The sequence below is a fragment of the Callospermophilus lateralis genome, chromosome 13 (genome assembly GCF_048772815.1).
Source record: "Callospermophilus lateralis isolate mCalLat2 chromosome 13, mCalLat2.hap1, whole genome shotgun sequence".
NCBI lineage: Eukaryota > Metazoa > Chordata > Mammalia > Rodentia > Sciuridae > Callospermophilus > Callospermophilus lateralis.
The window spans coordinates 76571568-76642453 of NC_135317.1; the positions used below are offsets into that span (position 1 = coordinate 76571568).

General features: G+C 48.7%; 2 protein-coding genes and 1 non-coding gene across 3 annotated transcripts in view; all 3 read left to right on the top strand.

The window, feature by feature from the left end:
* The first annotated feature begins 7640 nt into the window (after positions 1 to 7640).
* Trnaa-agc (transfer RNA alanine (anticodon AGC)) lies at positions 7641 to 7713 on the top strand. The gene has a single exon. It is a non-coding gene; the product is annotated as a tRNA-Ala (tRNA).
* Positions 7714 to 29465: 21752 nt separating this feature from the next.
* Positions 29466 to 29567, top strand: Blacat1 (BLACAT1 overlapping LEMD1 locus). The gene has a single exon (XM_076831624.1). The coding sequence runs from the start codon at positions 29466 to 29468 to the stop codon at positions 29565 to 29567; it is 102 nt and encodes a 33-aa protein (XP_076687739.1).
* A 24001-nt stretch (positions 29568 to 53568) lies between these two features.
* Lemd1 (LEM domain containing 1) overlaps positions 53569 to 70886 on the top strand; it is a 29933-nt gene continuing 12615 nt past the window's right edge. The window contains exons 1-3 of the mRNA XM_076872922.1: positions 53569 to 53650; positions 55063 to 55179; positions 58623 to 58687. Of these exons, the coding sequence (XP_076729037.1) occupies positions 53569 to 53650; positions 55063 to 55179; positions 58623 to 58687 (264 nt within the window). The remainder of the gene's footprint in view (positions 53651 to 55062; positions 55180 to 58622; positions 58688 to 70886) is intronic.

The window sequence follows — 70886 nt, forward strand, 5'->3', positions numbered from 1 at the left end:
GCTAACCTGTATCCTGGTCTGTGAACGCCCAGCGAAAGGAGTTGGTGGAGCTGGAAAACACTGATTTATGTGAGTTGACAGAATGTCAACATCATTTAAAAAACCGTGCGGGCACACCTTGTGGGCACAAATGGTTCGAAACACAAGCTTGCCATGATAGGGTGGTGGATTCAATGAGAAAATATCTGCGAACAGGCTTTGTGAACTGACATATTTGATGGAAGTGTGAGGTGGGGTTACTGCTCGCTCATCTCCCGGAGCCCCGCCTCCCTTCCCTGCCCTCTTCAGCCCTCGCCAACACAGGAGAAATCACATACAAATACTGAATATTTTTGCCTTCATTAAAACAGGCCAGATATTGTAATTATGTCCCAGGGAGCAGAGGGCTCCCGTGCAGGGAGGAGGGGGAGGGAGATGAAAGCCAGAAGTACATGCAGAATTCATGAGCTTGGCTAATTGAGCGCCTCCACGAAGAAGCCGATCCTAGTGGCTTGGGGAAGAAAACTGGTCATCCTAGCCCTGCTGGAACCTCGTCTCCTTTGACTGGGCCAGTCGCCTCTAACCCAGGTCAAAATCAGGACCTTCACACTGCCTGCTCCTGTGGACCTCTTCTTCCCCCAGGTGGTTTTGAACAGCTTGCAGGCAGAGGAGGCTGTGAACCCTGACAGATCCCCCTGGTGCGGGGTAGGCAGACAGCCAGAACAGGGAGAGGAGTCGGGAACTGGAGAGGGGTTTCTCAAACGTCTCCCCAGACAACTGGCATGGGCTGTCACTCACTGGAGCTGCTGACAAATGAGACTCCTAGGAATCTACCCAAGAGGGTGTGGTTCAATGGGGGGGGGGGGACTGAGAATCTGCTCCCAGGTAACACTATGCTGAGTAAAATGAGAGGCCCAGTGGGTCTGAGGCTTGACCTAGGTGACCTCATAGGTGATTTTCTTTTTTTCCTTTTTTTGTACCAGGCATTGAACCCAGGGGCTTTTAACCACTGAGTCATGTCCCCAACCCTTTCTACTATCACCATCACCATCATCATTATTATTATTATTTGAGACCAGATCTCACTAAGTTGCTGAGGGTCTTGCTAAGTTGCTGAGGCTGACCTTGAACCTGCAATCCTCCTGTCTTAGCCTCCCAAGTTGCTGGGACTATAGGCGTGCACCACCATGTCTGGCTCTTTTCTTTTTCTTTTTCCTTCTTTTTGTACCAGGGATTGAACCCAGGGGCTTTTAACCACTGAGTCATGTCCCCAACCCTTTATACTATCACCATTACCATCATCACCATCATCATCATTATTATTATTATTTGAGACAGGATATCACTAAGTTGCTGAGGGTCTTGCTAAGTTGCTGAGGCTGACCTTGAACTCCTGTTTTAGCCTCCCAAGTTGCTGGAATTATAGGCGTGCACCACCACGTCTGGCTCTTTTCTTTTTCTTTTTCCTTCTTTTTGTACCAGGGATTGAACCTAGGGGCACTTAGCCACTGAGCCATATCCCCAGCACTTTTTATTTTTTGTTTTGAGATAGGATCTCACTAAGTCACTTAGGGCCTCACTAAGTTGCTGAGGCTGGTTCTGCACTTGTGATCCTCCTGCCTCAGCCTCCCAAGGTGCTGGAATTACAGGTGTTGGCCACCACGCCAGCTCTCATAGGCGTTTTTCAATCTTGATGACCTGTGATATACATTCCTGTCTTTTGAGCATTCAGTCCTGTGCTGCTTGTCCTTAAAGGCCTTTTGTGTGCCTTGTCCCTGCCAGTGTAGGAAAGTGAGACTCAGCCAAGACTCAGAGAAAGAGCCAAAGAGGAGACTAACATCCTTGTCTCTGCTCCCAGCAAAGAAGTAGAGAAGATGGGGAAAGGATGAGATGGGGTAGGGGCTGCAGAGAGGAAGAAACCAGGCAGGAAGGGGCCCAGTGGGCAAGCAGGAGGTGCACTGGGACCTGGCAGTCAGAAAGGGCCAGGCTGGTCCCATGCCTTCCCACTGCCCATCCAACTGGCCTGCAGGGAAGGACAAAATGCGCTAGCCAGACACCTCTCTGCTTCAACCACCAAGTGGGTTCACTAGGCCATCAAGAAGACTGGTCTGTAGAGGTTTAACAGGACCAATGTCAGAGGAGGAATTCCAGAGCTTTGGACACACTCTCTGACTACACAGAACTGGTGGCTCTGGACTGATGCCACCGAGACCCCCATCCTCCAACCTCCAGCCGTGACTGATGGGAGGTGAGCATGCTCAACGTCTAATAACACCCACTGCAGGTAACATTTTTAGTGTCAAGATTCTGAGCTAAGCAGTTTCCATGCCTGACCCTACCCTCTGCCAACCCCTCATGGCACCCCTTTCAGATAAGAAATACTGCATAACTTGCACTAGATCACCTGGCTCTTTCAACCAGTGAGTGTCTTACCTCTTCCTTGGATGTCCATCTCAGCCTTGACCCTCCCCTCTTCTTCCGTCTCCTGCCTGTCCTTGTCCCTTTGACAGCAAGGAGCTGGAACCCAACCCAGCATGCAGGCTCCAGAGGCTGAGGACCCTTTGCTTTTGCTGATGCAGCCCTGAATCTTTCTGGAAGCTTCTCCCCACTGGTGACTCAGAACCTGAGCTTGCCATCAAATGAAACTCTAAATTAATGCTTTTTAGTCTCCCCATCCCAAACCTGTTCCTATATAATGGGGATTCAGTGCTCAGGTACAGGAGTTTGTAATCATTCCTAGTGAATGTTTTCACCTATGTGCTTCTTGGACCTGGCTGCCACACCCTTGATGGCCAGTGTGCGTGCGTGCACAGTCAGTCTCTCTCTCTCTCTCTCTCTCTCTCTCTCTCTCTCTCTCTCTCCCCCAGAAGGTGTATGTCTGGTCAGTCCACTTCATGAGCATGGTCTGTTTTCCACTTCTTCAAAGTTGGAAAACAGAAGCTGTGTACACCTATCTTCCAGGGTTCTCCTGGTCACAGAGGGGTCTCAGGCTTGATGGCTTCATGACCAAAATTGCAGCCTCCGGGTCAGACTCTATGGGTTGAAATTCCAGGCTGACACCTAGCTCTGTGAGCTTGGGAAGTTCATCTAGCCTCTGTGCCTCAGTGTTCTCTGTAAAACTGGAGTGACTATATCCACCTTTGGTATTTTGAGCATTAAATGGGACAGTGGTTGGTCAAATAAATGCCTTCTCCTTCTTGCCACTTGGCTTCTCTAGGTCCCCAGTACGGTGTTTGAACCCTGACATGCTCCTATGTCTGCTTGGTCATGCTTGAACTTAGTTATAAAAAGGAATCCAAAGCTGGGCATGGTGGGACATGCCTGTAATCCCAGCAGCTCTGGAGACTGAGACAGGAGGACCATGAGTTCAAAACCAGCCTCGGCAACTTTGTAAGGCCCTAAGCAACTCAGCGAGACCCTATCTGTAAATAAAATATTGAAAAAGGGACTGGGGATGTGGCTCAGTGGGTTCAATCCCAGGGGCCAAACCAAACAAACAAACAAAAAAGGGGGACCCAGGATTTCTGTAATGAAAGGGTTTCAGATGCATCCTAATCCAGCCTCTTTGTTGTGCAGGTGAAAAGGCCCCGACCCTACTGCCATCCCTCTGTTACTTCATTTCACCCCAAAGTCGCTGTGTTAACACCTTTTCTCTCTTTTCCCCAGTGCAATCAGTGAGGGCCGAGACTCCAGCTTTCTGGATTTGTGACTCTCTGTGGGCTTGAGGGGTCCCCGGGGGTCTGTGCAGCTCAGGAGTTATGGGCCAGCTGGGACTGGGTTTTCAGTGCACTTGGCCCAACTTGTCAGTCACCTCCTGGGCCCAGTTGCATGGAAAAAAAAAAAAAAAAATACCAGGGCCAATATGCTGACCACATTTTTATGTTCTCCATTCAAATCCCAAATTTTCCCCATGGGGCCTGCTGGGAGCAATTCAGAAGAGAAAGGCAGAGACCATTCTCCAGCTGGCCAGGGAGGAGGGACACAGGGAGGATGAAGTACATAGTTTGTTGTTCCTTCTCAAAGAGACTGTCTGAGGGCCAGGGGGTTAGAAGAGACAGGGTGGCAGGAGCAGGGCCTTTATTTCTCTGAATTCTCCACAGTCCCTTCAAACCAAGGTTGGAAGTTACACAGCCACTTTTAGTCCCTCGAATACAGAAACGTCCAGGCCAGTCCTCTGCCGGAGAGGAATGAGGACCAGCTTATCTGGAATGTCCAAGTTAAGTTTTATAATAGCCGGGTTGGGCATCGTGAGCCTGTTTCTTTCCAACCAAGGGGAAAAATGCAATAATCACTTCTGGAGATAAAAGACTTTCTAGGTCTGGGGTCGTGGCTCAGTGGCTGAGCACTTGACTGGCCCATGTGAGGCACTGGGTTTGATCCTCAGCACCACATAAATATAAGTAAAATAAAGGTATTGTATCCATCTACAACTAAAAATATATTAAAAATAATAGAAAGGTAGGAAAGATGGTGGAATGAGATGGACATCATTACCCAAGGTACACGTATGGCTGCACACGTCGGGCGACGCTACACTGTGTACAACCAGAGAAATGAAAAGCTGTGCCCCATTTGTGCACAATGAATCGAAACGCATTCTGCTATCGTGTATAACTAAGGAGAACAAATTTTTAAAAAGTGAAAAAAAATATGTGGAAAATTTAAAAAAAAATAAAAAGGACTTTCTACACTGAAGGAATAAAGATGTTCCCGATTAAAGGAAAACCCTTTGAATTAATCTGGCTTCCTTAAAGCATCCCTAGATTTTTGTTCTATTTGCTTTTTTGCGACAGTGGCGTGAGCCCTGTGCCTGGAGTCTGAGACTTGGGATTTAATTCAGGATCTGTCCCAGCAGGCTGTGACTTTGGATGAGGTGACCCATAGGTGATCGGTGGGTGATAATGCTGATCTTTTAGGGTGGTGGGGGCAGAGGGGCAGAGGAGGGAAGGAAACGTTTTACTGGGCATCTGTGAAAAGACAGGCGTGTGACATCAGTGTCCCGTTCAGTTCTCAGGAAAACATGATGAATCTGGTGTCATCGTGACCATTATACAAATCAGAAAACTGAGACTCAGAGGATAAGCCATCTGTCCAAGGTCACTCACAGACCCAGAGCTGGCACTCACATCTGCCTGCATGCAAAGCCCACAGTCTTTCCAGAATGGCAGGCAGAAAGGAGGAAGGGCAGGGGACAAGAGGGGCCGGCAAGAGTCCCTGGTCCAGGCCTCAATGTGCTCTGTGAAACAGAAAGCCAGACCATCTTCTGAGCGGGGGGGCAGGGAAGCCTCAGGGGTGGTGCAGGTTTGGAGAAGCTTCCCTGGCTCCAGAAGATTCTTGGAGATAGTGTTGCTGAGAAGCTGTTCAGCAGCTGGTTTTCTCTGTGACATGGGATAGGGGCAGGGGCACTCACTATCTTGGTGTTTTGTTTTGCTTTTCCTACTGTCTCATTCATGAAGAAAAAACACATTTTTTGTTTTGTTTGTTTTGGGGATTTAAGCCAGGGGTGCTTTACCCCTGAGCCGCATCCCCACCCCTTTTTATTTATTTATTTTTTAAATTTTGAAACAGAATGTCAGTAACTTGCTTAGGGCCTCACTAAGTTGCTATGGCTGACCTCAAAAACTTGCAATCCTCCTGCCTCAGTCTCCAGAGGCATTGGAAACACAGGTGTGTGCCATCACATCCAGCCAGATTTTGGTTTTTGCTTATCACTGAATCCCTAGACACTAGTACAGTGCTTGGCACATGGTAGTGAATTGATTTATTTAATAAATAGTATAGAGTGCCTACTATGTGCTGGCTCTGTTGTAGGTGCTGGGGAACTGGCAATGACAAAGGCCGATTTAAACCCTGCCCTTGTATTCTAATAGGAGAGTCAGATTGTAAACACAGAGACCAACTAGTCAAATAATCTCAGCTAGTAATGACCTGAGCAAAACAAGACAGAGTAACAGGATAGGCTGTGCCTGTCTCAGCGGGTGCCATTGAATATGACCGCGATGATGAGGTTATTTTTGCCCGGATGCAGGTATGGGGATGCAAAAGCCCTGTGGCAGGAGCAATCTTGGAATGTTCAAGGGAGCCAGAGGAAAGCTGGATGGGAAGAGAGGAGGCGAGGGTGGGAGAGAGTTGTAGGGAACGGAAGAGGGGTCAGACCATGTAAAGCCTCATAAGCCAAGTTAAGAAGCTTGGATTTTATTCTAATTCCAGTAAGAAGTCTTTGGAAGGTATTAAGCAGTGGGAGGGATGTGATGTGATTTATGCTTTAAAACATTCACTCTGGCTTTTAGAAGGAGAGCGAGCTGGAGAGGGAAGGAAGAGTGGAAGCCGAGAGTGAGGGGCTGCTGCTGAGTTCGGGGTCAGAGGTAGTTACTAGGTCAAGGTCAGGGTCAGGGACTAGGCTCCAGTAGCAGCACAGAGGTGAGAGCAGGGGCTGGGCTTGGACGGTGGGTCTTGCTGCTATAAAGAAAAAAGGGAGTTGGGGATGCTCTCCACAGTTTTGGGACAGAGTCACCACTGCTCTCAATGAGTTGGGGGAAACCAGGGAAAGAAGAAATTGGGGAGAAAGTATTGAAGTGAAGAATCCACTTAAAATACCTAGGAGACATCTGTTATGGATTCCCCAAAAAGATCTGCTGAAGTCCTGAAATCCAGTACCCGTGAATGTGACCTTATTTGCAGAGGTGATCAAGTTAAGATGAGGTCCTTAGAGTAGCCCTGATCCACTGTGACAAGTGTCCTGATAACAAGAGGAAAACTGGACCCAGACACATACTCAGAGGGCGCCAGATAAAGACACAGACACCGAGGGAAGGCCACCAGGTGGATGGAGACAGCAGAGCTGGAGTGATGCAGCCACATGCCAAGGAGGGCCTGGGCCCACCAGAAGCTGGAAGGACAAGGAAAAGGCCTTGATTTTGAACTTCTGGCATCCACAACTGAAAGACAATACATTTCTGGTTAATCTATCTACCTATCTATCTATCTATCCATCCCAAGGATTGAACCCAGGGGTTCTCCACCCCGAGCCACATCCCCAGCCCTATTTGTCTACTTATAAATTTTGAGACAGGGCTGGGGATGTGGCTCAAGCGGTAGCGCGCTCGCCTGGCATGCATGCGGCCCAGGTTCGATCCTCAGCACCACATACAAAGATGTTGTGTCTGCCAAAAACTAAATAATAAATATTAAAAATTCTTTAAAAAAAAATAAATTTTGAGACAGGGTCTCACTAAATGGCTTAGGGCAAAATTGCTGAAGCTGGCCTCTAACACGCCTCATCCTCCTGAGTTGCTGAGATTACAAGCATGCGCTACCGTGGCGGGCCGATTTCTGTTGTTTTGAGCCATGGGGTTTGCAGCAATTTTTAAAGCCAAAAGACAAGATGAGATTGCCCAGGGAGCGAGTCAGGGAGAGTTAAGAGAGCACAGACTGTCCATGAAGCAGGGGTGGGCGCGTTCCAGGGAGAAGAGTGTCAAGTCAGGCTGGCTTTGGCCTTTGGATTTGGCAAGTTGAAGGTTACGATGACCTTGACAAGAGAGGTGTCAGCAGGGTCTTGGAGACAAATCAAACTGGAGTAAATCGAGGAGAGGTTATCCAAGGATGTGTAGAGTAATCACAGAGAACTGGCTTGAGTTTTGCTATAAAATGACAAAGAAGATTTGGGGTGTAGCTTAGTGGTAAAGCACTTGCCTAGCATGCATGAGGCCCTGGGTTCAATCCTCAGCACCCAAAAATTTAAAAATAAAAATATACATCAAAGACAAAGAAGTGGGTCTTTAATCTGGAAAAAGATACAGGAGTCATAGGAAGGTGTTTTGATTTTTTTTAATTTTTTAAGCGAGAAAACTTTCATCATATTTTTATGTTTGTGATCATGATCTAGGGGTGAAGGAGAGGCTGAGGATCAGGAAGAAAGTGGATAATGCAAGGAGCAAAGGCACAGGAGAAGTAGAAATGGAAGGATCCAGAGCAGAAACGGACACTGGCTCTAAAGAGGGACAGACGCTTTGTCTCTTACAACTGCAAGGAAGGCGGAGACCATGAGTGGACATCTCAAGGGACGGGGGGGCTAGAGTTTGTGATGAAGTAATGTTTATCTGTTTGCACTGGTTTGTGTTTATGATACCAGTGAAGCATGGGGGCAGAATTGTAGGGAGGGGTGGAGCTGGAGTGCTGAAGAGAGATGGGAGAGAGATGCGGAAAAGGTGGGGGGAGGCGGGACAGAGCCATATCTGGAGACCAAGGGAGGAGGAACACACACTAGGGAAGTGTGGAAGGCTTGCTGGGCAGGGCTGAGTGCTCTTTTGAGATTTAAAGTGGTAAATTTAGAGTGAAATCATTCAAACTGGGCATGATGGCTCACGCCTATAATCCCAGAGACTTGAGGCTGACGCAGGAGGATCGAAAGTTCAAAGCCAGCCTCAGATTTTAGCAAGACTCTGTTTCAAAATAAAAACTACGAAAGGCTGGGGACGTAGGTCAGTGGTAATATGCCCCTGGGTTCAATTCTACTATGAAGAAGAAGAAGGGTAGATGGTTAGCTGGGAAAGAGGAGGAGAAAAAGTTAGAGTGAGACCAATCAATAAGCAGGGTTGCATGATATTCTTCAGTTGTTCAGGTGTTCGGTACAGGTGAAGGGCAGATGGTCAGCTGGGTTTAATCAGGATCGGGGCTAGTCCAGTTAGTACAGTGGAAGAAAAGAGAGGCAAGGAAGATAAAGGAGAGATAGTGAGGACCAGGAAACTAGGATGGAGAAGGAGACGTGCTCCCCTATGGGGCCTGATGGGCAGTAAACTGGCTCTGTGAATTAGGTCCCAGGGAGAATGAAGAATAGTTGGAAGGAGGATCTCAAAAAAAGTTAACTGGGCCAGGCGCGGTAGTGCAGGACTGTAATCCCAGCAGCTAGAGAGGCTAAGGCAAGAGGATTGCAAGTTCAAAGCCAGCCTCAGCAACTCAGCAAGGCCCTAAGCAACTCAGCGAGACCCTTACTCTAAATAAAATATAAAAAGGGCTGAAGATGTGGCTCTGTGGTTAAGCACCCTTGGGTTTAATCCCTGGAAAAGAAAAGGAAAGAAAAAAAGTTAACTGGAAGGATGGGACGTTATCAGTGATAGATGCCTGAAAGTGAGGGGAATGGTGAGGATGAAATCTAGGGGCTGCGAACGTGAGCAAAAGGAGAAGATAGAAGCAAAGTGGCAGGAGGTGGGGTCTAACCCAGCTCCTATGAGAGGTGCTGGGGTTCCTGCAGGAGGAAAGGTCTGGCTCTTGAAGCAGCCACTGTCTTCTCACACTTCAGCCCTGTGTGGGAAGGGCTGCCAGGGGCAGCCAGGGGTCAGCCAGGGATCAGTGGAGCAAGACAGTGAAAGGGCTGCTCGGGGAAGGGTTTAAGGACAGAGGGACATTGGCTGTTGGCACACTGAGTTCCAGATGACACGGTTGAAAGGTCTGGGAGTACAAGAAGAGATGGGAGATGGGATTCAATGAGCAGTTGACCAGTGGGGTGGGGATCGCTAGGATGATAGAGGAGGTGAGGACTTGGGACGTGAGGTGCAGGGGGTTTGTCTGGAAACTGTCATTGAGGAAGACGAGTTGTCAGTAAAGCTGTATTACAAGAGCTGATGATGTGGCTCACTGGTAAAGATCATTCCTAGCATGAATGAGGCCCTGGGCTCATTCCTTAGCACAGCAAAAAATAAATGAATTTTTTAAAAAATAAAGCTACACGTAGTCCCAAATATTTAGCTGCGAAGGATGAAGACTCTGTTGGTCAAAAGTGTGAATGAAACAAATCCTTGTATCCCTGAGGCACCTAGTGCTATGCCAGGCCTGTGGTATATTCGTTGATTAAAACTGTGGCTCTATGTCTATATTTATATCCTATATTGGATGCTCTGGTGACTGTAGTAGGAGCAGATTCTAGCATCACACACAAGTACTCGGAATCCTGTGGGTGATGATTATCCCTAAGTACATGTGAGTTTTTAATATGGAAATAGTTCCCACTTCGTTCCTTCCACAAAATCATCCCTGTGCCCATAACTGACTTGGGATTGGACTGCAGTTGGATTTTGCCTTAATTGGGATGAGATAGACAGGAGGCAAAGGCGCAGGTCAGGAAGGTGAGCTGTCCAATGTTGGAGCTGCAGGACCTCGCTGCCCGCCACGGCTGCCCCAGACTGCAACAGTGGACCCTTCTCTGAAAACTCAGCTGAATAAGAAGCAGCCATATGGTTTCCTAAGTTTGGAAGATAGCCATCCCAGCCCTGGGCTTTTGACTTTCCTTTGTTTCCCCTTAGCGGCTTCTTCTCCAAAATAAACTATATATATATATATTTGGTACCAGGGATTGAACCCAGGGGTGCTTAACCACTGAGCCACATCCCCAGCCCTTTTTTTTCTGTATTTATTTAGAGAGAGAGTCTCGCTGAGTTGCTTAGAGCCTTGCTAAGTTGCTGAGGCGGGCTTTGAACTCTCAATCCTCCTGCCTCAGCCTCCTGAGCCTCTGGGATTACAGGTGTGCCCCACCGTGCCCAGCTGCTACTTTTCTGTAATTCCTGTTTTTCTAGTCTTTCTGGCAGCATCTACCATCCTCTTTGTTTTATGGAGGCTGGAGCCACTCTGTGCCCTTCCCTCCCCAGGATCTCCTATAAAATACTTCTCTCCTACCCCAGCTCCTCCCCCAATGGCACTAGACACACACTAGATGTTAAGTGCCCAAAGTGTTTTTTCTTTAGAGGCCTCTAAAGTTCCCACTGATGTCATGCCCTAGTGTCTGAGGTGAGCTGGCCTGGCCTCTCTGTGGCTGAGAGTCTCTTTGTGCTGGCAGATGAATGGCTGCCCTGTCTGGCCCTGGGACCTCAATGCCTGCAGGGTAACAGGAGATAGCCCCCTCCCCTCCTTAGGCTCTGCACCTGCTGCTCTCAGCTTTCCTCTGGGCCCACAGGGTGCCAGTCAGGTAGGCAGCTCACTAAGCCTCAGAAGTGCAGCACTAGATGAGCAGTATGGGAGTCCTTCCCTGCCCTGGACGCAATGGGGCCTGCTGAGGGGCTGCCCAGACCCATGGCCTTTCCTCCCCGTCACCCTGCTCTGTCTCCTCTCATCTCCCATTACCTGCAGGGATTTGGATCTCTCAATAGAACAGTGAGGCTGCTGGGATGCCGTTTCCCACTGTGAAGGGGAGTTTGAACTGAGGCTCTCCTCTGCTTGGCCATCGACACCGCTGCCTGGAGAAAGGTGTTGTGCAAACCCTCAGGCCAGAGTCACTTTCTGAAGGATAAACTAGGATTCTGTTCCATATAAAACATCCTGGGGTTTCAAACTGTGAAACTCCATCCAGTTCAACAAAGGTACATGGACTGTCTATTTTAGTGTTGTTATATTGCCTTATTATCTCCTTAAAATATTTCCTTATTCATTTTGGACAGGTAAAATGTATCCGTACATGCACATGGTACAACACCACAACTACTAGAGGGTAAACTATGAAAAAATGAGGGCCACATCCACCCAGGTCTTGTATTTTTGGGGGGATGCATACCCAGGATTGAACTCAGGGGCATTCGATCATTGAGCCACATCCCCAGCCCTATTTTTAATTTTATTTAGAGACAGGGTCTCACTGAGATGCTTAGTGCCTTGGCTTTGCTGAGAGGCTGACTTTGAACTCATGATCCTCCTGTCTCAGCCTCCTGAACTGCTGGGATTACAGGCATGCGCCATCATGCCCAGCTTCTTGTATGTTTTTCCATAGATATTCCACATGTATATAATCTCACTTTTCCCCGGGCTTCATTTCTTCATGACGGCCTTCTCAGATGGACATTACAAATCCTGGTGGGAGGATGAGGGAACTGTGGTCAGAAAGGCTAAGTGTAGAGTATGTTATTGACAGTGACTGTGTGAGTCCAAAGCTCATCAGTGTCTGTTGTAACATGTTCCCAAATCTGCCCTTTAATTATTTCCTTCCTATCTAGCATAGTCACTCACTGTTCAGCAGGGTTGGCTCCAGAGCCTTGGTGTGCAGAGCCCTGTCCCAGGTGCTGAAGGCTGTCATGAAGGCAGGGGATCATTTAGCCCCTAGCCCACTGTGCTCACTGATGAGCTGGGTAAACCAGTCAATGCCCAAAGTCTAGTAGAGAGAAAGCAGGGAGTCACACATTCTGCTTGGCCATTAAATTTGTGTGGCACCAGGCAAGACACTCCCCATTGCTCCTCCTCAGTTTCTCTATCTGATGAAAATAAACATAACTCACATGGCTGTTACTGGCGTGGGATAAAGGTAGAAGTTCTGGGAATGCCCGCAGGTGGAAAGGAGTCCAGGACACAGCATGGACAGCTTTCCCCACATGAGGACCCAGGGTTACAGAATGACATTAACAGAGTGGTATGGGCCACTAGGAAGTGATAAGTTGAAGCAGGGATGTCATTGACTATGTCCTTTATTTGGGGGGTATCTTTAGCAGGCGGAGTGGTCCAGTTTCAGCAGACAGCGACTCCAAGTAAAATGGGAGTAGGGACCATGGCTGGCCTGAGTGTGGTAGCTCCTAGTTCCCCCAGTTCGTACCCAGGCCCACCTCCCTCTGGGCTCCCTCCCTTCATTTAGTGACCTTCTAATGAGCCCCTTACTAGCAGCTCAGAGCATTTCTACAAGTCCCTTCTGCCCAGAACTCTTTCCCTCCTCATCCTGTTTTATCTGTCATCCTTTTGATCTCATTTCCTTAGAGAGGCTTCTCTGGATTCCCCAGGGTAGATGAAGAGCCCCCATTATTCTCACCCTCCCCCCAATGCCTCCTGATTAGCTCATATCACACCAGACTGTGTGCTCCAGGGGACTGGGCACCATGCCCATGGTTTCACCTGTGTATCCCCCAAGCTTAGCACACAGCCTGGCACCTAAGACGAGCTGGATTACTTACTGCGTGAATGGCTTAAGTTAGTCATTTTGCCTCTGGGTTCAAACTCTGCCTGAATCTAGACAGCTGCTTTTTTGTTTTTTTTTTAGTCTCATCTCTCAACCTTTCTGCCTGGTGCCCCACATCATTGCACAGGGGTGGTTCTGCATATCCCTTGCTGAATGAATGAATTCAGGGAGGTCCTAGAGGGCATTTCCTTTGCAGACAGTTAAGGAGCTGTAGTCCCAGGTGAGCCAAAGGCAGGCCCTGGAAATGGGCAATAAGATTGGGTTGGGGGTTGGGGTGTATAGCTCAGCGGAAGAGTGCTTCCCTGAGGCTCTGGGTTCTATCCCTAGCACCTGAAAGAAAGAGAAAAGAAAGGAATTTGGGCTGAAGCTGAGCAGGTTGGAGAAAGGAGAAAAGCAGAGGCTTGGTGCCTTCTCCTTTGTCATTGTGGGGGTGTAGAGAGCAGGGCAGGGCCCGAGGCTTGGGCCTTGGTCACTGAGAGGATCCCCAATCCCTCCCTCTCTAACTGAGGGGGGGTTTGGCATAGGTGACCCGGCTGCTGCTGCCAAACCCCCTCCCCGACTTTCTCCTTCTGGGGAAGGGGTGTGGCGGGGCAGGAGGAGGGACACAGATATCTATTCCCTGGGCCTCATTTCCCCAGTTTTTATGTCCCCACGATATCAGCCAGAATTGGGAGGGTAGGGCCGGGCCGGGGGAAGGGCGGCACGGACAGCTGCCTGGTGTCCTCTGGTGTCTGGAGCCGAGGCCCCAGGCTCTCGGCCCCCGCGAAGCAAGGCGAGCCAGAGCTGTGCGGTGAATGCAAAGAGCGGGGCGAGCTCCCAGCCCGGCGCCGCCGACGGCGTCCTCAGCCACAGCCCAATGAGAAGAGAGCAGATAATTTATTCTCTAATCCGGGTTCGGGTGCCCGGCGCTGGCGAGTGGCGGGGGCTGGGGGTGGGGTGGGTCTCTTCCTCTCCCGCTCCCGTCGGCCGCCCCCTCCCCCGCCCCGCGGGCTCCCGGCAGCGCACACACACACATTTCCTGACAATTAGCGAGCACACCTTGGCCGCGCGGCCTCCGGCGGCGCCGCAGCTTTTGTCTCCCGCCCGCCGGGCTGCAAGGCGCGGGCGCCAGGGCGCGAAGTTGCCGCTCCGCCGCGCTGCTCCGGAATGCCGGCCGCCCGCTGCCGTCGGGGGTGGGGCTCGGAGGGCGGGGTGGGCCCGGCGCGTCGGCCCCGGGGCTGGGGGGCTGCAAAAGAGAGGAGAAGCGGAAGAAAAGTAAGGCAGTGCTGGCCCCTCTTCCTTTGTTATAACCCTGAGTGTGTGCGGACGTGAGCGCGCGCGGGAGTGTCTGTGTGCGCCGGGGTGTGCATATGTGCGTGCATGAGTGTGCGCGCGTGTGTACAAATGCAAGCATGTGTGTGCGGGTCGGGACCGGCCGGGGGCGGCGGGACCCGAGGCGCGAGGCGGCTTTGCTGGAATGAGTTGAACCGCGTCGCGGTCTTTCTCGTCTGCCTAGAACTCAGGCGTGCGGCCAGGTAGCCGTCCCGCTCTTACCAGCTCAACCGAGGACTGAGCTGGGAGTTGATTCCCCGAATGAAACCATGTGGGGGACGTCGTGCTCTGGGCCGGGCCTGCACCGCTGCGGGGAGGAGGAATCGCCCGCTGAGGGTCTGCCCCGGCCGCAGGGGGCGCGCGAGGGGGGGTCTCCTGGCACCTGCGCCAGGAGAGGTGCCTACTAGAAGATTCGGGGGCCCAGAAACGGCGGGTAGGAGCTAGCGATGGCCACTTTGATCCCGGGAAAGGCGCGAAGCTGTGGAGGTGGTTCGTGGGGCCATGGAGGGAGCGGGGGTGGGGGCGGTGAAACCCAGTCTGTCTAAACGCCAATTCCCTGAAGTTCAGCGCATCGGTTGTCATTTCATACCTTAATGCATATTTATGCCGTGCCGAAATAGGCTTCATAATTAACTCCGGGAGTCATCCGCAGAGGTTAAAGGGACCCCGAAGATTTGTGCATTGATTGGGCACCACGGCGGTGTGTGTGTTTGTGTGTGTGCGCGCGCGCTCGTGTGTGCGTGCGCCCCGTGCGAACCCATTGAGAAGAATAATTATTTTTCTCCACTGGAAGCTACAGCAGAGAATCAGACAAGGAGGGAAGAGAGAAATTGGAGAGGGAGAGAGAGAGGGTGAGAGAGAGAGAGAGAGAGAGAGACAAAGGGAGTGAGTGCCAGAGAGGAGACGGCTTAGCATCCGAACTGTGAGTACTGAGCGAAAACAAATAGGCAGAAAGTGCTGCGAGTCGGCGACCCCTGGCCGGGTTGGGGGCCAGCAGCGGCTAAGAAGGACTCGCGTCCCCTGCCCTGGGTTTGGCTGGGCGTTGAGGGGGTCCCTGTGGCATGTGCGGGCTCCCGGATGCGGGTTCCGGATCTCACCTGAAAAGCCAGAGCTGACCGGCCCGCTGCGTCAACCGCCGCCCTAGGTCAGGCAAAGAGGAAGCCCCCACCCCGCCCCCACTGCCTTTGTTCCTTTTAAGGGATTTTGCAGCTGGTGGTATTCAGGGGGATAGAGTGAGAGAGAGAGTCTGCCCTGGCTCAGAGGTGGCCGAGTCTTTCTCACTGGGCTGAGTGAAACCCGCTCAGAGTGCCTCCCCTTTTCCTTGGTGTGGAGTGGGATGAGGCAGGGGCTGTGACTGGGGTAGAATGGGGACTTTGTGACACCTGTGCATTTGTTTGGCACTAAGAAGGGGAAAGCAGGGATATCTGTACCCCTGGAACAGCAGTTCTTAGGAGACCCTTGCTTAGAAAGCTGGGAGAAGCCATGTCTGTGGGCAAAACCACCAACTCCAGGAAAGCAGAGGCAAACATGGTCCCTAGGCTTAGGGGACCACCAGCTACTCCTCCCCCTGCCACACATATACACACCAGGGTCCTTGGTAGTCATTGTGTCTATAGGTCTGGCAGGACCTCCTGGCCCGGAGCCTGCCTTTTACCCCCCTCTTCATTCCTGGGGCTCTTGCATACCTAAGAAGGGCTGGGGGCCCACCCAGGAGGAGGATCCCTGGCAGGGTGGGGGCTTCCCAGAGGCAGCTGTAAAGAGGATAGCTGCTCCCTTTCCCGAGAAAGGATCCATGACAGGGTGGCCCTAGGAAAAGAGGACTGGCCAGCCCCTTGCCTCTTCAGAGCTGTCAGGAGAGGGCGCCTGGGGGCCCAAGGGAGAGCCTTCCTTTCCTGACCAACATTCCCCAGCCTCTGTTTGGAAGCTCTAGTATGCTGCCCTCTTCCCCTCAACCCTCATTAACAAATTCTTCCTCTGGTCTGATTTAATCTTCCCTGGTGATTTTTCAACATACCATCATCTGCCAGTGAGCAACTTAGTTCAGCTGGCGCCTTAAGGAGACTTGCAGGGGACGTCATCTCTTGGGGGGTTGGTATGGGAACCCAGGGTTTGAGAACTCTGAATGGAGGAAAAAGGATTGTCCTCCAAGAAGCTCCCTTGGGGGCAGTTTTGGTGGCTCATACCCTTCAGGAAGACTTAGCTGAAGCATGGGGCTGAGAACAGCTTCTATTAAGTCACTCAGTTCCATCAGGGCTGTCATAGAGGCAAGGACGACCTCTTACACCACCAGCAGAGGACACCTCCTCCAAGTGGCACTGGACACCCTGGGAGACTCAGGGTTCCTCTTCCTGCCTGTATCCCTTTCCACACAAGCACACATATAAGGAAGAGACATACATACTACGGGAGGTCTTGGAGCTAGGGGCCACTCTCCTAAAGGCACAAAGAAGAGCAAGGAGAGACCTACAAATAGGAAGGGGCGAGTTCATTCTGACCCTCAGAAGTATCTTAAAGACTAGGCCATGTCTGACTCCCAGGCACCCCTTGGGGCCTGCTTGGGGGCTGTGCCTTACTGAGTGATCTCTCTTGGTGCCTTGCACAGCATCCTGTTTGTACATGCTCAGTGCATGTTTGCTGAATGAGTGGCTGTCCCCGCACACCTTCATGTCTGCCTGCCTCTAGAGAGGTACTCCATAGGGCTTTGAGAAAGCCCAGGTCTGCAGTTCTTTGGGCTGGGCAGGCATGGGAACATTTTGATATTCATGAATTGCTCAGGTTGAAATGCATGTGAATTTGCCAATGACCTGTTATATTTTTCTTTAACAGTATGACTGAGAGGTAAAGCTGTGGCCTGGGTCCTGTGTCTGGATTCAGGGACACACCTCCCTGTGTGCTTCTGCTACAGCCCAGCCTCTGCCTTTGTTGATCTCCTTCCTCTAGGTCTCTCTAAGTCTATAGCCTGACATCACCAGGCTCCCTCCTCCTCTCCCCTAGGAGCCCAGGGACCCTGCCAGGCTCCCTAGTTAGCTGGGATGGCTCTGAACTGAGGCTCCTGGGACAACTGGAAAAAGCCTCTGAAGAAAAAAAAAAAATTCATGTCTGACCTCTCTGTGCTTTCCTGCCCAATGAAGCAGCACCCACCTACCCCTAGTGGGGCTCCTGAGCTATTAAGTGAGGGGGACCCGGAGCTGATCCTGCTTTGGAGTAGGGATGGTGCTGGGAAACAGTGGGGACTCAGCCGTGGGGAAGGCTACCTAGGCATTTCTACCCAGTAGAAATAAGGAGGTCACCATGTCCTGGTTCAGGTCTAGAGCACAGTGTATATGGGAGCCTGCCAGGGCCTTCTGGAACTTGTCTTCTGGGTCAGTTCTGGGCCAGGTACTATACCCACAGATTCATCCCAGACACAGCTCCAGAGGCCTCTGGGGGGCAGCAGAATCAAATCCTCTGAGGCTCCTTTGAACTTTCATCTGTGGCCCCCACTCCCATCCCACAACCTGTTTCTGCTCAGGGGCCCCCTTCCCTGAGACAGCAGGCAGGCCTGAAATATGGAAGCACATGGATCTCTTTCCCTTGCTTCCAGGCTTCATCTGCCGGCCATTCATTCATTTTTTTTTTCCCCCCAATAAATCTGAACCTGTGTTATTCAGCCGGCATCCTTAGAATAATGTGAGGAGCTTCCTGTTTCTTCTCCCTTGGGTTGGAGTGTCGGGGAGTGAGAGGGAGTGTCTCCTATTCTTATCTTCCTAATGTCTAGTTCTGCCACCAGGAGCAGAGGCAGGTCTGCCGTGCTCCAAGTCCCCCCCAAGGTACATAAGTCTGAAAAACTCTGAGAGGCGAAGTCAGTTCTAATGTAGACTCATGAATTTTGGTAGGACCTTAGGTTTGATCAATATAACTTCTTTCTGGATGTAAGACTTCCCCCTACACAAGCATCCTATGTATTGAGCTCTGGCTGTTCTGGCACGGGTCTGAGGAATGGTTGTGCACCTGTGTTTGGTTACCTCTGGGGGCAGAGAGCCTACTGGCTTCTGTTGGAACGGTGCTAATTTTTTTTTTTTTAATTGTAAATGGATCTTTTATTTTATTTATTTACTTATATGCGGTGCTAAGGATTGAACCCAGGGCCTCACATATGCCAGGCAAATGCTCTACCACTGAGCCACAGCTCCAGCCCCCAGTGCTAATTCTTCTTCAGTCCTAACTGTCCTAACTGGGCTGAGGCCAGGCTGCCCTCTGACCCTTCTCTCTGTGGCCTTCTCTCCTAGGGAGGGGGCTAATGGCTCACTAGACCCCCCCCCCTTACCGCCACTGGACCATCTCCAACCCCAGACATAGACTGAGGTTCAGGGAGTTACAGGACTGGAGCTCCCTCCAACGCCAGAGTTCTGCTGTGAAACAGGCTTCAGTTTCCAGGCTGGACCTGGGTGCTCCAGCTCATGCTTGTGGGATGAAGGAGTTTGTTCCTAGAAGGGGAAGGGCCCACCAGTGGGCCCTCAGTGTCTGCTCCCTAGCCAGGCCACCTCTGCCTGGCTCTCTCCTTGGCTCCTTTCTGCTTCCCCCGTTTTCCCTATGTTCCCCCTTTCTCTCCCAGGCTTCTGCTGGGAGAGAGATGCCCACCCCAGCAAGCCAGAGCCTCAGTTTTCTCACCCACCAAATGGGAATAACCATCATGTTTGCTTTACTGAGCGATTGTAATTGACAGACAACTAGTGCTTGCGTGACAGTGTTCACTTAAAAAAATAATAATAATACCTCCTTTTCCTCTGCGCTTTCCCTTTATCCAGTAGAACTTCTCTGACATTTCCACCTCACCTCCTTCCCTTTCTCCCACAATTTCTCTTGGCTTCTCTGTTCTGCCTCTCCCAGTTCTGCTCCCTTCCCTTGTCTCCCACCTCCTTTCACTCCCCAGCCCATCCTCCTCCAGCGCCTGCCACAGACCTCAGGACCCAGGCTGTGCTGACAAGGGCAGGGCAGGACAGACAGGGCGGGCTGGGCTGGGCTGAGCTGGTGGCGCTCTCCAGTTTTCATTAGAGGTCCAAGAATGTGTGGAGTCATGAGGGACAATGAGAGCCAGCAGGAGGAAGAATGGGGCCTCTGTCAGGGCAGGAGAAGTCTCCTGCATCCTGGGCTCCGCTGAATGGGACTACCTGAGGGCCAGGGAGGGGTAGAAACTCAGGGCTGCAGGTGGTGGGCCCCGGGCTGGCGACAGAGCTCTTTGGAGTCAGCCACCATGGGAATTCTTAGTGCCTGTTGGCATTTCTGGGGAGAGCTTGGACCTCAGGATCCTGGGAGACAGGCATAGGGAAGCCAGAGAATGTTCCGGCGGCCCTGTGAGGTGGCCTTTACATACAGAGGATGCTCCTCAGTCTGCTTGGGCTGTCTTGGCCCCAGCTCCTACCACCCGCAGAGCTGCAGAAGGCCTGGGGGTGGCCACAGAGGGGGTAGGTCAGTGGGGATGGTGCCAGTGTGAGAAGGGTGAGGCCTTTTACTGCCTGGGTACAGAGAAAGCAAATTCCCCTGTTGGAGGAGGCAGGGTTTTCCTGGGAAAAGGAGGTGAGGCCCATCTGACCTGCCTTCCTTCCTTCCTCTACAGTCCACATGAGGTCCAGCCAGGCCAGGCCTGAGACCTGATGGCTGTCATCATCATCCTGGCCCCCACCAAATCTCCTAGAAAACACCTTACCAAGAGAATCCCGGCTTACAGAGTTTACTTAGGGCTTGTCAGGTGGCCGGGGTCTGGCAGGCAGGCTAAGGCCTGTATCCAGGGACAGGAAGCCTGGACAGACTACTATGGCTAGGAATCCGAGGGAAGGACAAGGTGAGGGTGGGTTGGGGGGCCAGACTGGAGCTGATCTTGTCCTCCCTGGGGAAGGGGACTGGTAGGGACAGGGGTGTGGGGACATGGGGGGCAGAGAGGAGCTGGGGCTTTGGAGTTAGAGAAGGGGGGGGTCAGGCGTGAGGGAGAGGGGGCCTGCAGGGAGCTGCCTCAGGTCTCCTGCCAAAAATTAAACCATAAAAAAGCTGGAGGGGAGCGGCAGGGGCAGGAAGGAGAGAAAGGAGATGGGGAGGGAGGGAGGGGACCAAACAGCCCCTCCACACCAATAGCCCGGCAGGGGGACGTGAGTAATACAGGCTGGTTCAGAGGGAGTGAGATCAAAAGCGAGTAGATACAAGAGGTTTGTGCTTCACCGACCAGACAGCCAGAGGCTCAATGAGACCTTTGTTACCCAGGCCCAAGTCAGGGTTGAAGGAATACCTGACCGCCCCCGCCTGCCCGTGCCCCGCCCCCACTGTCCACAGGGCTGGGGGAGGGGCGGGTCACAAGTGAGTCAAGTTGAGTTGGGCACAGCCCGGGCCTGGCCAGCGGTGGGCGGGAGGAGGGAGGAGGCCTGCCCTCACTGGGGCGTGGAGCTTCTGGGGGTGAGTGGAGGAGTGAGTGGCTGCCTGGCAGGCAGGAAGTGGCTCTGCGGGATTGTGAGGGAGACTGCGAGGAAGAGGGGGCCTCGATGGGTCCCTCAGGTGAGCAGCCCTTGGGACCCCAGTTCCTGGCCAGGGTGCCTTGGGAGGGCACTGAGGGCATTCTACCTGGAGCTCAAGGCTCTTTGCAGGTCCTTGGTCTGGGGCTCTGGGGGTTCATGAGAGGATGGGAAGGAGCCCAGGCTGTGGGACAAGGGCCGACCCAGAGTTCAGGTGGGAGACTGAGCAGGGCCTACATTGACCCTTGAGGTTGAGTAAGTCTGGGTTGGCGGGGTGTGGTGTTGGCGAGTGTGGGAATCCAGTGACAGGAGGGTTGTCCCAGCCTGGCCTCCTGCTAAGGACAGGGAGTCTGCCCCAAGCCTGGGGGTAGGATTGAAATGTGTGTGTGTGTGGGGGGCAGCTACTGAGTCCCCCCGGGGCTTTCCTGAACCTGGGCAGACATGCGGATACCCACAGCGAACCTGTTGTGGGAGAGGGGAGAGGAAATGGAACTTGTGTTTGGGACAGACCTTTTCCAGGGTCCTGAGATCTTGGTGTCCCCCAGTTCGACTCTTCACCCTGGCCTGGGGTGGTTGCCTGTGCTCACCACTGAATCCTGCTAACCAGAGTGGCAGTGTACTGATCCCTCCCAAAAAGCAGTGCCCAGGGTCAGCTCGTAGCTGGGCTGTCCCCAGCTGGTGGGCATTTCAACCCTGCCCTTTTCCTGCCTCCATCGAGATCCAACTAGGACTGAGGTCTTCCTCTCCTCCATATCTTGTAAGAGTGGGTGCGCTTGGTGATTGCGCATACTATCCTGGGCGGTGGGAGCCACCCCAACCCTGGGAGGGGGTTCAAGACTTTTGTTCCCCTTCTAAAGAGAAGGCAGTCCCTTGTCTTTGCGTTCCTTTGTCCACACCCTCCTTTGCCACTCTGCTTCCTGTGCTGGACTGGAAAGGGTTAAGTTTTATAAAGAGAGCCTACTATGGGGCCTCTCTCAGGCACCAGCCGGCCAGCCTTGAAAAGAACCAAGATCCAGCCTTATTCGCTTGGGGAGGGGGTAGTTAGGAACCCTGGGAGGGGGCTGGAAACTAATTAAGGGAATTCGAGGAGGTCCTTTATGGCCAGGAAGCCACCCCTCCTCATACCCGGAGTGAGGGCCATTGTGTGGGGCCTTTGCAGGGCAAGAACTGGAAACTCATTACTGGGTTAGCTTTAGTGTTCTTGGGGCCAGGCAGGTGGTGGGGGATGGTGGGAGAATGTAACTTGGGGGGCCCAGGACTTCTGGGAGGCAGTGTGGGTGGGTCCGGGTGGAGGAGGATGGGAAGGGAGTTGGTGGGGCTCCCCAGGTTCCCTCGGCCGCCTGCTTCCTTTGAGATTCCTGCTGCTGGACCCCTCAGCTCTGCTGTGGCCTATGGCTTTTCATTCCTATGTGATTGCTGTTCCAAACTCATGTAGGGCTAAAAGCCATGGGCTACAGTGAGGGGCGAGCTCCTCCTGCAGCAGCTGTACTTCCTCACAGGACCAGCCACAAAGTGGGCGCCACAAGGAGATCTGCTTGGGGGAGGGGACTGCAGGGGATTTAGTAACCTTGGGTCTGGGGCCAGGCTGTGTGTCCTTGGCCAAGTCACTTCCCCTCCCTGGACCTGGACCCTCACTCTGAAATCAAGAGACTGGACTGGTGATTCCAAAAGGAGAGGAAGGAGACATTCCTGCGTTCTAAGGCCTTACTGAAGTGTTGGGAGCCCCCTTACCAAGTTACTGAGGCCTGGTTCAGGCCCAGAGATTTGGGGGCTGGAGTCGGCTCTTGAGCCTTGTCAGGGCCTCGTCCTCCCTTCATTCTCTGCTCGGCTTTGAATCCTCAGCCTTGGAACTGCTCAGTGACTGAAACAGGGGGACTTCAACTAGAAAGCCTGGACCTACCTAGGGGCAGCAAGTTGGAGTCTGGGGTCCCTGGCCTCCCTTCTCCCTTCTTGTTAGTTGCTCAGCCTCCAGAGGCTCCCTGCCCATGTGTATTTCCATTCCCACCCTGTTTAAATCTGCCTGACTCCATCCCTCCCATCCTGGGAGACTCCCGACAGATGGAAATGAAGCTGGCGGTCTGGCTGGAGTGGCAGGGGAATCACCCCTCCTCCTGTAGCACCCCCGCCCCACAGCCCTCGCTAGTCTAGCCCCAGTCTACCTAAGACGCACTGCTGAAGGAACAGTATTATGTTTGATATTGATAATCAAAAGCCGAGTTACTTATAATGTCTTGGAGCCCTTAATTTCCCCCATTAACATTTACCAAGGGCCTACGATGTACCATGATTCTAACCATCTTACCTGTCCTGACTCATTTCATCTCTAACAGCCCTACCTATTATTAGCCCATTTCCCAGGGAACATGCATATGGCTAGTGAGGGTCAGAACTGGGATTTGAACCCGGATTGTCTGGTGCTAGGACCCATACTTTTCTTTTTTAGTTGTACATGGACACAATACCTTGATTTTATTTCTTTATTTTTATGTGGTGCTGAGGATCGAACCCAGTGCCTCACACGTGCTAGGCAAGCATTTTACCACTGAGCTACAGCCCCAGCCCTAGAACTCATACTCTTGCCACATCATGCTGGATGCTGGGAAAGCCAACACCTGTGCTTAGGGAAGTGCTTTCTGAAACCTGGACAGTGCTGTGCTCACCAGGACTGCTTCTCACCTGGGTCTCTGTGCACAAATTGGCCCTGCAGCCGGCCCCAGTCACCCTCTATCCATCACTGGTTTTCCATTTCCAGCAGGAGCAGAGGAGGAAAACGAAAACAATAGGCCAGGCAGAGAGAAAGCCTAAGCCAGCTGGGTTTTTGCTGGTGCTGATCCAGGCTACTTCCCCTCCTGCCCCAGCTCAGATGGTGAAAGGAACAGGGATGAAGATTCTCTGGGGGTTTCGCTTGCCTTCTGAGTTCTTTCATCACCCAGGAATCAAGAGTTGGCCAGCTCCCTGCCCCTACCTCCCTCATTGTCCCCCAGGCTCCGAATGAGCCTGTCTTATTTCCTACTCTGCTCTGAGGGCCTCCTGGTCTGCCTCCCTGAGCAACCAGTCTTCTTAACTGGAAAGACGTAGAGCAGTTCCCCATTTTAGTCCCCTGCCCCTGGGCCCTTTCTGAGAGTTCTGTTGTACAGTTTGCCCTGAAGCCCTCAGCATGGAGGAGAGGGAACAGGTGAACAGTTTTCAAAGGCTGTAGCTCCAGAAAAACCTCAGCATGCAGTAGGAACTGAGTAAGTATTAGTGGAAGGAATTGTGAACTGGGAGAAAAGGGGGGTGAGGTGAAAGAGGTCATTAGCCATAGACAGAGGCAAAACAAGCCCACAGGTCAGCAACTCCCCAGACAGGCTCACCTTTGCTGGGACTGGGCCTGGGTGCTTCTGGGGTTCCAAAGGTGGGCCTCCTTCCCATCCTTTGTCTCTTGGCCACCACCACTGGGGCGGGCCTGGAGAAGATAGGCAATTATATATTTCGCATAGTCGTTGGACTGCCTTGAATAGGCAAGCTGGCCTCGTGCCCTCTCTCCCTGAGGATTCACAGATCAGAGGGCTGCGTCTGTCCTGTCCCCTGCTGCAGAGCGCTGCAACAGAAAAATTCTGAGCAATCGAAGTCTCTCTCGCAGTCCTCAGATAGACCCAGCAGAAGGCCTCCCTTGGGAGAACAGGCCCCTGTTTAACCACGCTGAGATCCAGGCGAATCTCTCTGGTGGTATTTGTCCCATTTTTTTTTTTTTTTAAGTGGAAATGGAGTTTGACTGCTAAACCCTGCTTCTTTCTAAATGCAAAGACTATTGGAAAAAAAAATCTCTGTCCCCATCTGTAGAAGGGGATGGCACTGAAGTTTAACCTCAGGGGATCTCTTGTGGCACTGTTAGTCTGGATTTGCCACTGTCACGTTGATGCCCCTGTCTTCCTATCATACTTGCAATGACTCTGAGGGTAGGCCAGCCTCTGGCAAACCCTAGATGCAGGGCACAAGGACCTTTCAGCCCCTGGCCACAGTGTCCCCCAATACCTTAGAATGGTGATAGATGTCTGGCTGCCCTTGTAGTGGGGTGGGGGGTGTTCTTTCTGCATAGACTGGCAGGCAAGGAGCAAGGAGGGCTGACCTTGACAAGCTAGAAACTGTAGCCTCTGAAGCCCATGAAGGCAGAGAGGGCTTGGCTCCTGGTTCCAGGGCACTCCTCTCCAGCAGGCCAAGAAGGAGTTAACTCCAAGGAGGACCCGGGATTCTCCTAGACTGGAGGCCAGTGCCCAGCTTTGCTCTGCCAACCCCGGGAAGAAGTCCTGGGATCTGTAGTTTGTGCCACCACCCACCCCTGGCCTGCCTGTTTATCAACACAGCCTGGCAGACTACAGTTCCCAGAAACCTGCAGAGGCTAGGCTTTGGGGGAAGGGGTGGGGTGTGAGGCTCGGTGATGGCAGGAGAGGAGAGGGAGGAGGTGGGGAGAGAACCCAATTCACCCCCTTCCTTTTTAATTCTTTCTCCTGGTGTGTGTGCTCCACCGCCCGAACTAATCCCCCAAATCCGGTCTCCTAAGCCGCAGCTGCTTCCCTTCGCAGTGATGAATGGCTCGGGGAGGGAAGGTGAATTCATATTTTAATTACTGAGGCGCGGTGCTCGGGGCGCAGGGGAGGGGGCGGAGGGCTCAGCATTGTTCCTGAGGCATTGAGGGCGCCCCTCCCTGGGTCACTTCTCCTGCCCTTTACCTGGGGTAGGGGGTGCTGGTGGGGGTGGGGGCGGGGGCATCTTGGCCTGAAGCTCCTCTGGTTCTTGAGCCTTGTGGGCTGAGGACTAGGAGGACAATTTTCCTCTCACTTGTCAGAGGATTCCTGGCATGTCCCAACACTTTGTGAATCTCTTCCTACCCTCCACCTCCACTGCCACCCACTTGGATGGAGGACATTGCCAAAATTCGAGTCGCTGAGGAGTTTGAGGTCTGCAAGCCCGGGAGCCCTGTCTTGGGAGTGTCTTCTTAGTTCTTCCATGTTTCCTGCGGTCTCCCATTCACTGTCCTTTTTTGCCCGAGGTGCTAGAGTTAGAGGACTCCTGGGGGTGTGGCAGGGAGAGGTGCAGCCTAGGGAACGAGGAAATGGGCAAGCTGGGAGCTTGGGGAACCCCCAGTGGGGATGGGAGGGTGGATGCCTGGTGGCTTGGCATCGCATCTGCTGGGCTCCCACACAGCTGGCTGGACCCAGAAGTGTCTATGCCCTCAGACCCCAGACCATCTTGGACCCATGCTGGGGAAAAGCCAGAGAGTAAGATGGAGAAGGAACCAGGGCCAACAGCTTGCAGTCAGCAAGGCCACTGTGGAATAGGGGGAGGCTGGTCCACTGTCCACTGCCTCCTTCCTGCCCTGGGTTTCTGGGGACTGCTTTTCAATTCCTCAGCCCCTCCCGGATGTGGACATGGACCAGGAGGGTGGGAGGGGAGTTCCCAGCAGGAGCGCAGATGAGTGGGGAGTGTTCCAGAGGCTAGAAGAGGAGGGTCATCAGGACCTGACTTCTCCAGGGAGCCTCCAGCTGGTGCTGGAGCACACTGCCAAGTGTGAGGGACAAAGGCAGAGGAGGGAGCCACCGAACCCCTGCCTGGGCAAAGCAGAGAGCCGAGACCACAGCCCTGCCCGAGGGCTCCCCAGGTACTTGTTGGTGGGGGTGCTGAGGGAGGAGAGGTGGGGCCCACAGTAGGCAGGGACGTGGATGTGAGATGGGATTCTCTCCCCATGTGTCCCCCACTTCAGGGACTAGCCTGGCGACCTTTGTGCCAATGACAGAACCCAGGTTGCCTTCAGGGCTTGGAGTGGGACTTGCAGTGAGGCCCCTGCAGGCCTAGGGGACAAGGGGGGAGCATTGGAAATCCAAGGTCTGGGCAGAAGGACCAGGCCCTGTGTCAACACTCCGGCTTGGGGAACAAGGACCCAGAATCCCACGGAGGCAGCCAGCCTCTGACTCTGGGAGCCAGGTTGCAGCCCTGAGCCCCGCTGCTCAGGGCTTCCTTCCACTCTCCTTCCCTTTGATGGGAAAGTCCTGGTTCTTTCTGGCCCTTCCCAGCCTTCCTTACAGGGTGGGCTGAGCCAAGGACTCAGGATTCTGGTCCTGTCCCTCCTTCAGGGAGCAATAGTCACTTAAGGAGGTATATTTTGCTGTTTTGAAGAAAGAGCGGGCATTGGAGAGGACCTGGGGGAAGAGGGACAAAGACCTCCATATCCTGGGGCCAGAGACCCTGCACTGCACCCAGACTTGGGGGAGGGCATGATGGTCAAAGCTACTTGCCAGGTTTTTATTTATTTATTTATTTTATTTGGTGCCAGGGATTGAACCCAGGGACGCTTACCCACTGAGCCACATCCCAGCCCTTCTTAAAAGATTTTCTTTAGAGACCAGGGTCTTGCTGAGTTGTTGGGGCTTCACTAAATTGCTGAGGCTGGCTTTGAACTTGCGATCCTCTTGCCTCAGCCTCCCAAGCTGCTGGGAGTATAGATGTGCACCACTGCATGCTGGTTTTAGATGTGAGTTCCTCCCCCAGATCGTCTGTGTTATACTGTGGGTTGCTCCATATATTTTTCTGTAATCTTGGGGTATTTTGTTGACAGTGTCCTTGACCTATACCTCTGGCATGGAAGTGTATGCATTACAATTACTGATGGCAAGAGAAGCCTCTTGCTCTCCCTCTCCCTTCTTCCTGCCAAGGCTAGGATTCCCAGTGCCCTTCTAGTCCCTTAGATTTAGGGTCTGAATGTTAACCTCAAGTAACCTCATGACACACTGAAGTGAGGAAATGAAGGGCCAGAGAGGTACAGCTACTTGCCCAGGGTGACACAGCATTCCAGCGTCAAAGTCAAGAATAACGTAGGCCACTTAAGCTCCAGCTCAGATCCCTATCTCTCTAGGTTTGTCATGGGAGGGATCCAGAGATAGCTGCAGTAGATGAATCTAGAAATATTGTAGTTGTGTCTCGGCATTGTCTATATATATCCCAGAGATTGCTCTCTGCTCACTATATATACTCCACCAGAGTGGGTGCGTAAATGGTGCTGGAAAGCAGGTTATTAAATAACAGCCTACCTACCCGTGCTGACTCAAGCTGGGCCTCCTGCCCACCCAGCTGGCCATTGGAAACGCATTGCACCTATTAATTACAGCTATTAGCTGTATTACCAGGATGCTGAGAGGGAGAGGGAGGGAGGGAGGGAAATATCCTGACAGGACCCAGCTCCGCAGCAGGCACTGTGCTTGGTGGGGATCTCTGCTGTCTGGAGAAGCTGAAGAATTTGGCCAAAGGGATAAGATTGGCCAGACTTGGGGAGGTGTCCAGAGAGCCACCACCTGGGTCAGGCCAAATTTCTCAGGGACAGTGGAGCCCCTTTGCATGTGGGCCTCAAATTTGGAGCCAGGGCATCCCTGCTGGTGAAGGGAGGTCCCGCCTGCATCCTCTTTCCAAACCCCTCTGACAGCCCCTTTAAGCCTCGTTCACCCACTTGCTGCCAGCATTCTTCTTAGAGAGAGGAGACTCCCAGCAGACCCAGAATGCCATGCAGGTGTCCTGCCTGAACTGGCTCCTCTGCTCCCCCCACAGGGTCCACTGCACAGGATGGGCAGAGAGGTGAATGGGGGGAATGTGCAGAGGGTGCAGCTAGGGAAACCAGAGTACGAGCCTGGAGAAAGGGGCACCCTCAAGGACTGAACTGACCTCCCATCCCCAGCCATGCTCTTGCAGAGTGGCCCCTGCCTGGCTCCTGGGCCAAGCACCATGTGAGTCAGAGGTGGAGCCCAGTGTGCCCAACCAGGGCAAGTCCAGCTCAGCCTGTGCCTCAGACTGACTTTGTTTTGTTTTGTTTTTTTGGTACCAGGGACTAAACTCAGGGACACTTAACCACTGATCCATATCCCCAGCTCCTTTCTGTGTTTTATTTAGAAACAGGGTCTCGCTGAGTTGCTTAGGGCCTCGATAGGTTGCTGAGGCTGGCTTTGAACTGGGCTTCCTCCCGCCTCAGCCTCCTGAGCTTCTGGGATTCCAGGCATCTGCCACCAAGCACCTGGCTCAGACTGACTTTTGGACTAGGAAAGAAAGGAGGTCTTTCCCTTTCGTTTTGAGCCCCCAACCCCTTTGCCCAACCTATGTCCTAAATAAAAATAGCCTATTGACTAAAAGAACTGGCTTTGCTGTCTGTTCTCTGCATGGCGAGTTGGGGGTGCGTGTTACTCTAGGCAGTGAAAGGACGCGTGTTCTGTTTCCTATAGATTTCCCTAAGGGTGTCAGACAGCTTGGGTCTGTTAAGGAAGGGAGGAGTCCGTGAATCAGTTCCAGGCGACAAAGTAGAATCTGCTGGAGTTTCTTCAAGCTCCCCAAAGTCCCACATTTGGATCATCGGATGTGCAACCTAAAGGAGCAAGCCGACCCCTCCCCATCTTGAACCTGTGTGAGATGGCACAGGCCAGAGCTTATTTTGAGCCCATTGTTTCCTATTGCACAACCACAGGTGTGTGGTGACAGGAGAGGCAGAGGGTGGGGACAGCGGGCAGTAGCTGGGCTTTCTCTTGGATGACATCAGCTCCAGGTGGATCAGGAAACAGATATTTCAAAGAGGTGGTGATCTGGTGGCTTGACTCTCCCCCAGCTGGTGTGAGAGGGATCTGGGCAGCTTGGCGAGTCCCAAGGGTTCTGGGAACATTAACCCCAGCTCGCTTCTCTCTTCCTGCCTCTCTCCTGCCCCCTTCCCTGCTGCCTTCCCTACAGATCTTCTCTGGTGAGCGTCCCCCAGCCTGGCCCAGGGCATGCCCCAGTTCACTTTTGCCTGCTTCTGTGGCCTCCACGGCTTCTGCAAGATGAAGAGGAAGAAGGAGGACATTCACAGAGAGCGGGAAACAGCGGTGTGAGCAGAGCCAGGGCCCCTTTGTCACTCCCTAGCAGGTTCCGGGCCTGAAGCTGCCCACTGCTGCTGAAGCGGGCAGCAGGAAGCATCTTGCATCATGATTGAGCTGCTGCTCCTCTCTCTCTGCTTGGCCAGACTCTAACCTGAGGGCATCCGCCTCCTAAATGCCTCCTGGGCATCCTCATGCCCACACCCAGTTGCTTTCAATCTTCAGACCTCCCTGGAGAGAGGTCTCCACTGGACAAAGGGAGACCAGGACCTTCCACTTGCCTTGCAGACACTGAAAAGCCCCAGGGAGGCCACGGAGTAGAGATTCTCTCCTGCCCTGAAAGCTCTGGGGACTTTTCTCAGAATAACCTTCCTGGGAGGGACACTCTGCCTTGGATGAGGAGAGCTGATACTCAATAGGAAACTCCAGCAAAGAACCACCCAGCAGCCCTGTGGACCCTGGTTGAGGGCTAAGGCTTGTCTGGTACTTGGAGGTATGAAATGACCACCTCCAAGTCAGCATGGGGTCTCTGTGGGGACCCCAGGACCTGGGGCTGCAGCATTGGTGAGAGATGAATCCTTCCCGGCTCCTTCCCAATGTCCTCCTGGGCCATGTGGACCAGGCCTGAGGTGGAGGGTAGAGCTGGACACAGAGGCCGGGCAGCAGTGACCCTGCTCTCTCTCTGTCCAGCACAAGGCAGTCTTTCTGTGCTTTGGCCCTGACCCACCCACTTCCCTGAGGCCTGTGCCTCCCTGGCAGCAGCACAGATGTGGACGGACCTGCCTCCCAGGCACTGATCCCCTTCTCAGGGACTGTCTACCAGGGGCCAGACTGTGGGCCCCTTTGCTGGACTAAGCTGTGACTCCCATTTATTCCATCTCCCTGCCTCACCCTGCCTTTCTGTTCTCAAGAGCCATGGGGGGCGGGGATGCTGACATGTGGTGCCTTCAGGGGAAACTTAGGGTCGGGGGAACCTCTTGGACTTCCCTTGACTTTTCCCCTCATTGTCCCACCCATCAACCCTCTGGCACTGTTTCCGACACCCCTTCCCCAGCTCATTTCCTGGAGGTAGGAGACAAAAGAAAACCCTTCCCCTTTCCTCCCTCTCTTTCCCTCTTTTCCCTCATTCTTTCTTCTCGCCCTCCCTCCTTGCCTCTCCGCCCCTTTGGTCATCATGCCTGGACCTGGTGCTGTGGGGGGCTCATGGACAAGAAAGCCAGTGACAGAGACCCTCTAAGCAGATTCTGTTGCTTCAGCAGACCCGCTGCCATCTTCAGGGGACGACCAGCGCAGGACCCATCACATCCCCACCAGCATCCAGAGACAGATAAGCAGGTGGCCTGGTGTGGGAGGTCAGGGCCGAAGGGCCGAAGGAGCACTGCACTCCCCTTTCCCTGGAACGTGGGAGGACAGAGGCCTCTGCAGAACCTGGCAGCCTTGGCCTGCCCAGCCCACGCCCACACTCGGGCATTTCCTGGGCTCTGGGCAGATTTGGTGGGATCAAGGTTGTCTTGGTGAGGCCGCAGCGCAGCTTAAGAGTTCTTTCCTCCATCCTCCAACCCCCTCCTTTGCCCCTGCCTCCCAGCCCCAGCCCGCGACAATCTGTTATTTCCTTTTATATCCAAAGAATTATAAACAGAAGTCCTTCCCTCAAGCTAACAGCAAGATTCAGCAGTAAAGGCCAGTGGGGTCACAAGGGACAGAAGAACACCTACCTGGTTCTTTTCTTTTTTTTTTTTTAATATTTATTTTTTGGTGTAGATGGACACAACACAATGCATTTTATTTTTATGTGGTGCTGAGGATTGAACCCGGGTCCCGTCCGTGCTAGGTGAGCGTTCTACCGCTGAGCCACAATCCCAGCCCCCTCCCTGGTTCTTTGTCCTCATGGACAGAAGAGGCTTTGGGTCAAGCAAAGACCTGGGCAGCAAAGCTTTCAGGGGGCTATCTTGATGCAGAAGCCAGACAGCCTGCCCCTGAGAGCATGTGTCCCTAGCGTGGCCCACATGGCTGCAGCCCTGGAGAAACCACTCCTATGATGGTGGAGGATGAAATCGTATCCCCACCACTGAGAGGTGTTGGGTGTTGTGTCCTAACCACATGGGCTCACCCCCAGGAAAGGTCAGGAGAGTGGAGAACGCAGGCTGGTGGGGGAGGTGGCATGGAGCAGCTCTCCCTGGTGCACCCAGCAGTCCTTGGCCAGGATCACAGCTGCAGGAGTTTGGCTGGGTGCCTATGCAGAGCCGCTGCCCCTAGGAGAACGCCCTTGGCCGAGGAGGGACTCTGGATATCTTGGACTCCTGCTATGGGAACACGGTGGGGTCCCAAGGCCAAGGTATTCTGAGTGTGGGCCTAGCGGGCACCTGCCCATAGCTGTCCTTGACCTTCAAGCTGGTCAGGGCCAAGGCACAGCAGCTCCTAGCAGCCACCACCTTATTTTTTCCCTGTTGAGTCCTCAGGGAAAGGGCAACTTTGCTCCTCGGGATCTTGGGGAACAGTCTAGAAACCTGTACCCACCTCTATGCCCTTGGGTGAGCCCAGGGCAGGTAAAACCCAAAAAGGCTGAAGCGGCCCAGCGCCTGCGTGCTGAGCTACTGACTTCTAGCCCAGGCTCCTCTGCCCTGTTCCTTCTGGGATGGGCCTGGTGGCCTTGTTTCCTGCCCTGCAGAGTCTCACTCCTTCCCAGGGATTTAGTTGGATAATTTTGCCCTTTCCATTTCAAACTCCCTCTATTCCCTGCTCAAGGGAAGGCCAATCCATGGTCCTTCCCAGACTCTACTTGAGCTGGGGCCACTGAGCTCTTAGGGTGAGGCTCAGGCATGTGGGTATAGAGTTCTCCAAGTGAGTCCTCCTCAAAGAAGAGTGGGGGGCCTTAGTGTTCCCCATCTCTAAAGGGAAACTTCCCATGCCCATAACCCCGTTGAGCTGTGTACTGTTAAATGTAGGAAAACAAGTGTGAACAGTGCTTGGGATCCTTGTGATTGAGTGTTTTCTGGGACCCTGGCCCATGAGCCCCAAGGGGCCTCTTGTCTTAAGTTGAATTCTTTATTAGAATGTCATTTCCTTCTCTACTCCCAGGGAGAGACTTTTTGAATGTAGCCAATGGGTCCATAGAAATATAAATGGAGAGTATTTTTTTGGGGGGGGGGGGCAATAATTTAACTAACAGTGGGAGACAGAGGGCCAGGAGCTGGGAGTCAGGTCTCCTGGGTTCCACTTCTTTTTGAACATTAGTCTAGTCAAGCCTTGTGTTTGGGACACAGTTTTCTCAACTGTAAAGGTGACTGCCCTCATATCCTCAAAGCCCCTTCTCAGTCCAGAGTTTTGGAGTTCTGGGTACTGAGCATCAGTGAGGCTCGAGGCCATGGGATCAGAAGGGCTGCAGGGATCCTGTTCTACAGTGGATGTTCTCTGCACAGATGGCCAATATGTGGGGAGGGTGGGCCAAAGATATGGCAGATCTGAGAAATGCTGGGCAAGTGAGAGGGAAAGCCGAATCACCCAGAGATTTTGCTAGAATGTACCCCCAGCGGGGTCCAGAACCCTTCCTTTCTATAGCCAGGTCCAAGGGAATAAGTCTGCTGGCCCATACTCTGACTACAATATACCATTTGTGCTGTCTTCTCTTTCCCTCCCTTGCTTTCCTCCTACAGATGCTCAGGAGATTTAGAAGATATCTCAAGGGCCTGTTCCCTGCCCCAGTAGGTAACCCCTGTTAGGGATTCCCCTTACACAGATGACCATGAGCCCATCTTTAAGCTGATGGAACCCCCCATCTCATCACTTACCTTCTGCAAGGGGAAGCACCTCAGGCTGAAATTTGTTCCTTGCACAAGACTGAATGTGCACGGTGCCCAGTGTTGGAGCGTGTGCTGGCAATGGGGTGCACTGCACTCATGACGGTCTTTGGAATGGAGAGCCGCAACTCCCAGTGCTCCTCTGTGGCTGGCTTCAATCCACAGCAAATTGCTTCCACTCTCCCAACCTCCTCCATAAAAGGAAGAGCCACTATTCCCGCTCCCTACCTCATGGGAAGGCACACACTACACGGGCACATTGTGTCAGATGTGTCCAGATATGACTTGAACTTTTGGAGACGGACTTGGTTCACAATCATGAAGACAGGCTGTTATCTGAGAAGGGAATCTCGAAATGGCTGTGTCCAGTGGACTCCTGGCAGCCTGGTCCACAAGAACCAGAATCTGTTCCCAAGGAATGAACACTCTTCCTGACATCATCCTGTTCCCAGTACAAACAGCTCCCCAAGTCCAGGTTGCTAAACACCCTAGGGCCAGGGTGTCTGGCTTGTTAGAGTACCTTTCACCCACCTCGGGCCATCCACTGTGCCAGGGTTGTCTGGTCAGTCCTGCCTGGGGCCCCTTCTCCAAATTCCCCTGGGTCTGAACCATACACCTGGAAGAGGAAACAAACCCTGTCTTTTCATGGGGAAGCCCAGGTGGTGAGACCACCCAGCAGGACAGGAGGTGGGAGCTGCCCAGGCCATCCCTGGAGGAACTCTTAATGCTCAGGAAGAAATTCCCAAATCCAGGAACCCCCAAGTCTGGGTCATCTGGGCTCTGGCAGAAAGCCCCAGGGTCTGGAATTCAAGGGTTTTCCTATTGGGCTATTGGGCTGTCTCCCCATCTGGGGTAGCCCTCTCTCCTCTCTCAGCTCATTCCAGTGTTCCATCTGAGGGGCGGAGGAAGGTGGGAGGGGGAGATGGCAGGACCCAGACAGATCCTCAGGACTCTCCCAGCCTCTGTTGCCATGGCAATGCTGCTATTTTTATCCCGTTGTTCATGATGCTCAAAGCTCTGACTTTCTGTTCCAGAGAGGCCAGGCTGCCTTCTGCCCTCATCCCCCAACACAGCACCTTCTCCCAGAGGCCTGAGAGGAGCGAAGTGATAAGGAAAGTCACCCCTCAGGCAGGGGCATCTGCTCGGGGGTTTGCCCCTGCACTATGGAGCCTCTGGTTTACCACCTGGCTTCGGTACCCAGTTCATGCTTTCTGGGCAATCAAAACTCCGTGGTCGCCTGGGAAGCCGTGCCCAAACCCTATGGTCACCTGGGAGGCTGCTGCCGAGGGACTAGGAAGAGCCACTATTGAGGGTCTTTTTCTCGCCTGATCATGACTGAGCCTGCTGCCCTTCTGGGGAAAACCAGACCCGGTTCTGAGGAATATCCTGTGGTGTGAGCCAAGCTCTGGTCTCCTGCAAAGGAAAAAAAAACTAAGTTTGGTTAATTCACAGTCAGATCTTTGCGGGGGCATCTAAACCCCACCAAAAAACTAGGGCTAGGACAAATAGCTTCATGTCTTTGTCCAGTTTTTCTGGCCAAAACAGGGCAGCATATATTCTCTAGGCTGGAAAGCAGACTCCCCCTATTCAGCTACTTCCTTCAGGAGCCTAAGATCCCCCTATCCTACTCCAAGATGCTGGGGATCAATCCCAGAGCCTTGCACATGCTAGGCAAGTGCTCTGCCAGTGAGCTACATCCCCTTCCTGAAGCTGTTGGGGTTTTGTCTTGTTTTGGTACTGGGGATTGAACCCAGGGGTGTGCTACTACTGAGCTACATACCCACCTCTTTTATTTTGAGACAAGGTCTAAGTTGTCCATGCTGGCCTTGAACTTAGGATCCTCCTGTCTCAGCCTCCCAAAGAAGGAGGATTATAGGCATGCACCACTGAGCCAGCCTTTTTTCATTTCTTTCTTTTTTTTTTTTTTTTTTAATGTGGTGCTGGGGATTGAACCCAGGACCTCATAGATGCTAGGCAAGCACTCTACCACTGAGCCATATCCCCAGGCTGAGCCTGAGGTCTTGTGGAAGCTCTTAAAGTCAGGGCTTAATGAAAAAGACTTAGAGTTGTTCTCCCTATCTATTCTCCCTGGCCCACCATTTGGTCCTCTTCCTGTCCCCCATCTTCACTGCAGTGGCAGTAGCCCCCTGAGAGAGTCCATGGTGCTAATGTTCCTCACCTATATGCTTCTAAGTAGATCGGTTAGGTTTGAACCCAGCATGGGGGGTGGCTAAGTTGAGAGGTACATTATATGCACATCCTCAAGACCATGACCCTGGGTCGGGATCTTACCCCAGTAGAGTATCTGTATTTTATTATCCCCTGCACTGAGGCTCTTCCTCTGCTGAACTGCCTCCTGGATGGTTGAATTTCCTGGGGTGGCTGAGACCCATTTACTAAGCCTCTAATTGGTTTCATTTTAGCTCAAGTTGCATGGTTTCCTGAATCTATGCACCTGGAGTAAGCACTTTTCTGGTTGCCACTGAAAAGCATGCCGGCAAGCGCTGCTCTGTTAATTGCTGTAATAAACAGACTTTATTATATCCCTTTGCAGTAAATGAGTTATGTTGTCAGGGCGGATGGGGCATCCGTGTTTCTTTCACACTGTAGTACATTGCAGCGGAAGCCAGACGTGCTTCCATCGACTCTGCCGAGAGGAGGGAGAATTCTAGGAGGAAGAGGCAGGGGCGTGGACATAAAGTGAGGAGACTTGCAGGGACACCCTGAGCCCCTGGAACACTGAGTCTCATTTGTGCAATCTGTAAATGGAGAGAAACCAGGCCTCTTGCCTCCAAGAATCTCAGAGAAATAGTGGGGAAACACTGGCAGGGGTGGGGAACAAGGAAGGTGGTTTAGTATTGCAATAGGGTCATATGCAATTTCAGGTGCCTTTATAGGAATAAAGACCTTTCCTTGGGCTTCATAGAACATAAGGGAATTTTCAGACTTATAAGGAGAGAAAGATGCTATAAAATGGCATATCATTAAGGACAAGTATTATATAATGGCTGGGTGGTGCATGCATGCCTGCAATCCCTGCAGCCAGGGAGGCTGAGGCAGGAGGATCGCAAGTTCAAAGCCGGCCTCAGAAATTTAGCCAGGCCCTAAGCAACTCAGCAAGATTCTATCTCTAAATAAAATCTAAAAAAGGGCTTGGATGTGGCTCAGTGTTTAAGTGCCTCTGGGTTCAATCCCTGGTACCCAAAACAAAACAATTAATATAATGTGGTATGTGCATTAAATATCAGTAAAAAGATTGAAAAAAAAGAATTCTACCATAATTGCACTTGGATTGGGGGATGAGGATTCCTCTTATCTCTGAAGCAAGGGGCCCTATAATGCCCTATAGCAGGACAGAGAGCCTGAGTCATCAGACCTAACCCTAAGCCCTAAGCCAATCCCCTGTAAGGCAAGGAGTGGCTTGAGGCCTGTCACACAACAACTGTAGTTTGCAGCCGTGTTTGACCGCTCTTGGGAGGGGTGGCCACCTCTCTGCCCAGCTCTGCCACCATGATGTCTAGTACAAAGCACTCTGGAAGGTGTGGGGCAGACCTATGTGGCCCAAGCCTTTAAGTCCTGGAGTCAGCTGGAATGTCTGCCACCAGCCCCTCTGCTGTCTGCACCCGGCCCTCCCCACACGTGAGGAGATGTGTGTGGTGTGCTATTGCTGACTAGATCCATTCAATTCAATCCATATTGAGTCCTGACCCTGTGCAAAGCCTCATGGGAGGAGCTGCAGGAGAAACATGGAATCAGACATTGCCCCAGCCCTTGAAGAATTCACAGTGTAATAAAAAGCAATGTGACAAAGGCTCAAAGAACACCAGATGCCTTAGGGAGAGTACAAACAAAAGGCTTCGGATGGTCAGAGGTCTGAGGGCGCACAACTGTGTGCACAGTGGGACAGGTCAGGAAGGCTTCTTAGAAGAGGCAGAGTTGGAACTCACCTTGAAGGATGGAGAGGAAAGCATGTTCAGGACCCAGGTCCTTCTCTCCTCTGCCAACATCTTTGGACTTCTGCCCCTGGCTACATGCACAGAGCTAGCATTGACCTTGCCAACAAGTGCTGTACCAAGCCTCTTCCATCACAGGTGGGCCCTATTGCTCCCAAATTCCTCTCCTCTCCAGGAGTCTGATATCTGATAATTCATTAGTGCCCCTCTCTTTAACTTTAGGCTTTGATCCCTTGGGCATTCATCCTACAGCGTGGTTGACTCCACCCGAGCCTTGCTGAAGCAGGTTTTGTTAGGAAGGGGAGAGAGAGCATGAGAGACTCAGTGGGCGCTTGGCCAAGAGGAGAGGGCCACCACCAAGTGGGGGAGGGGGTCCAAAAATGGGCAGGTGAGAGCTTTGAGCATGAACTTCTCTCGTGGCACTGTGGGGCCGTGCCACACATGTCCATACTAGTTCACTCTCCAGCCCTCCTCTCACTCTTTCCCTTTCTCTTTCTTTCTCTAACTCTTCTACCTTGTCCCCTACCCTTCTTCCAAAGACACAATTGGGAAACCATGAAAATATGTGCTGTCCCCTCATATTCTATACGATGCCTGTGGCTGGATGAAGGAGAGAGACACTGGTGGGCAGGTCCAAGTACTGGGCAGGGTGCTGGTTCTGTCCAAGATATAGTGTTGGTGACCAGACAGACAGGTGATGCTGTTTGGGTCTCTGTGGTTCCCCAACTTGCAGGGTGGCTGGAACTCTGCCTCCACCTCCCTTCCACTCAATTGATGATGAGGGCAGAGCTTAAGGCTTAGGTTCCTATTTCAATTCTCCTGGTAGCCTGCAGATGTAGCTTCATGTCCCCACACTTCAACTTTCCTTATATAAAATGCAGACAATAATACCCTCCCTCTAAGTTTTCTCCAGGATCAAGTCAGGTGCTTAAGTGCTTACTTAGCTCAATGCCTGGACCAAAGCAGGTGTTCATTGCCAGTTAGCCAAAGGTTAGCCTTCTTCCAAGCCTTAGTTGGAAGAATAGCAATTGTGCATTTTGCATGTCGTACATGTTCTACTGCATCTAGTACAGTGCTGGGTACAGTCAGAGTTTTGGTTAATACAGATCAAAATGAATTGAAGGCAGAGATATAGGAAGGACAGGCATTATTAAATTAGCTCATCTGTGTCCTAGATAACTTTCTTTTGTAAGGTAATAGACAGGACAGTGTATAAATATATTTGCGCCAGGAACGGTTGCGCACGCCTGTAATCCCAGTGGCTCTGGAGGCTGAGGCAATAGGATCGCAAGTTCAAAGCCAGGCTCATCAATTCAGCGAGACTGTAAGCAACTCAGCAAGACTCTGGCTCAAAAAAAAAAAAAAAAAAAAAGGTTGGGATGTAGCTCAGTGGTTAAGCGCCCCTGGGTTCAATTCCTGATACCTCCCAAAAACAAATAAATAAATAAAAATAAAAATAAACAAATATATTTGCCCCCAAATGCAAGGGCGATGTGATGTGGTGAAACTGAGCTGGGTTCTCCCCACCCCTCTGCCCCAAACTGGCGGTACGCTTTGAGGACCGGCCACTTCCTTCGGATGCATTTCGGGGAGCATCCTGCAGGCGGCGCTCTCCCATCATCTCAGCCTCAGCCGAGCTGGGGCTGGGGTAGCGAGCGCAGGGTGAGGGAAGTGTGAAGGAAAAACAGCCCCACGCGTCACTCACATATTTACATCGCAACTGTCAAAATAGTTATTTTTAAGTCGAGTTCCGTCTGCTGCGGGTTTAAAACCGAGCGGCGCGGGGGCGGGGGCGCCCCACTGCGGAGGGGGGCGGCGGTGACAGTGAGTGGAGTGCGCGTGCGCAGAGTGCTTGGCCCGCTGTTGGGGGCTCCGTGGGGCTGCTTGGGGCTGCGTGGGTGATCGTGCACCTGCGGGGAAGACTGGTTCTTCCTTTGGCCCCTTCGTACCTGGCTTTGGGAGCCACGGAATCCTCCACTCCTACTTCTCCAAGGTGGTAGGCTGCCTTTGTCCCAAGGAAACCACACATCCCATCCTAGGACACGAGGGAGATCTGTCCCGTATTTACCTCTTCTGGACCCCTTTGGTTGTCCTCCTGCCCCTGGTCCCTGGTAACCCTCTGTCTGGAAGTTCTCCACAGCCCACTTCCGTGCCTCCTAGCTAAAACTTGGGCGGGTTCCCATCTCCAAAGTAAGACTCCACTGGCTCCAGATCCAGGTCTGATTCTGAGGACCAGACACCCCACCCCCCCAGCCCGGCAGCCACCTGCACAGCAGCGCTTCCTAGAAGAAAGGAGCTGGGGGTTTCCTCAGCATTGTGGGGTGGACCTGAAGCAAAGGACCCTCAGATCTGCAAGCAGCAGTGAGAATGACATGGCCCTCAGTGTCCACCGTCCCCAAGAATCCATTTTTCTCTGCAAAGCGAGGGTCCTGCATTTTGACATTCGGGATGCTTCTTTCTTACTCTCTCCACCGCTTGCTCAGGGGCAATGGGATTTGAGACAGATGATGGCTGGCCCTGCTGCCATCAATATATGTCCCGGCCCTATCCAATGTCTGCTTTGTAATGAGTACTGTTTCGGAATGTCACCTCTGCTAATGGGGAAGCGGCACCTGTGCACAGCCGGAACCACCTCTCTGTCTTCATTAGGCAGTCCGCAGCCTCGCTGCCGGCTGCCCTCGCTGGGTGACAGATGACTGGACCAGGAGTGAGAGCAGCAGCCTCCTGCTGTCCAGGATTCATTCCCAGACAATGACCCCAAATGCCTGTGTCCCCCCCACACCCCCAACACACACTAAAATAGACAGCAGAGAAAAATGCCCTTCTAGGACAGGTGCAGCAAGGACAGATAATAGCTAGAAAAGCAGGCTAATGAGAGTGGAAGAGTCATTTCCGGAGACAGGCACCTGCCCTAGCCACTCTGATCTCCTGTTTAGACTGCATTTTGGGGTCTCTTCCTCCTCCCACCCCAGCTATCTCCACAGGCCACCTTTTATATCTCTTCTAACAAATTTGTCTGTCCTGTAAGTAACCGAATGAGGGTATAATGAATGTTCTCAGTCCAGACTTCCCCCAGCCCAGGCCTGCCTATTGCCTCCCAGCAAAATCCTGCTCCCATTAAACTGCAGCCTTCATGTTCTCCTGAGACAAGGGGGCTCTGAGACGAGCAGAGCCACAAAGCGGCTGAGACACCAACACGACTTCAGAGGACCCCTTCTATCACAAGATCAGTCCTTGAACAAACACCACCCTGGTTACCATATTCCTCTGGTTTGGTTCAGTATACTTGCCCTCCCCTGAAGGCCATGTTGAATAGCCCTTCAACCCCTCAAGCTGGACTCAGAAGTGTCCTTCTGAGCCTTTAACAGTGGCACAGCCTGTAATCCCAGTGGCTCAGGAGGCTGAGGCAGGAGGACTGGGAGTTCAAAGCCAGCCTCAGCAACTTAGCGAGGCCCTAAGCAACTCAGTAAGACCCTGTCTCTAAATAAAATATAAAAAGGGCTGGGGCTGTGGCTCAGTGGTTAAGCACCCCTGGGTTTAATCCCCAGTACCAAAAAAAAAAAAAAAAAAGTGTCCTTCTGAACTCTTTGTAGGTTGGTGCCAGCTGTGGAAGGCTGGGTTGGGTGGCCACGATCACTTGGACTTGCCTGAGGCAACTGTCATATCCAGCAGCTGCATGAGTAGTCGGTTTCTTGACTGGGGCTTGTGGCACAAGTGGCTTTCCTTTTCAGGCCTTCACTTTGAAGCCAGTGAGGGAGCCATGCCAGAGTCTGGACTTTTCCCATGACCCCTCTTCCTAGTCTCCAATGCCCAAGCCAGAAATCTGAGTCGTCCTTGTCACCCTCCTCCCCATTCATTACTCCACCTTCCATCCGTCACCATGTCCTGTGGACTCTCCTCCTAACCCTGCCTCACGTCTACTTCTCCCCATCCCTGCTGCTAGCACCTGAGTCCAGGCCAGCATGGCTTCTCGCCTGGTCTCTCCAGGCCCATCTGCTCCCCACACTGTCATGCTGCTTCAGCCACTCTGACTTTCTTGTTGTTCCAGGAACACAGGCAAGGCCCTCCCTGGCCACCAATCTAAACCACTCCCTCCTCTCCCCAGTCCTCTCTACCATGTCAGCCCATCTCACTATCACATTCTGAAACTCTCTTGCTCACTCTGTTTACCTGTCTGCTTTCCCCTCCCAGGCCACAAACACCAGGGGGCCACAATCTCAGGTGAGCCAGGTGTGACAGCACATGTCTATAATCCGAGCTATTCAGGAAGCTGAGGCAGGAGGGTCACAAGTTCAAGGTCAGCCTGGGCAATTTAGCAAGACCCTGTCTCAAAATGAAAAAAATTAAATTTAAAAATGAAACAATAATAAATGGTGGAGAGGATGTGGAGAAAAAGAAACATTTTTGCACTGATGGTGGGATTATAAATTAGTACAACCACTATGGAAATCAGTATAGAGGTTCCTCAAAAGATGAGGCTCTACCACTCCTTGGTATTTATCCTAAAGAATTAAAGCCATCATATAATGACACTTGCATACCCATATTTATAGCAGCATAATACACAATAGCCAAACTATGGAACCCGCCTAGGTGTCCATCAGTGGATGAATAGATTAAAAAAAAAAATAGATATGTATACACAATGGACTTTTACTCAGCCTTAAAGAAAAATAAAATTATATCATTTGCAGAAAAATGGATGAGACTTGAGACTATGTTAAGCAAAATAAACCAAACTCAGAAGGTCAAGAGTTTTATGTTTTTCTCTCATATGTGGAAGCTAGAGAGGAAAAGGAAGAGAAAGGTGTGGGTTTTATGAAAATTGAAGTGGAGTAGAGGAAAGGGACCAGAGGGAGAGATGCGGGGGGGGGGGGGGGGCAGGGGGATGGGGAAATACTGGGAATGATATTGGCCAAATTATATTGTTGTAGTGTGTGTATGTGCAAATATTTAACAACAAATCCTACCATTATGTACAACTATAATGCAACAATAAAAACATGGGGCTGGAGCTGTGGCTCAGCGGTAGAGCAGTTGCCTAGCATGTATGAGGCCCTGGATTTGATCCTCATCACCACATAAAAATAAATAAATAAAATAAGGGTATTGGGTTCATCTACAACTAAAAATTTTTTTAAAACAAATCAAACATGGGGAAAAATAAAACTAAAAACGGGTCAGAGATTCAACTCAGTGGTAGAACAAACAGCCCTGTGTTTAATGCACAGTACCATTTTATTTTTTAAAAAATATTTATTTTGTTTTAGTTGTAGTTGGACACAATACCTTTACTTCATTCATTTTGTTTTAAGTGGTGCTGAGGATGGAACCCAGGGCCCTGCATGTGCTAGGTGAACACTCTACCCTGAGCCACAACCAGTACTATTTAAAAAAGAACCTCGGGTGCTTTATTTGCCCTTGAATCCACAGCATTAAGAACAGTACCAGAGCTGGGCGTTGTGACAAAGGCCTATAATCCCAGTGGCTTGGGAGGCTGAGGTAGGAGAATTATGAGTTCAAAGCCATTAGCAATTTAGTGAAGTCCTGAGCAATTTGGCAAGACCCTGTCTCCAAATAAAATATAAAAAAGGGCTGGGGATGTGGCTCAGTGGTTAAGTGCCCCTGGGTTCAATCTCTAGTACAAAATAAAATAAAAACAGAGCCAGGCATATGGTAAAACTCAGGCAAAGTCTGTTGAGTGAATGAACAAACAAACGAATGAATGAATGGTTTGCTGCTAACCTACTGATACCCTGTACACATGGGGTGTCCTGATGCCCTGGGGATATCACCCTTATCATCCTCTCCATTGCAGCTAGAGAGATCGGTGTGTAACATAAATATCATCATGTCGCTCCTCTGCTCCAAGCATAGGGATATTCTTTAGACTTTATATAGTCTCTTTACACTTTCTTTACTTGCTTGTAGTTTTTTTCTTTTTTTTTTTAATAACACACTCTTTTGATCAATGTACTTTATTTATTTATTTACTTACTTATTTTTTAAAGAGAGAGAGAGAGAGAATTTTAGTATTTATTTTTTAGTTTTCGGCGGACACAACATCTTTGTTTGTATGTGGCGCTGAGGATCGAACCCGGGCCGCACGCATGCCAGGTGAGCGCGCTACCGCTTGAGCCATATCCCCAGCCCCTTGTAGTTTATTTCTCTGAAAATGTTTAACTAGTTTTAAAATTATGGAAACAACAACAACAAAAAAAAATCTGCCATAACATTTGCAGCAGTTCCCACTGTCCTCAGGATAAAGTCCGAGAGCTCCGTAGCACTCTTCTGAGGTCCTTTGCTGTCAGCCTCCTGCCAGCCTTTCAGCCTCGCCCCCTACCAATCACCCAGTTGCTTTCTATAACCAGGAAGTATTCATGCTTCATCTGAGTACCAGGAACAGTTACAATCCCATGGAACAGTTGTGTTGGTTCATTTTGAGTACAGAATTTACTAGAAACCAAAAGACCTGGGTTCAAACGTTAAGATTTCCCCTCAGGTACAGTAAGCGTATAGGCCGTTGGGTTTTCCATCTCTCTGTTTTATACTGCTACATCTTCTGTCTTCTCTTGTCCCCTCCCCATCCCAGCGCCATGACTTAGTAATGGGGCTTAGAGTCCTTGCTGTACTCAGTACATCAAGACCTGAGATGCATTAACTCTGCCCTCTATAATTCCTCAAGGAATGTGCCATTATTACAATTTCCGTTCTACAGATGAGAAAGCCAGGGCCCAGGGTGACAGAGTGATATAAACGGAGTCAGTGGTACAAAAAGCTGAGGATGCAGACGAGGCAGCCTGGTCCCAGAGCCTGGCTCCTGACCTCTCTGAAATTGCCTGCCAGGGGCCTCTGCTGCTTCCAGAGCTCCTGCTTGCCATCAGGGCATCCTCCTTCAGAAGCCTCCAGAGCCTTTTCTTGGCAGCAAAGGGCTCCAGAATGGGGAGATTGTAGAAGCTGAAATGCCCAAGCACCCTGCAGATTGGTTCAGCTGGATCCCCTCACTTTTCCAAAGTGAATCCCTGGCCCAGTCTCGTCCCCGTTCTATTCCCAAGCCTTTCCTGGGATGTTCAATTTTCTGTCTGGTACCTATGCAGAACTTTTTTTTTTTTTTTGGTACTGGGGATTGAACCCAGGGGTACTTTAACACTGAGCTACATCCTCAACCATTTTATTTTATTTCCACATTTTTAATTAGTGCATTATAGTTCTACATCCTGATGGGATTTATTCATACTCATACATGCACACGCTACACCCTACAACTACATAATTTGGCCAGTATCACTCCCCAGCACATCCCCGCTCCCTCCCTGCCTCTAATTCTTTGGTCCCTTTCCTCTATTGATCTCCCTTTGATTTTCATGAGTTCTGCCCCCATCTTTCTTTTCCTTTTCCTCTCTATCTTTCATATATGAGTGAAAACATGAAACTCCTGAACTTCTGAGTTTGACTTATTTTGCTTAACATAATGGTCTCTGGTTTCATCCATTTGCCTGTAAATAACATAATTTCATTTTTTTAATAGCCGAGTAAAAGTCCATTGTGTACATATACCACATTTTCTCTATCCATTTATCTGTTGATGGACACCTAGGCTGGTTCCACAGCTTGGCTAGTGTGGATTGTGCTGCTATAAACATGGGTATGCATATATCACTATAGTGTGATGACTTGACTTTTTTAGGATAAATACAGAGGAGTGGTATAGCTGGGTCATATGATGGTTTTGGGGTTTTTTGTTTTTTTGTTTTTTTGAATAGGGATTGAACCCAGGGGTGCTTAACCTCTGAACTGAACTACATCCCCAGCTCCTTTTTGTATTTTATTTAGAGACAGTGTCTTACTGAGTTGTTTAGGGCCTAAATTGCTGAGCTTGGCTTTGAACTTGAGATCCTCTTGCCTCAGCTTTTGGAGCCTCTGGGAATAGGCATGCACCATGATATCCAGCTCATATGGTGGTTTTTATTTTGTTTTTAAATATTTTATTAGTTGTTGATGGCCCTTTATTTACTTATATGTGGTGCTGAGAATCAAACCCAGTGCCTCACATATGCTGGGCAAGCACTCTACCATTGAGCCACAACCCCAATCCCTTTATTACATTTTTGAGTCAGGGTCTGACTAAATCACCTAGGCTGGCCTTGAGCTTGTGATTCTCTTACCTTAGCCTCCATGAGTAGCTGGGATTATAGGCGGGCACCACTGCACTCAGGATCAAACCCAGTGCTTACCATGTGGGAGGCCAATGCTTTGCCACTGGGCTACAGCCCCCGCCCTCCTTCCCTGTTCTTTAGGGCCCACTCTGAGTTCACCTCTTCCAGGGAGCTTCCCTCAACACACCAGCCCATCAGTGGTGATGTTTCTCTGCTTCTGAACTTCTGTGGCACTCTTGGGTACCACTGTGTGAGACCTTGATAAGGAACTTTGATGTTTTACTCATCTTTCCAGTGTGTTTGGCTTTGTTTTTCCATCTAGAATATAATCTGTTTGAAGCCAAGAACCTCATTTTAGATGTCTTTCTAGCCTTACAGGTTTCCAAAAACTTCTTGCATGTGGTTCATGTACCATAAATCTTTGGAAGTGGGACACGTAAAATACCAGGAAGAAAGCCCCCAAGAGTATAATTTATTATCATGAAAGACATGGTTTGTCTTCATGGTAGGACTAGAGACTAGGACCATTTTTTTTTTAATTTATTTTTTAGTTTTACCTGGACACAATATCTTTATTTTACATTTATGTGGTGCTGAGGATCAAACCCAGTGCCTCGTGCATGCTAGGCGAGCGCTCTACCACTGAGCCACAACCCCAGTCCCCATTTTGTTCTTAAGCAGCAGTTTGGAAGCCAGAGGCTGTGGGGCATGCCTGTAATCCCAGTAACTCAGGAGGATGGGGAAGATGTAGAGCAAGTTCAAAGCCATCATGGGCAACTTAGTGAGATCCTGTGTTAAAATAAAGAGGACTGGGCTGTGGTTGTGGCTCAGCGGTAGAGACCCTGAGTTCGATCTTCAGCACCACATAAAAATAAATAAGTGAAATAAAGGTATTGTGTCTAACTACAACTAAAAATTAAAAAGGACTGAGGATGTAGTTTAGTGGTAGACCACTTGCCTAGCATGTGTGAAGCCCTGGGTTCCATCCCCAGTACCTAGGAGGAGGAAAATGGTGTAGATAGATTGCTTCCTAGCTTTGTACCACAGTGACCCTTTTCCTTCAAATGCAGTCTTTGCAGGAGCCAAGCAAATGAGGGTGGCATTGTTGTGGTTGCCCTGAAGTGGTGCTGCTCTCTGCCTCACACCTCTGTGGCAGCTCCAAGCATCTCTGAAGAGTCCTTGGGCTAGTGTGTCCCAGTTTGAAAATCACCAGGGAAGATCACACAGCTTACTTATTGCACATCAGAATAATTTACTAATTTGATCTACTGAGAGAAGCAATGAGCTGAGCACTGTGGTGTGTGCCTGTAATCTCAGTGGCCCCAGAGGCTGAGGCAGGAGGATTGGGAGTTCAAAGCCAGCCTCAGCAACTTAGGGAAGCCCTAAGCAACTTAATGAGACCCTGTCTCAAAAAAAAAAAAAAAAATGTGGGCTGAGGATGTGGCTCAGTGATTAGGTATCCCTGGGTTTAATCAATCCCTGGCACAAAGAAGAAGAAGAAGGAGGAGGAGGAGGAGGAGGAAAAGGAGGAGGAGGAGGAGAAGAAATAATAATAATAATGATACTCACTCACTTTATTAAAAGTATATTTCTTAGCCAGGTGTGGCGGTGCACACCTGTAATCCCAGTGGTTCAGGAGGCTGAGGCAGGAGGATCACGAGTTCAAAGCCCTCCTCAGCAATAGTGAGGCTCTGAGCAACTCAGTGAGACCCTTAATCTAAATAAAATACAGAATAGGACTGGGGATGTGGTTCAGTGGTTAAGTGATCCTAAGTTCAATCCCCAGTACTAAACAAACAAACAAACAAAAAAAGTATATTTCCTGTTGTGTTTATAAAATGTCAATTAGAGACTTCCTCCCCTGTGTTTCATATTTGTTTCAAATTTGCTTTTTTCTTCATTGCCCTTGTTTGTGCCTCTTCTCTTGAAGGGAAGTTGTTTCTGCCAGAACCTGATGAAGTCATCTGCTCACTGTTACATCTTCCCCGATAAACTGGGGGATCTCAGAGATCAGAGATTTCTACTTTATTCATCTCATCTTCAGCCATCGTGGGGGGCCCAGTGGTGCAGAGTAGGCACTCAGTGACTAAACTCCCAAGGGGTTTGAGTCTCTAATTATAGAGCCACCTGTCCATGAACTAGACCCAGCTCCTGCTCTGCAGTTGATCCAAGGTGAAATTCAACAAGGTGATGGCTTCTTCCTGCTGCTAAGCCTGCCCTGAGCTGCCTCCTTCTCCTCCCTCCCGGGCTCCCCACTTCCCCTGCCCAGCTGGTGTGGGCTCAGAGAATATTAGTTAATTTTAATATTAGCCTAAGAAAGATTAATTAGGAAGGCAAATTTTCTCTAAAAGGTGTAATTAATTCCAACGCCAAATAGAAGAGAGTTATGGATTATCTGTATTGCCGCTGTCTTCAAGTAGTGGAGCTAATCAAGGGTTGACTAGACAAGTGCAGACTAATTTTTTAAGTGTCACTGCTGTGTAGACCAAACTCCATATGGTTCCTTATGTAAGCAGGCTCGTGGCGGAGACAAAGGATTTGTACTGAGATGGTGCCTTTGCAAGTGAAGTGGAGAGGAAACACCTAATTAGATGTCCTGTCCTGACTTTCCTGCCTCCTAAATCTTTCAGGAACCATGTATCTCCTTTTCTAGTCCTCCCCCAAATTGAATCATCTCTTTTTCTAGCTGTAATAAGCCCCAAGTAATCCTGTAGTCTCCATTCTGCCCTAATCAACCCATCCTCCTCTTAATATCAAACTAAATTTAATGATGTTATGTTCCACTTAGAAACTTCCAAGTATTCTCAGAAGCAAAGGCCAAGCTCTTTAGCATGACCCACAAGATCCTTCACAAATTAGCCCCAACCCACCAATCCTGCTGAGCAGATCCTAGATGATCCTCCTCCAGCCCCTTGCTAGAGGGTGCAATCCGCTGGGCCAAGAAGTCTTAGCCTAAGTGCAGCTTTTGACCCATAGGAGCTCCCAATTCTGGACTTCTCTGTTGTCACCTTACTTTATTTTTTGTATTATTTGCTTTCTTTTCTCTTAATGGAGACAGTGAGTTCCGTGAAGGACCGTAGCTTTTGCATCTTTGTTTTCTCTGCTTCCTTTCCCTACTTAGGCCAAGCAAAAATGCCTGTCCCATAAGAGATGATCAACGAATATTTTTGAAAGAAATTGGTCAACTAGCTGGGTGCGGTGGGGTGGTGCCCACCTGCCATCCCAGTGGCTTGGGAGGCTGAGGCAGGAAGATCGCAAGTTCAGTGCCAACCTCAGCAAAAGCAAGGGGCTAAGCAACTCAGTGAGACCCTGCCTCTAAATAAAATAAATAGGGCTGGGGATGTGGCTCAGTGGTTGAGTGCCCCTGAGTTCAATCCCCAGTACCCCCCACCCCAAAAAAGGGATTGGTTAGTTAATGTTTACAACAACAATGGCAATGAGTTTAGCTCATTGAAAACCAAACCTTTCTCTTCCTCCAGCCAGTAGTAAATTCAGCTTGAAATAGATAGGGAAATGGCTGTTCTCTCCTGTCTGCACAGCTGAGGCTCAGAGGCAGGTGGCTTCAGGAGGAAAGTTATCTGAGAATGGCGATGGATGCAAACTTCAGACTGACAGCTGCTCATCTTTGCTCTAGTTGATATCCCCCCTTTGCAGACGGTTATTGGCAATTGAAACTGCACATCTCCTATCTGCTCCCCTATGTAAATTGCATTTACATTTAAATTGTGCATTCTTCCAAAGGCTGGGGTTAGTAAATAACTGGCAGATTAAACTTGAGGAGAGGAAATTGTGCCCCACATCAAACCTGAGACTGAAGTGACATCTGGCTTTTACTATTTCTGCTATTTCGGTTTAATAACAGCATGTGGCATTAAGGGAAGAGAAATTGGATCTACATTTTAATGAAAGGAGGAAGCTCTCAGGATTTAGATACCTTATCATGTTGAATACCTAGTCAATTGGCAATTAAAAACTTGCTTCCCTCCAGAAATGGAAGGCAATGTCTTTGCAGCTATGAAGAGAATTAAAAAAAAAAAAAAAAAAAAAAAAAAAAAAAAAAAAAAAAAAACCACAAGCTAATGCCAAGAACTACAGAGAGAAAACTGAGGGAAATGTTGCAAACATTGAGGCCAAATATTTAAGGATTCCACAGCATATGGGAATTCTTAAATGGAATAGTGCTAACAAAAGAATCGTGGATATGCATGAGATGGATCTTATGGAGAACAATTTCAGGTGGCATAGTTTGTACATCATAGGGGGCTCAACCCATAGATGCTGGTTGAGAGCATCTGGCTTAATCCTTTCTCATGGTGGCTTGTTTTAACCCCAGAGGTTTGACCAAGAAAACATTGTAGAAATGTCTGCTTCATTCCAACAGTCTCACTGTCTAAAATGGAAGCGGTTCCACCTGCTGGCTGCTCTTTTGTTGAAAGCAATTCTGGGAAATGTAAACAAAATGCTTGTGCATCCTAATAACCCAAGCCTATCATTTATTTGCTTTGATTGAAACAAATGTGTCAATTTTCCAAGTCTTTGTTTGGTGAATGCCATGTTTGGATGTTGGTAAATGTTTGCATTGCGTGTTTGTTGGGAAATTGATGCTCTATTCAGAAACTTTGGAGCCACAGCCTGGGAGCACTCAGTGCATCCCAAGATGCTTAGCTCTTTCCCAGGACTGGAGAAGGGCTGAAGTTATAGAGACCCATGTGCATGTGTAAATGGGATAGAGCCTCCTGGGAAAGAGATGAGAGGCAGAAAATTTCTGAGGTTGGGGCTCATGAATAATTAAAATAATTGAAAATATTTAAACAGTGCGTGCCATGTGCTCACATGTTCTATGATTATATAACACACTGAATCCTCAGGGCAGCCCTGGGAGGAGGTACCATTGTTACCCCATTACAGATGAAGAGACACAGTAGGCTCAGTGATTGCCTAATCCTGTACCACCTTGCTGGTGATGGAGCTGGGATTTGACTCTAGGCCGCCTGGCTCCACTGTTCCCTTAAACCTTTGCAGACAGTTCCCTCCTTTTCCTGGTATTTAATCAACGCGTCATGTTTTCTCACAGTTACATTTTGTCTTCCATAATTGTTTTTAAAATTGCAGTAGTCTTTCCTGAAAGACTCAAGCCAGGAGTTTGACAGATCTTTCTTTAAACAGATCTTCCCTTGAGCTAAATAAAGCAACAACAAGAGCCTTTGGGGCTGGGGATGTAGCTCAGTGGTGGAGCGCTTGCCTAGCATGGTTGAGGCCCTGGGTTCAAAGGCTTTTGTAATGCAGGTTGAGAATATCTGTCTCAGACTCCCTCCACTTTCCCCTTCCCGTCCTATACTGGGGATTGAACCCAGGGACTCGATACTGCTGAGCGGCACTGCCAGCATTTTTTTTTTTTTTTTTTTAGTTGTAGTAAGACACAATACTTTTATTTTTTTATTTTTATGTGGTGCTGAGGATCAAGCCCAGGGCCTCACACATGCCAGGCTAGCGCTCTACCACTGAGCCACAACCCCAGCCCAACCCCCAGCCTTTTTGTATTTTAAAGTTTTCTTTTGAGACAGGGATTCCCTAAATCGCTCACTAAGGCTGGCCTTGAACTTGCAATCCTCCTGCCTTAGCCTCCCTGGTTCCTGGGGTTACAGGTATTCACCACTGTGCTCAATTCAGCTGACTTATGGGAGTATCTGGTAGATGAAATGGATTTGAAAGTTCTTTTTAAATTTTATTTTTATTTATTTGCTTGAGTTAAACCCAGGAACTTGGGCATGCCAGGCAAACGCTCTATCACTGAGCTACAGCTAGCTACAGCCCCGTAAAATGTTTTGGAAAAGACCCAAACCATTAGACTTCTGCAGTGTATGAATTATTTGTCTACACTCCATCCTCATTCTGATTCTTCTTCTTCTTCTTATTATTATTATTATTATTACTATTAGTAGTTTTTAAGACTGAACCCAAGGCTTCACCCAGTTAGGCAAGCGCTGCATCAGTGAGCTATCTCCCCAACGCTTTTATTTTGCAATAGGGTCTCTAAATTGCCTAATCTGGTCTGGAATTTGAGATCCCCTTGCCTCAGCTTCCAGAATAGCTGAGATTACAGGCAAGAGCCTCTGTACCCTGCTCTCTCTCTGCTTTCCCATGCTGGGGATGAAACCCAGGACCTGGCACATACATGCTAGGTAAGCACTCTACCAGGGAACCATGCCCCCAGCCCTCTCATTTCCTTTACTGAACAATTCTTAACCATCTAGTACAGCTTTCTCTCATTTCTCTATTTTATCTAGAGTATATGGCCATATTACCATCTACTACTGTGGGTCTTTTGATCGTGGCCCAGACACAGGAGTTTGATTTCTCTTCTTTCTTCCCAGTTCCTTGGCACCATTTGGCTTGGTAACAGCTCCTTACTTCCTGTGCATAATGATAACTACTCTGCATCTCTTGACATTTTATCATGGCAGCCTGCCTATGAAGCCGACCAGTGCCTCCTTCTGTTTGAACTGGGGTTCAATTAATCATCTGATTTACACATCAATCTGTTGCTATGGGGGTGACTGATGTCACACTGTCAGTATTATGATTACCATAATATCTAATAGGCAAAGAGGGAGGGGTTTCCAGTAGAAACCCTAGGGAGCAACTCACCCAGCTTCAGTCACCAGCCCAACTGCCTAGGCTTTAGATAACCATGTGAAGGGGTAAGTGGATTAATCGTCTGCTTGGATTCCATTTGAATATTTTTCTTCCATATGTGTGTTCCCTCTAGGCAATTGTCTAGTGTCACTTGAAATTGATGAGGTCTCTTTTGGAGGTTATTTTTGGGAAGCTGGGGGAAACAACAGACAGCTGTTCTTGGGAACAAATGTCACAGGATCTGCCTCAGCTAGCCTCCAGTATTAAAAAAAAAAAGAATCTAAGATGCTGAGGTGCGGTGCCCTTTTACTTCCGAGTGTTAGGTTGTTTTTTAGGGGTTCAGAAGTGCTAACTCAGTTTCCCCAACACATAAAAGGAAGAAATTGAACCTTTACTAAGTACCTCCTATGCATGAGAAAAAGAAACATGGCTTTAAAGTGGAGAACTGTCCCACTAGGTGTTCCTACGTATGTAACAATTCACCCATTTTTCTAGCTTGTATATGATGTTCTTCCTAATTGGACATTGATTGATCACCAATAAAAGCAAAGTCATTACTTAAAATGGGTCTAGATCCTCTATGCTGAGTAATTATCTTTCGGTCGTTTTCACTGCAATATTAAAAAGTCTTGAAACATGATAGAAATGAGGTACAACCAATAAACTCCCGAATGAAAACATCTCTGTTAAAAGACTTGACTAATGGGCCCGTCGTTTTCAGGATTTTGTTAAGTAGGAGGAGAGGTCAGGGTTTTTTTGGGGGGGGGAGGGGGGAGATCAAGAGATCACTGGAATAAAACTGATGGAATGTGGGGCTGTGCAGTTTGGGAAAGCCATATCAAGGCTTTCATAAATCTATATAAATCAATTTGGGTGCCAGAGAATGAATAGTTGACTCTTTTCAAATGCCAATTCAGCAATTACCAAGTCTGCCGACGGTTAATTAAAAACTACCATCTCGTTATGCTCAGAGTTAAATTACAAGTGTGAAAACTACTACTGTTTGCAATAACGGACCGCTCTGTACTCTCTGTACTCTCATCAAAAGGAGGGCAGGGATAAATAACTTTTTATTTAACTCACTGAAAAAAAATCTCTCTCAGCTCTTTCCTGTTTAATTAAATTCTTATCTTCTCAGAGCTTGCGTCTTACTTAGAGATCCTGAGCAGTAAAGGAAAAAGTTGTCCCAAAGATTTTTCTCACATTAGTCAAGTAGAAAAGTCAGGAAGAATTGAACCCCAAGAACACTGGGTAAAGTGACACCCACCCATGGTTTTGCATGGAGGTCACTGATTCCCAGCAGAGCTTTGTAGCAGAAAACAGCAGGAGGTGAAGATGTAGGCTTTATGAGTTGTAAAGCTTTATGTGGATAAGAAAAGTTTTAGTACTTATTCATAAAGGCTGTTTTAATGAGTGTACTGTTTTACTATTTCAAAGATTCCATTGTCAGAAAAGAGGCCAAACTTCTATCACCATGGTGGATGTGAAGTGCCTGAGTGATTGTGAACTGCAGAATCAACTGGAAAAGCTTGGATTTTTACCGGGCCCAATACTACGTACGTATGTACACAGTGAATATTGGGAGGTAGTCCTTGACTTTTACAAACTACCTTCAAAGATTTAAAAACAACTTAGAGTAAAAGGAACGGGTACAATAAAAATCATTGAAAATGGTTTCCCATTAGAAATAAGGAGGCTGGGGCTGGGGTTGTGGCTCAGTGGTAGAGCGCCCGCCTCCCACACACGAGGCCCTGGGTTCAATCCTCAGCACCACAATCCTCAGCACCACAATCCTCAGCACCACATAAAAATAAATAAGTGAAATAAAGGTCTCGTGTCCAAATACAACTAAAAAATAAAAAAAAAAGAAAAAAGAAAGAAGGAGGCTGGGGCTATAGCTCAGCAGCTTAGCATGTGTGAGGTCCTGCCTTCACAAACAGACATAGGAAAACAGGAAACCACACAGAGAGAAGATCCTTACATATCAATATGGTGCCAGAGAGAAGGGATTACCCATCACTCTTTATTATAATTACCCATTTTTTTTTTTTTTTTTCTTTTTTGGTGCTAGGGATTGAACCCAGAGGTGCTTTCCACTGAGCCACAATCTCAGCCCTTTTTTTTAAATTTTTAAACATCTTTATTTTGTTTATTTATTTTTATGTGGTGCTGAGGCTCGAACCCAGTGCCCTACATGTGCTAGGCAGGCGCTCTGCCACTGAGCCCCAGCCCCAGCCCCTTATTTTTTATCTAGAGTCAGGCTCTCACCAAGTTGCTTGGGGACTTGCTAAGTTGCTGAGGCTGGCTTTGAACCCACCATCCTCCTGCTTCATCCTCCTGAGCCTCTGTGATTACAAGCATGTGCCACCAGGCCCAGCTCCTGTTTTCGTTTTTGCCTATGCTCTGTATGAACTATTGGCTTATGTATTCACTGTTTATATTCGCCGTAGATAGGACGCACAGCCACGGCTGTCTTGTTCTCAGGTGTATCCAATGCCTGATTCTGTGGCTATTCCAGAGGTGTCACCTAAGAATTTGTGAAAGGGAAAGAGTGAGTTGAGCAGCTGTGGGGTCCATTTTAAAAACCATATATATGGCTTGGGCTGGGGTTGTGGCTCAGTGGTAGAATGCTTGCCTAGCATGTGCGAGGCACTGGGTTCAATTCTCAGCATCACATATAAATAAATTAAAGATTCATCAATAGCTAAAAAAATATTTTAAACAAACAAACAACAACAACAACAAAAAACAACCACATGGCTAAGGATGTCGCTCAGTGGTAGAGCACTTGCCTAGTATTTATGAGGCCTGGATTCCTTCCCTGGTGCTGAAGAAAAAAACAAAAAGCCATTATTAACCAATTATATAAGAGCCCAGAATAAAGGTCGGAATTATGAAATACTTTGAACCCAGTAAGCTCACATACAAAAACAGGACAATGTAATTTGTTCTTCACATTCTTCCTCAGCTTCCACCAGAAAAGTGTATGAAAAAAAGTTAGTGCAATTGTTGGTCTCGCCTCCCTGTACCCCACCTGTGCCGAATGGACCCAGAAAGTCAAATGGACCTCAGGACAAGAGTGAAGGTACCGTCATGAGCTGAACTGCTAGAGAGTAACTTCACACTTACTAATACTCTGTCCAGCGCGATTTATGCAACTTTAAATGGTGTGCTTGCTGACCTGCGAAATAGCCCTGTGGCATGTTTGTATACAGAGCCCAGAAAATAGGCCCTGGGCTGCAAAAGGAATCTATAATCCTTTGTTTCTATTCACACCAGAGACTTGTTTAGGTGGGAAATTAGGGGAAAGATCAGCTAACTTGCATATCCTTTATTTAACTAGAGCCAGATATGTGTTGATGGCTTGAAACCAGAAGTTCCAGCCTGTTGCCCATAATCCCAGCTGCTCCCCACTACTCTGGAGACTGAGGCAGGAAGGTCACAAGTTCAAGGCCAGCCTGAACAACTTAACAAGACCTTGTCTCAAAATAAAATTTAAAAGAGCTGGAGATGTAGTTCAGTGGTAGAGCACCTCTGGGTTCAGTCCCTAGTATAGCAAAATGAATAAAACAAAAAACTATAAAACTCTATAGGTAAATTTGAGGCCTCCTCAATCTCTGCCAAAATCAATAAATTTGGCATTATTTTATTTGTATTAAATAAATGATTTCATATCTATTAAGAAAGATGAACCAGGTGTGTGTGGGTTCTATTCTCAGCACTGCATATAAATAAAGATCCATCAACAATTTAAAAAATATTTTAAAAAATATGAGGCTTGGGTTCCATCCCTGGTACTGGGGGGAAAAAGCCATTATTAACCAATTATATAAGGCATGTGGGTGGCACACATCTATAATTCCAGCAGCTTAGGAGGCAGGAGGATGGCAAATTCAAAACCAACCTCAGCAACTAGAATGAGATTCTGTCTCAAAATAAAAAATTAATAAAGGGCTGGGGATGTGGCTCAGTGGTTAAGTACCCCTGAGATCAATCTCTGGCACAGAAAGAGAAAGAGAAAAAAAAAAAAAAGAACCAGTTCACACTCTCCTCTGCCTATTGCCCTCCTGGTTTATTTGAGAACTGATAGCAACTGGCCTCTCTGAGTAGAAGAGTGGATGGGCTGGGATGAGTGATCTTGGGAGTCCCTGTGACCCTCTCCCTGGTTGTCCCATTTTCCTACAGTCATTTCTTGCTTCAGGGCTCTTAGAGGATAGCCTTGGAGATTCCCACAATGCCTTGCAAGGCTTTCTTGGTCCATAGGTTAGAGCTCCTGTGAGCCATGGAATGATAACATGCCCATGCACTCTGCGCCTGATGTGCATCATCCCTTTTAGCCTTTACAATACTTAACTGAAGCTCAGAGAAGCGGAGCAACTGGTCCGACCAGGAAGTGGCCCCAGAAGATAAGGAGCAGGGCTGCCTACCTGTCTGGACCACCCCTCTCTGTAAAGCTCCAAGAATAGTATCCAGCAATATAGAAGGAATTTAGTATGTGTTTGTGGAGTGAAAGTAACAGAACTGAGATTTGAACCCAGGTCTGGCTCTCAAAATTGTTATTTTTCCACATGTACCCTACTCTTGTCTCACCGTTTCTTTTATTAATTAATTAATTTATTTATTTATCCATTTATTTATTTGTTTTTTTTTGTTTGTTTGTTTATTTATTTATTTATTTATTTATTTATATTTGGTACCAGGGATTGAATCCAGGGGAACTTAACCATCGAGCCACATCCTCAGCCCTTTTTATTTTTTATTTTGAGACACAGAGTCTTGCTAAATAGCATATAGCCTCCCCAAGTTGCTGAGGCTGGCTTTGAATTCACGATCCTCCTGCCTCAGCCACCTCAGCTGCTGGGATTACAGGCGTACCCAGCTTCTCATAATTTCTGTTGTGAGGATGAGCATGTTACATTCTGCATCATGTTTGATATACAAAAAAAAGGACAATTTCATATAGTTCAAATTAAGAACACTAGTACCCTCTAAAATATCCCCTCTAACCCTGGGCCAGGAGGAGCACAGGGCTTTCCCCAGGGGTTTGGCACAGCTAGCCTCATTTGAAAAGGACTGACCCCCATGAGGACAGTTGTACAAGGTGCCTCAGGGCAAGTGGCTACCCCAGACCCTTCCGGATGTATGTGTGTTCCAAGTTCTGTCCCAGACCTGGGCCTGCCTGTTCCTGCCCTGGAAAGGAGCTCAAGGGAACTGTCCACAGCTCCCAGAACTGCAGGTCAAAGCCACAGAGCCATGCCCCCGGGTTCCCAGCATGCAGGCTCCACCGACGGGCTCCAATGCTGGGGCAGGGACGTAATTGGTCTTTCAGTCCGTGAACTTTGACTCTGCTTTGGACTGAGTCCACCTGAGGCTAGCCAGCTTCGGGCCACCAGGTCAGAGGTAGAGGCTCTGAATCAGCCTCACCCTGTAAGACAGTCCTGTGTTATCAATGGCCAGTGTTTGCTCAAGGAGAAGACCTGGTTCTCCAGGTGAGGTCTACCATGCATTTGAACTTGCTCATAGGAAAAGTCTCCTAGCCCTGGTGCCATTTGAATGGAGGGGTTGAATGGGGCTGTGGAGGGGGAACAGGTCTGGTGGAAATTCAGTCTTGGTCACTGTACAGACCCAGTGTTGGGATGGAACTGTGATGGGGAGGTGGGCACAGGGAGCTCTAGACCTGTGACTGAGCATTAGTTCATTCAAATAACCAGTGTGTTGGATTCTTCTCACTTTCACTCATTGGACAGTGAACAGACCTAACATTAATTATGTAACTTCTTTTCAAACTTCTCAAATGCTTTTGCTTTGAAGAGCTTGTTTAAAATCCCTCCGTAAAAATCTGCATTGAGCCCTGTGTAATGGCGCACACCTGTAATCCCAGCAGCTTGGGAGGCTGAGGCAAGAGGACTCTGAGTTCAAAGCCAGTCTCAGCAACTTAGGGAGACTGTCTCAAAAAATAAAAAGGGCTGGAGATGTGGCTCAGTGGTTAAGCACCCCTGGGTTCAATCCCAGGTGCAAAAGAAACTTCACTGAATGAACGGCACACGAATCCTCCAAGTCGATCAAAATGCTCCTCTCCAGGCCGTTTCCTGTCACTGCTGGTCCCCCTGACTGTAAAGTCTTTGGGCACAGGCCTAGCCTTCCCTTCCCAGAGTGCTTTTTTGGATACAGAGGGAGAAAAATCCTTCTGCCCTATTGAAACATTCAGGGATGCCCAGGGTTCACAAGGACAATGACCAGATTGAGAACAGTCACCAGATGAGCAGTCAGCTTGTGTATTTCTCTCGGTGACATCCATACGAGACAGTGTGGCTATGTCCATGGGGGAAAGCCTAAGCGTGTCTCACAAATGCTGCAGCACCTCCGGAGAAAGGCTCTTTTCCCTCAAAGGGCAACATGAATTTCCTTCCCCTTCCCAAAAAGCCCTGTGATTGACAGAATCCACGCGAATGCTTGGTGTTAATCTCCATCCAAGGCTCATGAGTTCTCATGGCCTGTTTTCCTTTTGTTTGTTTCCCCATGATCCAGCGTTTAATGTCCTTTTGAAAGAAAAACTCAAACTCTCAACAGAAAAATGCAAGGAACTCAAAAAAGTATGTACAATTCTAATGCATGAATACTCTTACACATATGTTAAAATAGGAAATAGCATTTTCATATATATTAAGAAAGGAAAATAGCAAGTTACTACTGCATTCCATTAAGGTGTTCAATTCTTACTTGAAAGAAGGTCATTTCTTTCTTTCTCTCCTTTTTTTAAAATCAGTTCTGGGGATTGAACCCTGGGGCACTCTACTATTGAGCTCTATCCCTGGCCCTTTTTTATTTTGAGACAGTCTTGCTAGGTGGCTGAGGCTGGCCTTGAACTCTTGTGATCCTCCTGACTGAGCCTCCCAAGTTACTGGGATCACAGGCCTGTGCCATGGTGCCCAGCTTGAATGCAGGTTTCTGTTTTGTGAAATGATTTTCATGTTCTCACCGAGGATCTAGAGTGCCCGTCCCTCTTGCCCCTTCCCAGAAGAGGTGCAGCCCTGCTTCCCCCAGCTTCACCACCCCCTCCTTTCATTGCTGATAGTTGACATTCTCATCTAGCACTGAGCTTGATTCTAGGCCTCTGCAAATATAGCATCAGGGTGAGTTTCCATCCCCTGCTCTTTTCCAGACATTGGGATCTGAGTTCCACCCCACCACCATGTTGAAGCAGGAGGCCAACTGTGTGAGGGGAACATGCTTTGGGTGAGGCCCTGCTGGATTAGTGTCCTGGCCCTGCCCTACAGCAGTGCAAGCTTTGGAAAGTCAGTTCACAGATCTAAAGCTCCCGGTGCAGCTCCCCAGTGTTACCTATGTCCCAGGTTGGATGAGGAGCACAAGACAGGCTATATTCTCAGCGTGGGGCACAGCCCAGAATTAGGACTCAGTAAGGAGCTCTGATGTGCCAGTGCTTTTGACTTTTCTCTTATCTGACTTCTGTCCCTTGGGGTTGGTTTTTTTGATGTTGTCTGGGATATTTTTTTCTTTTTTTTTTTTTAACCAAGGATTGAACCCAGGGGCACTTAACCGTGAGTCACATCCCCCAGCCCTTTTTAATTTTTTTTTTTTTTTTTAATTTCAAGACAGGGTCCTGCTAAATTGCTTGGGCCCTTGTTGAGTTGTTGAGACTGACCACACACTTGAGATCCTCCTGCCTCTGCCTCCAGAATCGCTGGGATTACAGGTGTGTGCCACCATGCCCAGATGTCTCTGGTTGTCTGGAGACACCTGCCTCCTTGGGTCTGGGCAGCTCTGTATTCTCTGGCTTCTAGCTCTGCCCCAACCATGGTTTCCTTTCTTGACTTCTGTCTTTCTCTTGGCCCCTAAGTATCCCTGTGCCAAGACCCCTGGATTCAGCCCTCTTCTCCTGGTGCCTTCTTTACTCACCATCTCTGTGCCATGACCTCCCCAGGACCTCTCCTGAGAAAGAAGTCTGAGTGTCCACCTGCTTTCTGGAAAGCTCCTGCCTTTTCCTCCTCACTCCCTACTTTCCTCCCTCCTTCCTAGCATCCCTTTAACAAGTGTTTACTTATAATTATGAACATTTTGTAGGTTACATGGATGCATTTGTAATCTGCCCTCTGGTTATTCCCCTGATACCTTGGGCTCAGAGTATATATCCAAGACTTAGCACATCTCACCAGAATCTGGATTTATGGCCTCTGTGTATCGTAATGGCTTCTTCTCTCCCCACTGTCCAAGTCAAAGCCTCAGAGAAATCCTCAAAGAAAGTGCATTTCCTATCTCTTCCTAGGGATTTGAATTAGAATTTTTAAAAACCAGTCCAACCAGGTTGGGTATATGTAGCTCAGTGGTAGAGTTCACACTTAGCATGTGCAAGGCCCTGGGCTCCGTCCCCAGCACTGCCACCCCTTTGCTCTTACCACTGCTGCTAAACCAGTTTGCACCATGATATTTATTTGAAGAATTGCAAAATCCTCCTAAGTGGTTTCTGCCTCCAACTTTTTCTAATTCTAGGTCAGATCTGCAAGAAGAGATTTAGGGTCACTCATTTGCCCAAAACAGGATGCAAACTTTCTCTAAACCTGGAAGACCTGCATTTGCTGTAAACTTATCTCCCACCACACCTCAGGGTTGCCTGGTGCCCTTCTTTCCCATGGGCCTTTGCAGCCTTTGCAACCTGGAAAACTTTCCACCCTTCTCACGCCTCACCCTGTTTTTTTTTTTTTTTTTTTTTTTCCCTATTAAAATCCTGTGGTCTTTTAAGAACATCTCCAAAGGCCAATCCTGAGAATTCTTCTTTAAAATAGTATTTTCCTCTACTCCTTAGTTGTCAGGGGGTCTTGCACATGATAGGACCTCAAAGCTTGTCTCACCAAACCTACCAAAGAGCTCCAGCAACAAAATGGTTCCTTTGCAAGTGTCTTCTAGTATTTAAGCTATGTGGAGAGTTCAAGCAAATGACAAGAAACCCCAGGTAAACATTGCTGCAATCTGCTGTGACATTAGCTTCCCATTTAAACGTAATTCAAACATGATGAAGTAATTCTGATAGCAGTTCACATTTTCTAAAAGGATTTTTAAAAATCTTCCAAATGGCTCATTAAAGGAACCCTTTCCATTCAGTAAATCTCAATTCCACAAAAACCCTTTTGTCTCGTTCCTTCAAAGGCGTTTATAGTAGGAAAAAAGCAACCTGCATGTTTAAAATGCATCAAGTGGGACCCACCGTCCTTCTATCATTGCTTTACGTAAACCTGAAATAAAACCACATCAATATTTTGAATTGGCAATAGAATTAAATAGAAAGTTTGTGATGGCATAAAATCTTTTGATCTGAAGGATTTATGTAAGCCATTTTGATTCTCAGAAGGGCCCCAAGACATCTGTTAGACTTTAAATCTAAAAGTAAATGTAAATAAGCATTTAAATTTCCATGTAAAAGGTGATAGAAAGTGTGTTTATTGAGGCACTTGTCTTACACTATAGACTTTAATTACTTGAGAGCAGTGGTCTGTACCTAACAGTCTTCTTAGTGCCTGGAAAAGTAGTATTTGCATTTTTTCAAAACACCCTGTTTGCTAGGTGTGGTGGACCATTCCTGGAATTCCAGCTATTTGGGAGGCTGAGGCAGGAGGAGCACAGGTTGGAGTCCAGCCTCAGCAATTTATCAAGACCCTTGTCTCAAAATAAAATAAAAAGGGCTGGAGATGTATTTTGGTGGTAAAGGACCCCTGGATTCAATCTCCAGTAACAAGAAAAAAACAAAAACACTGTTTACTTATTTTAGGTTTCTAGTAGAATAAAGGTCACTTTGAGAATTGAAGTATGTCAATATTTGGACCCTGTTTACAACTCTATGTGTTTGCCTTATCAAATCACATATGCAGCGTCTTGATCTGGTCATTAAAATAACTCAGAAAACCAGATGAGGGTGGCACATGCCTGATTCCAGTGGCTCTGGAGACGAGGAAGAAGGATTGCACGTTCAAAGCCATCCTCAGCCACTTAGCGAGGCCCTAAGCAACTCAGAGACCCTGTCTCTAAATAAAATATACAAAAGGGCTGGGGATGTGGTTATGCATCCCTGGGTTCAATCCCAGTATCAAAGGGCAGAGGAACCTGGTGAAGTTTTATTCTTTTGAATTGGGACATTTTTTTTTTTTTTTTTTAAATCAGAAAGACACCGGACACAGCTTTTCTTTCCAGTGATGCAGTGGGCACTTAGTCAACGTGTGCAACTCGGGCTCTAAGTCATCTTCTATCAAAGATAGAAACGTGGGATTTGGAGTTGGTAGGGAGGCAGAAAAACCTGCACCAGCATCTGGCATGAGGGGTTGGAGTAAGGTGGTCATGGGATTTATCATCCCAACCGGGATGCTTTGGGAGTGAAAGGAGACACTAGCCAGAGGATGTGGGAACTAGGGGAGTAAGCTGGGACGGTCATGGACATAAAGAGGGCGTGCGCTCACCCTGGACTTGGGGGCAGTTCAAGGGTTGAAGTGTGTTGATGAACACATTCCATCTGGGTGGGGTGGGGGCTGCTGCATTCAATACCCAGAGGGTGGCTGGCCCCAGAAGTGTGTTCTGGGTGCCCCCTATTCTCTCCTGGGCATGTGGCTCTTTGCTGCCAGATTCTTAGTTCCTTCTGTTCTCCCAGACTGAACGCTATATTCTCTTGCACTTGTCTGGCACACACACCTCCGTGAGTTTCTCAAAACTCACGTGAGTTTCTCTGTGTGTCTGAGCCCAGGAAAAATCTATGTTTTTGGTGGGTGTGGGGGGTGGGATTGAACCCAGGGCACTTTACCACTGAGCTACATCCCTGGTCCCTCTTTAGAGACAGTGTCTCTCTCGATAAATTGCTGAGGGTCTCCCTAAATTGCTAGGCTGGCCTTGAACTTGCAATCCTCCTGCCTCAACCTCCCAAGTCACTGTGATTGCAGGTGTAGGTGCTCCCTCCTACCCAGCAGGACCTGCTTTTCAATCAGCCTTGCCCAAGAGCTTTCTCTCTAGGTTGACAGAAGCCCATGCCCTTGACTCCTCTGCTTTTAATTCTCTGGGGTGGGTTGTGGAGTCCCCATTGGCTGCACTAGCATGAACATGTGTCATATTTTGATACTGACAATCTCTCTTCCTCTGACTTCCTATTCTGTACCAGATGTTTTATTTCTTAGACAGACATTACTGCATTCTCTTGAGAGGCAATGCCTAGGTCTCAGTGAGTTGGTGACCATCCAGAGAATGGCCACAACAGAGCTTCCACCCCCATATCTCATCAAAGATTTTTAAGTATAGGACTTTTTTTTTTTTTTTTTTTTTGATAACGGGTATTGAATCCAGAGGAGCTTAACCACTGAGCCACATCTCCAGCCCTATTTTTATTACTTTTTATTTTGAAACAGGGTCTCACTATGTTGCTTAGGATCTTGCTAAATTCTTGAGGCTGGCTTTGAATTTGTGATCCTCCTGCCTCAGCCTCCCAAGCCACTGGGATTATAGGTATGCACCACTGTGCCTGGCTCTAGTATAGGACATTGTACTTTCCCATCGGTAGTGGCAAGAGTTCGTTTTCTCCACATTTTCATCTACATTTGTCATTTTTAATATTTTTGATAATAGCCATTTGGACTAGGGTGGGTTAGTATCTCATTGTGGTATTGATTTGCATTTCCCTGATTACTAGCAATGTGGATGACTTTTTCATAGATCTTTTGACCATTTGCATGTCTAAATGTCTATTTAGATCTATAAATCTTTTTAACCATTTTTTTTTTTCCATGAATGGGGATTAAACTCAGGGTCAACACATTTAGACAAGCACTACCTCTGAACTCCATCTCCAGCCCTTTTCATTTCTAAACAGGCTCTCCCCTAAATTTCCCAGGCTGGCTTCAAATTTGCAATCCCCCAGCCTCAGGCCTCAGCCTCTGCAGTGGCTGGGATTTCAGGTGTGTGCCACTTCACCAGGATACACTCAACCTCCTTAAGCAAGAATGTAAGTGTAGGAGGAGACATAGTTTCAGTTCTGAAGAAACTTAAAAGCGAGCTCTGGATACAAAAGATATGTGTGTCAAAAATATGAATGGTGCTAGAACCAGACCATCCAGGTTCAAATCTCAGCTCCATCGTCATTAACTGGGACAAGACACCCGACCTCTCTCAGTCTCGATTTCCTCATCTATAAACAAGAATAACAATGGTCTTAATGGTGGAGAGCAGAGACGGAGGAGGTGCTCAGAGTTCAGCGCATGCTTAGCATGCTTAAGGGCCTGGATTCCATCCCCAGTGCTGCAAAAATAAAGGGGAAAAGAAAAAAATACAAAGCAGAGTCGTGATGACAAGTAATGAGATATTTAAATATAAACAGGAGCTATTATTGTTAACATGATTGTTATATAAAAAGCATGCTATTTAATTATCTGCAATAAAAAGCAACATACTCAGTGAAAAATAACAAAATGAAAATAGTATCTTTGGTGTTGAACTCCTAAGTGCTACAGAATGTGACTTCTTGGAGTGCCTACAGGTATATTTACATAAGTAAATATATGGGTATAATTAAAGATCACTCTTGGTAAGCATGTCTTGAATGAGGCAGACTGAGCTTTTCAAAAAATATTCTGTGTCCTCCTGGTATTTAAGACTCCTTCTTCATTTTATACTTATATACTTAAATCCTTCTCCCATATCTATCTCCCTCTCTCTCTCTCTCTCTCTCTCTCTCTCTCTCTCTCTGTCTCTCTCTCTCCTTTGTGGTGCTGGGGACTGAACCCAGGACCCAGGGCCTTGTGCATGCGAGGCAAGCACTCTACCAACTGAGCTGTATACCCAGCCCCCTCCTCTCTCTCTCTCTCTCTCTCTCTCTCTCTTTTTCCTTTTCAGTACTAGGGATGAAAGCCAGGGCCTGATACATGCTAGGCAAATGCTCTACTACTGAGCTGTATCCCCAGGCCTTTCATTTATTTATTATTTAATAGATTTTTACTATTATTTTATTATTATTGTGTGTGTGGTGCTAGATTGGATTGAACCCGGGGCCTTGTGCATTCGAGACAAGCACTATACCAACTGAGCTATTTCTCCAGCCCCCCAGGCCTTTTATTTTGAGACAGGATTTTGCTAAATTCCAGAATGACTTTGAACTTGCTATCTTCCTGCCTCAGCCTCCAGAGTGTAGTAGGATTACAGGTGTGCGCCACCCTAAGCAGCTCCTTCCCCCATTCCTTTTAAGATTTTAAAAATAGCTTATTTAAAATAGTTTCAAACTTACAGAAAGTTGCAAGAAGACAGTACAAAGAACTCCTGTATGCCTTTTACCCAGATTCCTCAATCATTATCCTGTATAGCTTTTGCCATGTATAGGTATGTGTATGTGTGTGTGTGTGTGTGTGTGTGTGTGTGTGTGTGTGTGTTTCATGCCATTGTCTCTGGACCATTTGAGAGCAAACTAAACGTGAAGCCCCTCAGCCCTTCAGCCAGTATTCTGCCCACGCACAAAAGACACTTTTCCTTAATAACCACCATCTAACACTCCAGATCAGAAAATCCTCATGCTACCACGGAAACTCAGACCCCATGAAGCTTCATGGACTGGCTGAGCAGTGTCTCTTTGCTCTCTGGTCCACGACTATTCCACGGCCACTTGCTACCTTTCCTTGTCAAGTCTCTTCAGTCTCCCTCACCCTGGAACAGCAGTGTCCCAGTCTTTGTCATTTGTGCCCTTGACATTTTAATGAGTCCAGATCTTTAGCTAAATAGGGATACTATGGTGTATCTCTACCCACAGAGCACTTAAAAAAAAAAAAAAAAAAAAAAATATATATATATATATATATATATATATATATATATATATATATAGTTTTAGTTGTAGTGGGACACAATACCTTTATTTTATTTATTTTTTTATGTGATGCTGAGGATCCAACCCAGGCCTTGCACGTGCAGGACGAGCGCTCTACCACTGAACCACAACCCCAGCCCAACAGAGTACTTTTGACACCAAATGTGTAGGCTCCTTTTTTTTTTTTTTTTTTCAACACATACCAACCAATTCTCCAACTTTGAGACAGCAGCAGAGTGTGTAACCATTTAATTCCATTTAGACACTATCTGCCTTGAGAAAGCAGATCCCACAGGTTGAGAGCTCAATCTCCAAGACTGCTCCCACTTAAGATGCCAATCTCAAGTCCTGGATCTCTGGTATTTCTGACTCACCAGCTATAAAATGAAGGTTCTTACCACCCTCTGCTGGGTTTGATAGTTTGCTAGAACAGCTTCCAGAACTTAGGAAGGCTATTTACTGACATTTACCAGTTCATTACCTACTCATAATAAATATCATGTGTGTGTATGTGTTGATGGGGACTGAATCCAGGGCCTCTGGCAGGCTACACAAGTGTGGACCCCTGAGTCCCCCCCCAGCTCCTTACCTTTATAAAACTACAACTCAGGGATGGGGAGTAGCTCAGTGGTAGAGCAATTAATTGCCTAGTATGTGCAAGGCCCTGGGTTCAATTTTTACTACACAAAAATTAAAAACCTCAAAAGAGTCAGATGGAAGAGAAGCATAGGGCAAGATCTGGGTAGGGATACAGGGTTCCTTGCCATCGATGGATGCATCACCCACCCAGCCTCTTCCAGAGGGTCCCTTGGCCCATTCTTCAGGGGTTACATTGAGGTTCTGCTCTAAAGGCATAACTGATGGAATCTTTGGCCATTAGTAATCAACTCAACCTCTCTTACCACCCTGGAGGCCAGAGGGTGGAACCAAACCTTCCCATCTTCTACTCACATGCTTGGTCTTCCTGGTAACCAGACCCAGCCTTAGGCAGTGTGGGGACCCCAGACACCACCATCTTAGTAACACAGAAAAACACACTCTTAGCCTGTAATTCCAGTGATTCCCTGAGGCTGAGGCAGGAGGATTGCAAGTTCAAAGCCAAGCTCAGCAATTTAGCAAGGCTCTAAAGCAACTCAATGAGAGTCTGTCTCAAAATAAAAAATAAAAGGGGTTAGGGATGTGGCTCGGTGGTTCAATTCCCAGTACCAAAGAAAACAAAAGACCAAAACATAACTCTTACAGCTTCAGGTTCCCAGGGTCTTGAGAGTGACTGCATCAGGAGCTAAGGGTGAAGACCAAATACCCATCTCTCATCACATCAAAACATCAAAGGATAAACCCCAGACTGTGTCTGTGGGGCTTCTCGTTTTGATTGGTCCTAGAGGCTACTTGTTTGGTTTTTGGTACTGGGAGTTGAACCCAGGGCATTTTACCACTGAGACCTATGTCATAGCCCCATTCTTTTTTTTAGAGAACTGCTCAGGGTCTTGCTAAACTGCTCAGGGTCTTGATAAATTGCTGAGGCTGGCCTTGAACTTGCAATCCATCTGAATCATTGGATTTGTGGGCATGTGCCATTGCTCTCAGAGACACAGTGCTCTTCTCAGGGCACACTGCATCCTACCAAGGGTCAAACAATGTCCTTCTGTCCTATCACTGGTAACGTTAACCTCAATCACTTGGAAAAGTTGGTGTCTGTCAGGTTTCTCCACTGTCACTTTTTTGTTTGTAATTGAACCGCCTTTGGTGGGAAATACGCTGAACCGCTATCAGCACCCAGTTCCTCTTCAGTCTTCACCTTTGGCAACCAACCATAGACGACTTTGCCTGAATCAAGTTCATAACAATGAGGGAGGGCCTATGGAGATTTGATATTTCTTTCTTTTTTTTTTTTTTTTCCCTCGATACTAAGCATTGAACTCAGGGGCACTCAACCACTGAGGCATGACCCCATCCCTTTTTTTGTATTTTAGAGACACGGCCTCACTGTGTTTCTTAGTTAAGTTGCTGAGCTGGCTTTAAACCTGCAATCCTACTGCCTCAGCCTCCCGACCCTCTGGGATGACAAGTGTGCACCGTGTGCCCAGCGAGATTTGCTATTTCTGTCACTTCTACCTGACACGCTGCGTAAGGAAGGCCTTCCCTTCTCCCTGGCTCGTCCATTCAGCCATATCACCGTGAGCTCACCGATTCCTTTCCTTTCGATGTGTTGTATCTGCTGACATTTTAATGCTCGAGTTATTTCAGATTTGGCTGGTGGAAGCCTCTTCAAGAAGGATACTATGTCCTTTTGACCGTTCCTCTTCCTCCTTTTAGGGTGTCCTTGATCCCTGACACAAAAGATGTTTCGGACTCTTTGTGCACCTCCCCTGGCCCAGAATCTCTTCACTGCAGGATGCTATTTGGAACCCAAGAGCTAGGCCTTCCGTGAGCTCCTCTCTCCTGGGTGCCGTTGCTTCTAGGTCCTTTCAGTGGACACAGCTAGGTAACCACGCGTGTACCTATGGACAGATACACATGTGTGTCCCTGACGTTTTATATGCGTACATACAGAATTAAAAGCCTCGAGTTCATACTGACTTCCAACCACAAGCCGGGGTTCCATCAGTCGTGGACCTCTGTCAAGCACCTCTCTGGTCATGTTCCCATCATCCTCTGATTGTGGATTCCATTTGCTCAGTTTCCTAACTTCCTCTGTGTGACCAGTCTTCCAGTCACAGGAGCCACCTCTCCTCTGCACGATGCCATCACTGTCTCCTTGACCCTGAATATGACAGTAGTCCACGAGACCCTCCCCTCACTATTCCCCCTCCCTGGCCACAGGGCACACTGAAGCCTTCACACTCCCCCACCCCTACAGCTCGGATCCTTCAACACCAGGCACCCCAAACCCTCCACAGCCTTGCAGCTCTATTTTTGTGGCCCCCAGGCTGCTGACACATCTGTGTCCACGACCCCTGTGTCCCACTTCCTTGTGTGCAGGGCATACAGACACCTCGGGGAAGGAAAAGCAACGAAAGAAAGCTTCGCGTCTCCTTTTGGCTTCTAGTTATCAGGTTGCTTCGATGTCTTCGTGCAGACATTTTATAGGAATTTTTCTCTCAGTGAATCAGTTTCTACTTGCTTGTAATGCACCTCCCAGGCCTGCCATTAGCATGTGCAGGGCCAGTCCCAAATGCCACCATCAGAAGGCCCAACGCGACAGGGGAATATATGTTAAAGGACTCCAGCTAAGTGTGTGGAAGGTTTAGAAGACTCGATGTTAAACATCTCTATAATAGTTTTTTAATTAATTGAAAAACATCCTAATTCCCAATAGGAGTTGTATATTCTAGTTGGGTCAAAGTGAAGAGTAAATTACATATTCTATAACTACTTAATAAGCCCTTTCTTCTTACCTTTGACATGTGCTAATGGGAGCTAAATGCCATCTTAGATAAAGAATGTAATTTAACATTCTTCCCTAAAAATACTGACCTCCCAGGAGAGAAGGCTTAGATCTGGTATGGGATCAGCGTGTCTTGATCTTACTGATTATAAGGTGATTTCTTTCTGTATGATAGAACCCAATCTTTGAAACGTAAGAGCATCATGAGGAGATGAGGGAACCAAACTATGACTATAATAATTTCAAGATGTTAATAAAGGTGAACTTATTTATGTTCCTAGGGCTGGGGTTGTGGCTCGGTGGTAAAGTGCTCACCTAGCATGCACAAGGCACTGGGTTCAATCCTCAGCACCACATAAATGTAAAATAAAGATATTGTGTCCGCCTAAAACTAAATAATAATAATTTTAAAAAGAACGTATTTATGTTCCTAAAGTTGAATTACAAGTAGTAGTGTTCACCTTCTGTAGGAAATATATGAATTTATTTAGAACACTCACCTTCTCTGCCCCTTTCATCTAAGAATATCTCCATGCTGACTTTAACAAAGATATAACTTGCTTTATGAGAATAGATTTTATATGGGGAGGAGGGTACCCGGGATTGAACTCAGGGGCACTTGGCCACAGAGTCACATCCCCAGTCCTATTTTGCATTTCATTTAGAGACAGGGTCTCACTGAGTTGCTTAGTGCCTTGGTTTTGCGAAGGCTAGCTTTGAATTTGCAATCCTCCTGCCTCAGCCTCCGGAGCCTCTGGGATTACAGGGGTGAGCTGCTGTGCCCAGCAGAATAGATGTATGTGTTCATTTCAGAAAAAGGAGTTTCCTGTTGTGCCTCCCGTAGGAGCCCCCGAGAATTCTTTTAATCCCTTGGGGTTTGTCAGGGCTGCGCCAGCTCTGGCCTCCCCTTTATGAGTCCAGGCATGATTTAGTATAGATGATTATTGACCATGGAATTTCCTACCTGAGAGGTTTCTTGGGGGAAGTGATGTATGGTTCATCTTACAGATGAGGAAGCAGGCAGGGAAGGGATATGACATGCCCAAGACCACATAAAGGTTAGAAGAAAAAAAAGTCCATCCTATGTCTCTTTCCATTTATAGCAAGCATCCAAGGGGAAGGAAAAAAAACACCTGGGTGATGAAATAGCTCCCCCCAGTGTCCTCTCTGTGGTATTGCAGAAAGACCTGGGACATCCGTTCACCCAAGGACTCTTCCGGAAGAGTCCATAGGGCACACTTTCTGGAGAACCTTATAAACACATTCAAGCTGTGGTGCAGAAATCAGTACAGTTGGAAATGATCTGACATATATGCAAATGAATAGCTGGAATTTTCCCGAGGAGAGAAAAAAAGGAACACTTTTTGATGTTTTTTTATAATAAAATAACTTGCACATTTGAAAAGGAATAAAAAATTAATATAATGAGCTGTTGAATTCCCACCCCAGAGATTAAAAAAATAAAAATCATTGTTAGATCAGTTGAAGACCCCAAAGCATCCCTCCTGGATCATATTCTCCTTCTTTCCTTTCTGGAAAGTAGCCACTATCTTGAATTTGCTGCTTA

What these genes read in the sequence shown, in the direction of transcription:
- Blacat1 (XM_076831624.1), top strand. Translation starts at nt 29,466, where the DNA reads ATGCCCCAGTTCACTTTTGCCTGCTTCTGTGGCCTCCACGGCTTCTGC.